Consider the following 58289-nt stretch of genomic DNA (forward strand, 5'->3'; position numbering starts at 1 on the left):
GGAGATGCTAAGGCTATCAAACAGATTTCATTGTGTATATGAGAAGAGACTGCAATTGGAAACAGCGTTGCAGTATGTTGGACAATGGTATTGCGGAGCCATGTTGTTCAAATTGGGCTTCACCCTGTCTTTTGGTCAAAAAGTCTGATTCCACTTTCAGACCTTGCACTGATTATAGAAAAGTGAACAATGTTACTAAGGCAGACCTTTACCCTCTTCCTAGGATGGAGTATTGTATTGATCAAGTTGGGTCAGTATGTTAGCAAATTTGATATTTTAAATGGATATTGGCAAGTACCCCAAAAGAGCTTGTGAGATTGCTGCCTTTATAACTCCATCTGGTTTGTTCTCTTATACAGTGCCTTTCGGCTTGCGGAATGCTCCAGCCACCTTCCAGAGGGTAATGAATCGGGTGTTCTCGGGTCTGGAAGGGTGTGCCGTGTATTTGGACAACATGGTCGTCTACTCAGACTCCTGGGAGGAGCATGTTTGGGGAGTGCAAGCCCTGTTCGAAAGACTGGTGTGGGCCAGGTTGACTATCAATTTCTCAAAATGTGAGTTTGCCAAAGCTACAGTCACATACCTAGGCAAGGTTGTTGGTCAGGGTTTTGTCTGTCCCGTGGAAGCGAAGGTCCAGGCTGTAAAGCAGTTCCCACAGCCCTCCACAAAGAACTGATGCGCTTCCTGGGAATGGCGGGGTACTACTGTGCATTCTGTAAACTTTTCGGTAGTAGTGTCCCCACTGACCAATCTGTTGAAGGCCAAGGCTGAATTTCTGGTCCACCCAGTGTCAAGAGGCATTTGATGCAGTTAAGGCACTTGTGTTTGGCACCTGTGTTGGCAGCTTTCAAATTGCAGGTAGAGGCTAGTCAAATCGGTGCTGGGGCTGTGCTTCTCCAGGAGAATGCTGAGTGTCCAGTCAGTTTCTTCTCCCAGAAATGTAATAAGTATCAGCAAAACTATTCTGTAATTGAAAAGGAGGCTTTAGGTCTCATTTGGGCTTTACAGCACTTCGAAGTCTATGTTGGTTCTGGTTTGACCCCTTTAACTGTGTTCACTGACCACAACCCAGTTATTTTTCTGAGGCCTCGGCAAAATCCCAACCAGCGCCTGATGCGTTGGGCTATGTTTTTGCAACCATTCAACCTTGATATTAGACACACTAGTGGTAAGGATAATATCATTGCTGATGCTCTGTCCCGTGCATCTTTAACCTAGTTTATAATATAATAATAATATAATAATATATGCCATTTAGCAGACGCTTTTATCCAAAGCGACTTAGTCATGTGTGCATACATTCTACGTATGGGTGGTCCCGGGGATCGAACCCACTACCCTGGCGTTACAAGCGCCATGCTCTACCAACTGAGCTACAGAAGGACCACTTCTTTATCTTTATCTTCTCTCTGCTGACCCCTACAGGCTGTCTGCTCCTCTTTCCTCTTAAATTGCTCCCCAGGTACCAGGGCTGCCGAGTTTGAGGGGCGGACAGTCAGCTGGGGGACACGGGGCTTGCTAGGAGCAGGGACTGTCTTTTTATTTTTGGGGAACTTTGGATTGTTTTCAATATGTTGGGCTGAAATTTGGGATGAGGATGGGACCCTCTTTAAACCTCTTAGTCCGCCCCATCCCGCATGCGGGATCGTGACTACAGCCTCAAGCTCATTACCATAACGCAACATTAGCGATTTCTAAAAATTGCAAATGAAATGAAATAAATATGCCTGCCCTCAAGCTTATCCTTTTCTTAACAATCCTGTCGTCTCAGATTTTCAAAATATGCTTTAGAACCAGAGAAAATCAATAATTTGTGTAAGAGTGGTGATAGCTAGCTTAGCATTTAGCGTTAGCATTTAGCACGCAACATATTCACAAAAACCAGCAAAGGGATCAAATAAAATCATTTACCTTTGAAGAACTTCAGATGTTTCAATGAGGAGACTCTCAGTTACATAGCAGATGTCCAGTTTTTCCTAAAAGATGCTTGTGTAGGACACAACGTTCCGTTTTGTCACTATGCATTTGGCTACCGAAACTAACCGAAAATTCAGTCACCTAAACGTCAAACTTTTTTCCGAATTAACTCCATAATATCGACTGAAACATGGAAAACGTTGTTTGAATCAATCCTCAAGGTGTTTTGTCATATATCTCTTCATTGAAATGCCGTCCCTGGAAGCGTGCATTCTTTTCTGATTCGGATGGAAAAATACTGGTAGCTGACTTTTGCGCACCAATTTCCACGCAGACACCGTGCGGGACACTTGGCAATTGTAGTCTCTTATGGTCAATCTTCCAATGATATGCCTACAAATACGTCACAATGCTGCAGACACCTGGGGGAAACGATAGGAAGTGTCCGTTCATTCCTGTCGCATTCACAGCCATATAAGGCGATCATGGAAAACGTGCCTTCAGAAATCCTGTTGATTTCCTGGTCGCTCAAACATCTTGGTTTTGCCTGTAGATTTTGTTCTATGGCACTCACAGTGAAAATCTTTGCAGTTCTGGAAACGTCAGTGTCTTCTTTCCAAAACTATCAATTCCAAGCATAGTCGAGCATCTTTTCGTGACAAAATATTGCGCTAAAAACGGGCAGGTCTTTTTATCCAAGAATGAAATACTGCCCCTATAGGACTAACAGGGAGGGGGTGTCACGGCCCCTCTGCATTGCAGGGGCGGTTCCTAATGCAGGCAGAGGGTCGTTAGTGATTGGAGCCACCTGGACTCAGGGTATTTAAACTGCTTCACTAACCACTCATGTCTCTCTCTGCTCCTCCAGGTATGATCCTGTTTTGTTTGTTCCTTTGTAGTTTTACGTAGTTTTCACTGTCATATTCACGCATCCCTGCACTTTACATGCACCCTACATTATGATACTTTAACAACTTCCTTTTTCTTTGTTTAAAGTTAATAGTTTTTGGTTTATAATAAAGAACCTTTTTGATTGGCCTGTACCTGTTCGTGTCCCCTCATTTTTGCCACAGACTATGAGCCGGACTGTGACGGCCTGCAAAAAGGGCCTTCTACGCCATCAGAAGGAACATAAAATTCGACATACCAATTAGGATCTGGCAAAAAATACTTATCAGTTATAGAACCCATTGCCCTTTATGGTTGTGAGGTCTGTGGTCCGCTCACCAACCAAGAATTCCAAATCAAATGTTATTTGTCACATACACATGGTTAGCAGATGTTAATGCGAGTGTAGCGAAATGCTTGTGCTTCTAGTTCCGACAATGCAGTAATAACCAAGTAATCTAGCTAACAATTCCAAAACTACTACCTTATAGACACAAGTGTAAGGGGATAAGAATATGTACATAAAGATATGAGTGAGTGATGGTACAGAGTGGCATAGGCAAGATACAGTAGATGGTATTGAGTGCAATATATACATATGAGATGAGTATGTAAACAAAGTGGCATAGTTAAAGTGGCTAGTGATACATGTATTACATAAAGATGCAGTAGATGATATAGAGTACAGTATATACATATGAGATGAATAATGTAGGGTATGTAAACATTATATTAGGTAGCATTGTTTAAAGTGGCTAGTGATATATTTTACATTTCCCATCAATTCTCATAATTAAAGTGGCTGGAGTTGAGTCAGTGTGTTGGCAGCAGCCACTCAATGTTAGTGGTGGCTGTTTAACAGTCTGATGGCCTTGAGATGGAAGCTAATTTTCAGTCTCCCAGCTTTGATGCACCTGTACTGACCTCGCCTTCTGGATGATAGCGGGGTGAACAGGCAGTGGCTCTGGTGGTTGTTGTCCTTGATGATCTTTATGGCCTTCCTGTGACATCGGGTGGTGTAGGTGTCCTGGAGGGCAGGTAGTTTGCCCCCAGTGATGCGTTGTGCAGACCTCGCTACCCTCTGGAGAGCCTTACGGTTGTGGGCGGAGCAGTTGCCGTACCAGGCGGTGATACATCCCGACTGGATGCTCTCGATTGTGCATCTGTAGAAGTTTGTGTGCTTTTGGTGACAAGCCGAATTTCTTCAGCCTCTTGAGGTTGAAGAGACGCTGCTGCGCTTTCTTCACGATGTCTGTGTGGGTGGACCAATTCAGTTTGTCTGTGATGTGTACGCCGAGGAACTTAACTTACTACCCTCTCCACTACTGTCCCATCAATGTGGATAGGGGGGGTGTTCCCTCTGCTGTTTCCTGAAGTCCACAATCATCTCCTTAGTTTTGTTGACATTGAGTGTGAGGTTATTTTCCCGACACCACACTCCGAGGGCCCTCACCTCCTCCCTGTAGGCCGTCTCGTCGTTTTTGGTAATCAAGCCTACCACTGTTGTGTCGTCCAAACTTGATGATTGAGTTGGAGGCGTGCATGGCCACAATCGTGGGTGAACAGGGAGTACAGGAGAGGGCTCAGAACGCACCCTTGTGGGGCCCCAGTGTTGAGGATCAGCGGGGTGGAAATGTTGTCTACCCTCACCACCTGGGGGCGGCCCGTCAGGAAGTCCAGTACCCAGTTGCACAGGGCGGGGTCGAGACCCAGGGTCTTGAGCTTGATGACGAGCTTGGAGGGCACTATGGTGTTAAATGCCGAGCTGTAGTCGATGAACAGCATTCTCACATAGGTATTCCTCTTGTCCAGATGGGATAGGGCAGTGTGGTTGAGATTGCATCGTCTGTGGACCTATTTGTGCGGTAAGCAAATTGGAGTGGGTCTAGGGTGTCAGGTAGGGTGGAGGTGATATGGTCCTTGACTAGTCTCTCAAAGCACTTCATGATGACGGAAGTGAGTGCTACGGGGCGGTAGTCGTTTAGCTCAGTTACCTTAGCTTTCTTGGGAACAGGAACAATGGTGGCCCTCTTGAAGCATGTGGGAACAGCAGACTGGTATAGGGATTGATTGAATATGTCCGTAAACACAGCGGCCAGCTGGTCTGCGCATGCTCTGAGGGCACGGCTGGGGATGCCGTCTGGGCCTGCAGCCTTGCGAGGGTTAACACGTTTAAATGTCTTACTCACCTCGGCTGCAGTGAAGGAGAGACCGCATGTTTTCGTTGCAGGCCGTGTCAGTGGCACTGTGTTGTCCTCAAAGCGGGCAAAAAAGTTATTTAGTCTGCCTGGGAGCAAGACATCCTGGTCCGTGACTGGGCTGGATTTCTTCTTGTAGTCCATGATTGACTGTAGACCCTGCCACATGCCTCTTGTGTCTGAGCCGTTGAATTGAGATTCTACTTTGTCTCTGTACTGACGCTTAGCTTGTTTGATAGCCTTGCGGAGGGAATAGCTGCACTGTTTGTATTCGGTCATGTTACCAGACACCTTGCCCTGATTAAAAGCAGTGGTTCGCACTTTCAGTTTCACGCGAATGTTGCCATCAATCCATGGTTTCTGGTTAGGGAATGTTTTAATCGTTGCTATGGGAATGACATCTTCAACGCACGTTCTAATGAACTTGCACACCGAATCAGCGTATTTGTCAATATTGTTATCTGACGCAATAAGAAACATATCCCAGTCCACGTAATGGAAGCAGTCTTGGAGTGTGGAGTCAGCTTGGTCGGACCAGCGTTGGACAGACCACAGCGTGGGAGCCTCTTGTTTTAGTTTCTGTCTGTAGGCAGGGATCAACAAAATGGAGTCGTGGTCAGCTTTTCCGAAAGGGGGGCGGGGCAGGGCCTTATATGCGTCGCGGAAGTTAGAGTAACAATGATCCAGGGTTTTTCCACACCTGGTTGCGCAATCGATATGCTGATAAAATTTAGGGAGTCTTGTTTTCAGATTAGCCTTGTTAAAATCCCCAGCTACAATGAATGCAGCCTCCGGATAAATGGTTTCCAGTTTGCAAAGAGTTAACCTCTTGCTCCTACCTGACACGTAGGCATCCCATCTAGACATCTGGAAATGCAAATGCGCTACGCTAAATGCTAATAGTACTAGTTAAAACTCAAACGTTCATTAAAATACACATGCAGGGTATTGAATTAAAGCTACACTCGTTGTGAATCCAGGCAACAAGTTAGATTTTCGGCGAAAGCATGAGAAGCTATTATCTGATAGCATGTAACACCCCAAAAGACCCGCAGGGGACGTAAACAAAATAATTAGCATAGTCGTCGCTAAACAAACCGCACAAATAAAATATAAAACATTCATTACCTTTGACCATCTTCTTTGTTGGCACTCCTAGATGTCCCATAATCACTATTGGGTATTTTTTTCCGATTAAATCGGTCCATATATAGCCTAGATATCGATCTATGAAGACTGTGTGATAAACGAAAAAAAATAGCGTCTTGTAACGTAATTTTTTTAAATTAAAAAAGTCGACGATAAACTTTCACAAAACACTTCGAAATACTTTTGTAATGCAACTTTAGGTATTACTACACGTTAATAAGCGACCAAATTGATCACGAGGCGATGTATATTCTTCAGCTGTCAGTCTGGAAATAATGTCCTGGTAAATCTCAACCAAAATATCCGGTCGAAGACCGGAAGAACTGCGCTGGCTTGCGTCTGTTTGACCAAGAAACAAATAGTAGGCAAATGACAAGACTCTAGACATCGTGTGGAAGCTGTAGGTATTGCAACCTCAGCCCCATTAAATGTGGTTCACCTTTATCAATGGGTTCAAGTCGCGCATGGATATATTTTTCAATTTTTAGTGATCAGATTTTCCTGCACTTTTCGATGAAACGCACATTCTGTTATAGTCACAGCCGTGATTTAACCAATTTTATAAACGTCTGCGTGTTTTCTATCCACACATACTAATCATATGCTTATACTATATTCCTGGCATGAGCAGCAGGGCGCTGAAATGTTGTGCGATTTTTAACAGAATGTTCGAAAATGTAGGGGGTAGGAGTAACAGGTTAAATAAAGTTTGTTCAGAGCCATCGATGTGTCTGCTTGGGGGGGATATATACGGCTGTGATTATAATCGAAGAGAATTCTCTTGGTAGATAATGCGGTCTACATTTGATTGTGAGGAATTCTAAATTGGGTGAACAGAAGGATTTGAGTTCCTGTATGTTTCTTTCATCACACCATGTCTCGTTAGCCATAAGGCATACGCCCCCGCCCCTCTTCTTACCAGAAAGATGTTTGTTTCTGTCGGCGCGATGCGTGGAGAAACCCGTTGGCTGCACTGCCTCGGATAGCGTCTCTCCAGTGAGCCATGTTTCCGTGAAGCAAAGAACATTAGTCTCTGATGTCCCTCTGGAATGCTACCCTTGCTCGGATTTCATCAAACTTGTTGTCAAGAGACTGGACATTGGCAAGAAGAATGCTAGGGAGTGGTGCACGGTGTGCCCGTCTCCGGAGTCTGACCAGAAAACCGCATCGTTTCCCTCTTTTTCGGATTCGGTTTTTTTGGGTCGCTGCATGGGATCCATTCCATTGTCCTGTTTGAAAGGCAGAACACAGGATCCGCGTCGCGAAAAACATATTCTTGGTCGTACTGATGGTGAGTTGACGCTGATCTTATATTCAGTAGTTCTTCTCGACTGTATGTAATGAAACCTAAGATGACCTGGGGTACTAATGTAAGAAATAACACTTAAAAAAACAAAACTGCATAGTTTCCTAGGAACGCGAAGCGAGGCGGCCATCTCTGTCGGCATTCTCTGGATTTATGGTGCTTTCAAGAGCACTAGGAACTCGAGAAAAAAAGAAGAAAGTTTAATCATGACATCAGTGATCTTCAGGTCGGAGCTCTAGAAAGAGGCCAGAGTTCCCGACTTGGAATTCTCAGTTGTCTTGAATACACTGAGGTCTAAGATTTCCCAGTTCCGAGTTTCAAGTTGTTTTGAATGGGGCAGAAGTCATGCTATATTGACAGCATGTTCATCCTTTTAAGCCTGGAAAAGAGACTCTTAAACCTATAATTGGAGCACAAACCCACTCCACTGAATAGCAGGCTAGTGATTGCTTTGCAATGCTTGCAGTTAGCTACTGATTCCTTCGAAACCACTCATTGTTGAATTTGCGATTTCTAACTTGTTGTGTAATGTTTATGTTCAATGGCCGATGAGCACCGATACGTTTTATCTATAATTTCTCCTCAATTGATCTTCATATGACATGGATTGAAAAGGATTAGCCAGTAGATTGTCGACTTGATTCATGATGATGACTGCTTGCTTGCTAGGATTTTTGAAAGTATGATGTTGACATGATCAGTCCAATCAAAGCTACGGTAGATATAACGTGATTTAATGTCATTTTATTTGTGGCCAATGACCTTGATCTTTCTTGGATGGGCACCTCTAATGTAACTATGGAAGTAGTGTCATGAATGACAGAACATTGCCTAGTGGTTAGAGTGCTGGACTAGTTACCCGAAGGTTGCAAGTTCAAATCCCCGAGCTGGCAAGGTACAAATCTGTCGTTATACCCCTGAACAGGCAGTTAAACCCACTGTTCCTAGGCTGTCATTGAAAATAAGAATTTGTTCTTAACTGACTTGCCTAGTTAAATAAAGTTAAAAAAAAGAAACATTATATTTAAAGTAATGTTAATGAATATGCACCTGCGGAACGGTCGTTAAGACGCTTACAGGCGGTAGGCAATTAAGGTCACAGTTATGAAAACTTAGGACACTAAAGAGGCCTTGCTACTGACTCTGAAAAACACCAAAAGAAAGATGACCATTGTCCCTGCTCATCTGTGTGAATGTGCATTAGGCAAGGAGGCATGAGGACTGCAGATGTGGCCAGGGCAATAAATTGCAATGTCTGTACTGTGAGATGCCTAAGACTGCGCTACAGGGAGACAAGATGGACAGCTGATTGTCCTCGCAGTGGCAGACCACGTGTAACAACACCTGCATCTGTACATCTGAATATCACACCAGCAGGACAGGTACAGGATGGCAACAACAACTGCCTGAGTTACATCAGGAATGCAAAATCGCTCCCTCCATGAGAGGCTGGACTGAGGGCTTGTAGGCCTGTTGTACGGCAGGTCCTCACCAGACATCACCGGCAACAACGTCACCTATGGGCACAATCCCACCGTTGCTGGACCAGACAGGACTGGCAAAAAGTGCTCTTCACTGACGAGTCGTGGTTTTGTCTCACCAGGGGTGATGGTCGGATTCATATTTATCATCAATGGAATGAGTGTTACACCGAGGCCTGTACCCTGGAGCGGGATCGATTTGGAGGTGAAGGGTCCGTCATGGTCTGGGGTGGTGTGTCACAGCATCATTGGACTGAGCTCGTTGTCATTGCAGGCAATCTCAATGCTGTGCGTTACAGGGAAGACATCCTCCTCCCTCATGTCCTACCCTTCCTGCAGGCTCATCCTGACATGACCCTCCAGCATGACAATGCCACCAGCCATACTGCACGTTCTGTGCATAATTTCCTGTAAGACAGGAATGTCAGTGCTCCGCCATGGCCAGCGACAAGCCTGGATCTCAATCCTATTGAGTACATCTGGGACCTGTTGGATCAGAGGATGAGGGCTAGGGCCATTCCCCCCAGAAATGTCCTGGAACTTGCAGGTGCCTTGGTGGAAGAGTGGGGTAAAATCTCACAGCAAAAACTGGCAAATCTGGTGAAGTCCATGAGGAGGAGACGCACTGCAGTACTTAATGCAGCTGGTGGCCACACCAGATATTGACTGTTACTTTTGAATTTGACCCCCCTTTGTTCAGGGACACATTATTCCATTTCTGTTAGTCACATGTCTGTGGAACTGGTTCAGTTTATGTCTGTTGTTGAATCTTGTTATGTTCATACAAATATTTACACATGTTAATTTTGCTGAAAATAAATGCAGTTGACAGTGAGAGGACGTTTCATTTTTAGCTGAGTTTGTGTACATGTTGGTAAAGTGACTATGCATAGATAATAAACAGAGAAGCAGCAGTGTAAAAATGGGGGGGTTCCTTGCGGTCGGAGGCCAAGCAGTTGCCATACCAGGCGGTGATGCAAACAATCGATCCCCCAACCATGCTCTCGATGGTGCAGCGGTAGACATTTATGAGGATCTGAGGACCCATGCCAAATCTTTTCAGTTTCTTGAGGGAGAATAGGCATTGTTGTGCCCTCTTCGCGACTGTCTTGGTGTGTTTGGACCATGACAGTTCGTTGGTGATGTGGACACCAAGGAATTTGAAGCTCTCAACCTCCTCCACTACAGCCCCTTTTCCTGTAGTCTACGATCATCTCCTTTGTCTTGATCACATTGAGGGAGAGGTTGTTATCCTGGCACCACACTGCCAGGACTCTGACCTCCTCCCTATAGCCTGTCTCAGCAAATGTAATGATGGTGTTGGAGTCGTGCTTGGCCATGCAGTCATGGGTGAACAGTAACTACAGGAGGGGACTGAGCACGCACCCCTGAGGGGCCCCCGTGTTGAGGATCAGTGTGGCAGATGTGTTCTTACCTACCTTTACCACCTGGAGGTGGCCCGTCAGGAAGTCCAGAATCCAGTTGCAGAGGGAGGTGTTTAGTCCCAGGGTCCTTAGCTTAGTGATGAGATTTTAGGGCACTATGGTGTTGAACGGTGAGCTGTAATCAATGAATAGCATTTTCACATACAGTGGAGCAAAAAAGTATTTAGTCAGCCACCAATTGTGCAAGTTCTCCCACTTAAAAAGATGAGGCCTGTAATTTTCATCATAGGTACACTTCAACTATGACAGACAAAATGAGGAAAAATTGTAGGATTTTTAATGAATTTATTTGCAAATTATGGTGGAAAATAAGTATTTGGTCACCTACAAACAAGCAAGATTTCTGGCTCTCACAGACCTGTAACTTCTTCATTAAGAGGCTCCTCTGTCCTCCACTCGTTACCTGTATTAATGGCACCTGTTTGAACTTATTATTATCAGTATAAAAGACACCTGTCCACAACCTCAAACAGTCACACTCCAAACTCCACTATGGCCAAGACCGAAGAGCTTTTTTGCCCCACTATATATAGGATGAGCCATGACTAGAATACAGTATATACATATGAAGTGGGTAAAAATGTAAACATTATTAAAAGTGACCAGTGTTCAATGACTATATAAATAGGGCAAAGCAGTCTAAGGAGCAGGGTTGAGTACCGGGAGGTAGCTGGCAAGTAACAGCGAATAAGGTTCCGGACAGTGTACTGTTTACATTGTCATATAAACGTACATAGGACACTGTATATAGCATTTTAACATTTAAAAAAAAGATTAGCTGCAAAGGCTGGACAAATATTAGCTTTGCATAATATACTGTGACCCTTATCAAAATGTATTTAAAGATTCCAAATAAAAACATAGCTAGGTTGTTATAACATTAACTTAAAGCATGTTTTAATTGTTTTTTTGCATTGCATGGATCATGGTGTGCTTGAATGCAGCACTGCTGTATGGTGAGCTCAACTTGTTGCAGTTGAGTAGTCAGCAGAGGCTCCTGCTCAAATGTTGCTGTAATAGGCCTACATGTTTCTCCTTCGCAATGGTGTTTTGTTGTAGGTTTGTTCTTTTGGTTGTTCATTGTCAAGCTTTAGAAACCTAGGACTGTGGCATGTCTGTGCACTTTCACTCCACGGCGAGTGAAAGCCACATTGAATTCAGGCTGAATTCAGGCTGTAATTACATAAAGTAGATGACAATTTACGACTCCTTAATACTCGCGTGTGCCCTAGTGTCATTTAGTAGTAATTTATGCTAGAGTGTGTCCTTTAGTAGTGATTTATACTAGTGTGTGTCCTTTAGTAGTAATTTATACTAGCGTGTGAATCCTTTATTCACACGGAAATTAAACTTAGCAATGACATTTAGCTGGTAGAAGATTCGGTCAGTCTCATTAGTAATGATATGAATGGCACACTGGCTGGCTCATGTGTGTGGGTCTGGGAGGAGGGGCATGTGTGGCAACGTGCTGCCATTTGGCACACAGACAGTTGGCAGTGCTTGCTGCCTGATAGAAATGTGTCCTTGTGTTTGACACATGTGACTTAACAACCTCAGAGCAGGCTCAACTTGCTCAGTTCACTTTCCCCAGACTGTCAGAGTTCCCAGTTGTCTTGACTCTTGAAGGCACTGAAGTCTGAGATTTCCCAGTTGTTTTAAAAGTGTAATGTGTCAAGAAACCTGCCCGTTTTCCTCAAAAGTACGCAATGTCACGATTACAAAGCTTTACCATATTTCAGAGAACAAGTGAATTATATCACAGCTCTGTATTTTTGTTGTAGTTCTTGTTGACGAAATTCATGCTAATGTCCCACAATCACCCAGAATGCACCACGCGGTCCATTGACGTTGCATGGACAACGTACACAATGAGCGTTAATTTGCGTTTCCCACACTGCGGTATAATTAATTAAGCAATAAGGCAGGAGGTGTTGTGATATACGACCAATAAGAACAGCTTATTCTTAATAATAATAAGAAGAAGATCTGTTCTTAAGCCGAACGCAATGCAGAGTGCCTGGATGCAGCCCTTAGCCGTGGTATATTGGCCATATACCACAAATCCCTAAGGTGCCTTGTTGCTATTATAAACTGGTTACCAACGTAATTAGAGCAGTAAAAATAAATGTTTGTCATACACATGATATAGTCTGATATACCATGGCGGTCAGCCAATCAGCATTCAACCCCTTGGGCCTTATTCCTTAATTATACAACCGACGGGTCATCTGATGCTTTATCACCTGAAAGGACTGGTAGAGGCTCGTACTGTTGCTGTAACAGTTTGCAAACATCGCGAGACTTCCGGGGAATGCTTGCGAAGCAGGCTGAGGTTTGAGAAGTCAATGCGAGACGTAACCAATTATTTTTTAGTTGGCACAACCTAGATTCGCGCCAATGTCTTAAGTAGTTGAACATGTTATTACGCCAACCTTGTGAAAGTGACAAACTGACAAGTTTTTATTTCATCAAAAACAAAGGAGTGTCTTTGTTTTGACGGGCTGCACATGTACAGTTCGGCTTCAGACGCCCGTTAGACCCGATGACGTTAATGCACATGTGCTTAGCTAGCCAACGTCACCTACAAGCGTGATCTGTGATTTTTTTTTGGAGAAGCAGTTTATGCCTATCTTTATACTGTACCGTTTTGCTAAAGCTTCAACATATTTCACATGACTACCAGCGGGGAGGGGCCATGCAATAAAGAGGTCAGTTCCAGTGTCAAATCTAGGGGATGGTTTTTGTAATGTATGCAATGTTGACATGCATTCAATACTTTAATCTTTAAACCCTATTATTTTCAACATTGGTTGCATACACACATAGGGTGAGACACATGGAAATGAGACTGAAAAAGATAATGGTACAAGAGGTTAAAAGTGTTATAAAATTGTATTATCTAATAACCTAATCAAGGTGAACAAAAAAAATGACATCCAAAGACTCAGAGTTATCAGTCAAATGTAAGAATCAACCAACCAAACTCTCCTTAAAACAATGCCGTTCTGATACAGGATATGAGATTTTTTAAACATAATATTTCACGTGAATAAATTGTATGAGAAAATGTCTTAAAAGGAGGGACACCAGAAAGAAACATATATAACATTGCAGTTTCCTCTTAAGACAAGAGGCCTGCCAAACTACTACACACAAAAAATGGACGTACAAAAAGCATCAGTCGCAGATGAAACCATCCCAGTTATAATATATATTATTTCAAAGATTGAATTCATTTTCCATAACCAGTAAGTCTTTGCTTTAGTGTTCGTAGGCGGGTGGCTAATATTCCTGTAACTTGATACTCTCTATATACAACAGTAAATTAAGAACACCAATAAGGACCCAAGGGCAAGCCCCTCAAACAGGATACAGTAGGATCATCAAAGAGAAAAACTAAAGGAGTGAGACGAAGACATTATGAAAAGAACAGAGCAGGTCTTGTAACCTGAAGCTCTGCACTTGAGGTCTCTGACGGAGTTCTTCCTTTACATTTGGTCTCGGAGTTTCGCAAGCCTTGAAGACAGCTCATCCTGAGAACAAAAGATAACAGGCAATGTTGCAGATCTCTAAAAACTTAACATTTTCATTCTTGTGTGAAAAGGGGCTAAGGACCATTTTTTTGCAAGCCTGAGACACAGCTGCTATAATCATATCAGCATTGTTATCATTGCTCTATTATCCCAATCATTTATTTGAAAGATCGTGTTAAGTAGACAATTGAAAGTGTGGTAGGGTTTATAATAGCTCTTGTTCGGGGCCTGTTCCTGTACCTGCTCTGCTGACGCTACACTGGTGCCCACTGATCCAGTCTGTCCCTGTGGGAGTTCCATGTTCAGGTCCAACCTACACACAAATTGATGTGCATTAATTTTCTCACTTGTAAAGACATTTTGTTTTTCAACAATAGAACCACAAAATAAGGAATTCTTACCCTGCTTCATCAGCCAATTCGTGCATCAGTGAATCCACTTGATTCTGAAACACACATCGCTGACTGTTAGTCTCCATTGATTGTGAACAGAGCAGAATAAACTAATCTCAATAAATGTATCTTGTCATGATCTGCACTTGTATGCATTTACTGTTAGACTTGAAGATCAAAGGCCACAGATCTGGTCAAAGACCAAAGGTCTGTCTAGCAGGAGCCCAGAAAATAATCATTACCTGTGGGGTGGTTAGTGTGGTTGTGCTACTCATGGTGTCCTCCATTTGAGCGGTCTGTACATCTAACGTCTCAAATTGATGCTCAAACTTGTCCATGAGCCCAGAGATCTAGAGAGATGAGACATTCATTAACAAATTTCCCTCTCAGATGGTGAAGAATATAACATGTATACCGTCATAAGTGTGACAACTATCAAATTTATGTATTTGACTAGGAGCAAGCTCACACACACACACACACACACACACACACACACACACACACACACACACACACACACACACACACACACACACACACACACACACACACACACACACACACACACACACACACACACTACCTTCTCCAGGTTCATACTCTTCAGTGTGGCATCCATGCCTTTCACCACTCCAGCCATAGATTTAGTAACCTGTAGAATGAACGAACATTACTAAAATAGAAAGGTACCTTGCTGTGTGGTTGGAATCAGCAATCGTTGCAGTAGTAACCTAGCACTCTTTTACAGATATTGCACCAAATTTTCCCTCCAAAGTAAAAGTGGGCCAATCTTAAGCAGAATCAATGTCTCAAACCAAGAATGTCGTTGTATGAAGTCTTGTAGGACGTAGGTATGTAAAACAACTGCACCTTGTTCATTGTGACTGCTGTTTGGACCCTGGCGGCCACTGCATCAATCCTAGCACTCATCCTTAGGAAGTTGACCGACTGGTTCTTCTGTCTGATGGCGTTTTCCGCATGGATCCGTGCCACTTCCACATTTCCTTTTTGGATAGCCTACGGTGAGGATAAAGGTTCAGTCACTACATTCTCAGTTGAGAATGTTCAGAGCTATGATGAGGTGATTGGAGGGTTGATAATGAGGTAAAAGGCCAACTTACTTTTTTGACTTTGGCCTTCTCTGCCTTTTCCTCTTTGTCACATTTCTTAGAGCTTCGTTGCAGTTCTTTGGCTGCAAACTTGAGATTAAAGAGATGCTCTGGGATGGGAAGTTAAAGGGCCAATCAGCAGTTAGAAAATAACAAAAGCCACTCCCGCCACCATTTTGGTAAAAAGCTGAGGGATGGTCTTGGAGAAATGTAACCACTAATATGTATAGACATAGCTATGGATGCTAGGACTGACCATCCATATCAAAATTATTGTTTTAACCATGTTTTGAGGCTTTACCGTGTTTGTTTACAAATATATTTTGTGTTATTATGGGGTAGGAAAGTTGAACTCAGCTTATGAGGCATTTATGTTATATTCTTCAATAATCAATGGGTACATATTTGTAAGTCCACAAATGTATGTAGCGACTGCTGATTGCGTATTTTAATAGTTTCAAAAATGCCATAGCTACATAACTGAAGCTTCCAGTATTTGTTCCCCTTATTGGCACTCTTTTACAAACCTTAATCGATGGTGTGCTCCCACCACAGAACTAAAATACCTGTGATGTAATCATGTGAATAAAATTGAAATGCCAGCCATGCTACCAGGCAATGGGTGTCTTCAGACGAAAGTAAACTTGTTTACTAAACGTGTTGTACTGACTGTTATGCCCATGGCAGATACACAATACCAATAACAGCAAACAAGCGTTTATCTTTGTCACCAAGCCATCCAAGTATAGACTATAAGCATAAATACGAATCGAAACCTGATATGGCTTTTGAAATTCATATTCAGACGAGTCACGGACTAAAACAACAGGCCTTTAACTTTGTCTAAATTTCCTGGTGGCAATTTAATGAATCTAGTAGCTAGCAAACATTTCCGAAAGGATACTCTCCATATTCGACATGCTGGTAGGCTCCTTGATGGTCCGAGAATGAATGTATTTTTATTGTTTTTCTTCTCGATTTAGACGTAATGCAAAAGCTTTTCTTCTTCAAATATTCCTCTCCTTGATACTTCCGGCTACACTACCCAAATATAAATACGTCACGGTCACATGTTCAAGAGTGCGTTCTATGCGTTCCAATTGACGTCACTAACAACCTTATTTTTGTCAGTGGATGACTGAATGGACGTGTAAAGTTCTGACATTGAATACTAAGATGGATTGTTACATTTTCTACAATATATTATGTGTACAGTTTATATAGGAATATCCCTCCCTCCATCCCTTATCTCTGGTGGTATGTCAGTGCAGAGACAATCCAATCAGGTTGGGGGCTGGGGGTTCTCGTCAGACAGGCGGTGGCGTAACTGAGGTGTGGGCGGTGAGTGAGCTTGATTGATGTTAAGGTTTGCGTCTCTGGATCACGGCAGTGAGCGAGAGGATGACTCACCCTCTGTCTGATATGATATTCACCCTCTTTGCAGCAGCTCAGCCAGTGCATACCTCCCAAGCTCCTCCTGCAGTGCTCTGTAAAGGTCTGCTCAATCACCCCTAAATGATACTTATGCTGCTTTCAAAACAACTGGGAACTCGGAAATCTCAGACTTCAGTGCGTTCAAGACAACTGGGAACTTGGGGAGAAAATGAGCTCTGACTGGGAAAAATAGTTTTGAATGGTCAACCAACTCAGAATTCCAAGTTGGGAACTCGGGCATCTTTCTAGCGTTCCGACTTTCCGACCTGAAGATCACAAAGGTCATGATTTGACCTAGAACGGGCACAAACCCTCTTATAACAATATCCTAGACTCCTACAATAATTTTCTAATTGTCATCTGAATGGAGTTGTAGCCTACTTGCACATCGTTTCAGCCCTTCACATTAGCCTTTAGAGCACATCTATTTACAAATGTTGAAAACATTGCAAACATAATTATTCTTTGTGGTGTGGATAGGGCTACCTACACAGTTTACATTTCTTTGAATCTGTCTAATATAAATGTCACACCAGTGCATCACTAATCACTTGACAGACAGACGAGATAGATAGATACACCAGATCACCAAAAGTATGTGGACACCTGCTCCTCGAACATCTCATTCCAAAATCATGAACATTAATATGGAATTAGTACCCTCTTTGCTGCTATAACAGCCTCTGCTCTTATGGGAAGTCTTTCCACTAGATGTTGAAACATTGCTGTGGGGACTTGCTTCCATTCAGCCACAAGAAAATTAGTGAGGTCAGGCACTGATGTTGGGCAATTAGGCGTGGTTTGCAGTCGGCGTTCCAATTCATCCCAAAGGTGTTCGATGGAGTTGAAGTCAGGGCTCTGTGCAGGCCAGTCAAGTTCTTCCACACCGATCTCAACAAACAATTTCGGTATGGACCCCGCTTTGTAAACGGGGGCATTGTCATGCTGAAACGGGAAAAGAACTTCCTCAAACTGTTGTTCTTGTCATTGTACGCTGTAGCGTTACAATTTCCCATCACTAGAACTAAGGGGCCTAGACTGAACCATGAAAAACAGCCCCAGACCATTATTCCTCCACCAAACTTTACAACTGGCACTATGCATTTGGGCAGGTAGCGCTTTCTCCTGGCTTCCACCAAACCCAGATTCGTCCGTCGGACTGTCAGATGGTGACCCGTGATTCATCACTCCAGAGAACGCATTTCCACTGCTCCAGAGTCCAGTAAGGACGAGCTTTACACCCCTCAAGCCGGGCGCTGTGTAACAGTATAACTTTAGACCGTCCCCTCGCACGAACCAGGGACCCTCTGCACACATCAACAACAGTCACCCACAAAGCATCGTTACCCATCGCTCCACAAAAGCTGCGGCCCTTGCGGAGCAAGGGGAACCACTACTTCAAGGTCTCAGAGCAAGTGAGGTCACCGATTGAAACGCTATTTATCGCGCACCACCGCTAACTAGCTAGCCGTTTCACATCCGTTACATGTGCAGCTGCTCAGCCATGGAAACCCATTTCATGAAACTCCCAATGAACAGTTATTGTGCTGACATTGCTTCCAGAGCCAGTTTGGAACTCAGTACTGAGTGTTGCATCCGATCATTTTTACACGCTACATGCTTCAGCACTGTTTGTTGCTCCTAGAAGCATCCACTTCACAATAACAGGCACAGAAGCAGGACAGAAATTTGACAAACTGACTTGTTGGAAAGGTGGCATTCTATGACGGTACCACATTGAAAGTCACTCACTGAGCTCTTCAGTAAGGCCATTCCACTGCCAATGTTTGTCTATGGAGATTGCATGGCGGTGTGCTCGATTTTACATACCTGTCAGCAAAGTGTGGCTGAAATAGCCAAATCCACTAATTTGAAGCGTGTCCGCATACTTTTGTATACATTGTGTAGATATCTGATAGATAGATAATCCCATAATGAACAAACAGAGCTTCGTGAGTTACCTTAAAGTCGTGACGCCAGATTGCCATGGAAACTAGACTACGCTCGCAGCTGAGAGAAAACAGTGCGCTGTAGAACTTCAGTTTGTTTCCTTAAGCGCCACTGTCGTGTTGGGTTGGACAGCGATCAAGAACGAACCTACCTACTACATGTTCTAAAGATAATAGCGCATTGTGCACGGTGTCTACGGGTGCGAGATCCCAATTTAACCTGTTGGATATCACTTATTGTTGTTTTGCTTACTATACTTTGGCTAAGTTCTACCCTTTCCTCAGCAGTCAGGTGAGTAGGCTAAAGTATATTATTTCATTGCATGATCAATGTCATGCTACATTTGATACAGGAATCATTTCGAAATGCATAAGGTTTGTGCTTTATTATTTCTTTATGTCAATATCAATCAAATGCACATTTGGTAGGCTAATGAAATGCATTGCTCACGGATTGATTAAACAATAGCAAACAGTGTTGGCCAGTGTGCAAATTATACCTTACAATATTGCATCAGATGAAGACGTGGAAGAATAGGTGTAGGCTAAACTCAACATGTTTTATTTGTTTATTTTAAATAGGCAATTTTATTAGTTTCTGTTCAATAAAATACGTGTTGTTAATAATTTTTATATAGCCTACGTGGTCTGTGAGTGTTTACTAGACTAAAAACGGGTTTGTAAATATTATTTTGGTAAATTGCATAGACTGTGCACATGCATTATCATTTCGATGAGTATAGGCAACAAATGACTGTAAAATAAGATCACTCAAAGAGAACTGATTGATAGGCTAGCCTACACCATTTTTTACTAGATCGAATCTGATTATCAAGAACAACACTCCCGGCTTTAGCCTTTATACAATATTTGTATAGCAAATGTCTCAAATATACAACAACGAGAAATTGTGAATATGTGAGAAGTGGCGATTGTTTTTTTTACACGCATGCAGAATGTCCAATAGAAGACGCAGCGAGAGGTGCTTTATTCAGTGACTGTATGACTCATACGGTCTTATCTAAAGAGTGGGAGCAGGCGGGCGGGCGAGATGGGGTTGCACATGAGACCAAAATTCTGCAGCATGCGACTATTATTCTAGTACATTATGGATTCCATAAGAACTGTCCGTGCAAACTTTTGGAACATGAGGGAAAGTAGACTATACATACCCCAAGTGTTGACCTCCCACCACTGTTTAAGTTACATCTGTAAAAGTAAGCTAACCTGATTTGTGGGATATCTTCTTAAAATGTTTACATAGCCTTATTGATTTGTTTATACACAAGAGTATTATTCAATGAGTTCATTTATCAATTACTAAGTTGACAATAAAACCATTATAACCTCAAACAAGGTCAAGGTATGCTCAGTCATTACTTATCCTCTAAGAGAAAGTTCCAAGCTGGTCACCTTCCTGTTGAATTTTTTATTTGACATCTTCCACCCCCCTGTGTGCATGTGTTGTGTGTATCGTTGTATGTGTACTGCTCTTATGCTTAGTAGTAACAACACATATTTTTTTGTTTTTAATTGTGCAATCTAATCTGCGCCTTTGGTGTCTCTTGTGTTTCAGACACCCCTGAACTCAATGTGAATGAATGATACTATGAATTACTTAGTAGTGTTTCTTCCCTTGTCATAAAACACAGAATGTTTCCCATTGAACACACATTTTGTTGCATGAAATTACCCAGCTGACTGTACGACTGAATTACCCAGCTTCTTACAAATACAATATTGTCTCCTTTTGCAGTTAAACCCAAGATAATTGATCTCCAAATGGATAGAAGATTCCACAACTTGACTCTGGAGCAAGTCCAGACTCTGGACCAGGTGTTGACAGAGGTGATCCCCATCCACGGCAGAGGGAACTTCCCCACCCTGGAGGTGAGACCCAAGGACATCATCCACGTAGTGAAGGACCGGCTGTTGGAGAGGGAGATCAGGGTCAGGGACATCCGCCTCAATGGCTCCACCGCCAGCCATGTGATGGTCAGGGACAATGGCACGGGCTACAGAGACCTGGACATCATCTTTGGAGTGGAGCTGCCCAGACAGGAGGACTTCCAGGTCATCAAGGAGGTGGTGCTGGGCAGCCTACGTGACCTCCTTCCCCGTGGGGTTAACAGACGCAAGATCACCTGCCTCACCATGAAGGAGGCCTATGTGCAGAAGATGGTTAAGGTCTTCAATGAGCACGACCGCTGGAGCCTTATCTCACTGTCCAATAACAGGGGTAAAACAGTGGGGCTCAGGTTTGTAAGTTCCCTGCGACGCCAGTTTGAGTTCAGTGTGGACTCCTTCCAGATTATATTGGACCGTATGCTGGAGTCATACTGGGAGACTGAGAGGAGGCAAGAAATTCAGTGTGAGGGATTGGAGTCACACAATGGCATTGTGTTACATCCAGATAGAGGGGCAGAGAAAGCCATAATGGTACCCCAGTATTCTTCCACCTCTGAGAATCTAAAAGAGGATAAAGACAAAGATCCAATGATGACTCGCTTCGCTGACAGTCTGTGCCACAGTGAACAGGTTGTTGTTCAAGAGGAAGAATCATTGCATCCAATGAATGTGCATGCAACTGGAAAACAAGAGCCACTGGAAGTGTTAGAGATAGAGAGAGCCGAGCTAGACCTGGGGACTCTGGAGAATGAGAAAGAGGTAGAAGAGGAGGGGGTGGTAAAGGTTGATACAGTACTTGAGATAAGAGTAGAGGAAAAAATGCCATTTGTTCAGAATACAGATTATCCCTCACTTATATCCTCCTCCAAAATATTGACAGAACCTCTGGTGTCAAATATATCTGTAAACCCTCAAAGTAACATAGAGGAGTCACCGATCTCTGAGTCAAAAGACATCAAGCCATCCCCAGTGTTGCTCACAGAGAACTCAGTGCAAGAGCAACTTCAAGTGATGCCTCAATCCACATCCCAAGCCTGCACTGCTGTCACACAAAACGTACATCTTGAACATTTATTCCCTCCGCCAGCCAAGAAAACCTGTAACACATCCCAGGGAATTGTCCCTGACTATTGCCCCTCACCTAAACCACCAAGGAAGATGTCACGGAAGATGAGCAGCATCTCATCACTCCCTGAAAAATGGTCTTTGTTAAAAGATTTGTCAGATCTGACAACACAGCTGTTTGAGCCTATAGAAATACTTCCAACACCTCAACCAAATCACTCTTTATTAGACACTGATCAAGGCCATTATTCATCCTCCTCAGGGTCCAGACAGAGGAACTCAGAGGGCACTAAAACATTCACAGACCACCTTACTCCAGCCATTTCATCCCAGGATAAAAACATCTCACCCCGTACCGTAGAACAAATAGTCAGGGTGAAATATTCAAAAAAGCCTCCAGACTTAGAAGCTTCTGAGGAATCATTGTCCCTTCAAACAACAGGGAACCAAGTCCCAGAGACTGAACCTGCTGCTACTCAGGAACTAGCGCCACCAGAGACAACCACGGTCTGTCCACGGGCAGGTTCGGCCCCAAGGGACAAGGCCAGCATCACTGTGGTAGCAGAGTGCATGTACGGGGACTTTGAGCAAGCCATGGATCATCTGCGTTTCCGACTGATTGCCACCCATAACCCAGAGGAGATCAGAGGAGGTGGGCTTCTGAAGTATAGTGACCTGCTGGTGAGGAACTTCAGGCCAGCCAGCGAGACAGAGATCAAGTCCCTAGAGCGCTACATGTGCTCCCGCTTCTTTATTGACTTTCCTGACGTTAGCGAGCAGCAGCGCAAGATCGAGGCCTACCTGCGCTGCCACTTTGTTGGCGACGAGGAGACTAGCAAGTATGACTATCTGATGACCTTGCGTCGGGTGATAGATGAGAGTACAGTGTGTCTGATGGGACATGAGAGGAGACAGACACTCAATATGATCACTGTCCTGGCCCTGAGGGTACTGGGGGAACAGAACGCCATCCCCAACACTGCCAACGTCACCTGCTTCTACCAGCCTGCGCCATACATGGCTGACCCCATATTCAGCAGCTACTACATTCCCCAGGCAGCACAGCCACCTCTGCTTTACCACCCCTACCCTTTACATGTCCACATGCAGACCGGCCTGGTGTAGCCCCAGCATGTGAGTGGGGGAGAGCATGCGGGCTGCATTCTATATGGTTCTACTCTGTAACCAGAGGCACAAAATTGATTTTAAAAAGAAGAGGCATGAGCGCAATTTGTTCAATGTTTTGAAAAGACGCTGCCTATGACGTGAGACAGCGGACACAAAATGGGGAGAGTTGGAGCTTTATCTTTGGATAAAGGCCACCACGTCACTCTTTTCAAATGAAAAATGTTTTGATTGGGAGAGAGAATAGCTGATTACTCACTGAGAGCAAGCTGCAAGGGAAAATGTCACAGAGGGAAATTACAGTTTACGTGGCTGTTTCAGCTGCAGCAGCAGGCTAGGCTTTGTCTTTGTTACCTTCCTGTGACGCGGGGATCCTGTACTGTCAATTAATGACAAAGTTGTTCAAACATGACAGAAATACTGTATGAACAGTTGACTGAACGTTTCTTATCATATACTATAGTGAGGTAGAGGATGGGCAAGTATGCTGCAGTGGATGAAGGTATAAACACTTCAAAATAATTAGACATACTTTAGTTGATTTAGACAAAAATCACAAGACATTATGTTGAAATTAGACAGTATCTGATCAAGCCAAAAAACTGCGCTGTGTTTTCGAGAACCTGATGAGTTGTTCTTCACGAATGTAAGTGAATGAGCTTTCTTGAAGTGATCACACTTGTGTTTAAAGGTAGACTCAGCAAAATGACGTTGCCACGAGCAACACCAGAGGGACAGCAGGTAGCCTAGTGGTTAGAGCGATGGGCCAGTAACTGAAAGGTTGCTGGATCGATTCCCTGAGTTGACAAGGTAGAAGAAGTCTGTCGTTCTGCCCCTGAATAAGGCAGTTAACCCAACTGACTTGCCTATTTAAATAAAGGTTCAATTTAAAACATTGTCCCCCAAAAATATTGAGATGCAAGACCAGTCACACACAGTATCTGCACAGGTTCGCTTTAAGCTGTACACAGCATTGTAGCCAGGGCACTGAAAAACCAGAGAAGTTGAGCCTCGCGCTTTTACGCTCTTAGTTCTTGCGGGAAATTGACCAACTATGCTGTCATATCGCTGAATCTACCTTTAATATTGTATTGTAACGTCACAAATCTTGATATGACATCATCAGCTGTGCTTAGGTCTTGGGAAAATGTGGCGTAGAGTACATATTGATTTGTTTTCTGGGTGTTAATGTCTGACTGCATCCTTGGTAAATGTTAGAGTGTCTAATGAGTGACTACATGAATTTATCAGGGCGAAATCAGGGTTGTTAAGATAAGACACATTCCAAAGTGTTTTAAACTATCACCCCTCAGTTTCGTTATGTGGTAGTATTTAGGAAGTAAGATTTAGAGATCTAAGTTGTAACTGTGAGACAGAATGACACTCACACCAAACATAGATTCACTGTTACTTATTTCTGTGTGCCATTTCATTGTAAAAGACACCCAAGAGGTCATATGTAAAAAAAAAAATACAAAAAAATACAAAATGTATTTTCAGCACAGGCGTGGCAGTAGGTGAGTTACCCTAACAGGCAATTGAATCTGAAGCACAATGTAAACGTACGCAACCTTGTTGTTAATTAGTGAACTATAGATGTATCGGATGTATGTGTGATTCACCAATTCAATATAGATGAAAGTCTAATGTAAATGTAACTGTGCAGTAATCTGGTACTTCTCATAAACCATAGCATTGATTGTAAATTGTAATACAGTAATCTATGTTGGGATTCTTTAGGTATAATCATTTTGTCTCATTATCAGAACTTTATCTGGAGCTACTGTCATGTATCGGTAGAGAAACATCATGCATTTTCATGATCTCTGTATCCCCATTCATATTCAAATATTTGCTTAATTTGTATGGTCATTTTGATAATAAACCTCATACATTTAAACATCCTCAGATTACTTGCATACAGCCTCTAGACAGTGATGCTGATTGCACTGGAGTGAAAAGTATCTGGTTGATGCTGAATGGAATTATCATGGCTTTCTGACAGGAGGTGACTTCAGCATTCCAAAGGAAGTAACACACTTATAAAACTGTAAAAAATAAAAAAAAATTTAAACAGCCCAAATTGATACATTTGCCTGTTTCCATCCAGAGACCCTCAACATCACTGCAGTCTTTCTGGGCGTGCTGAAGCGCCATGCGTCAGAGGAGTGTTAAGTATTGTTGCTAGCTGAGTGTCTGACTCATCTCTCCAGTCTTCAGTGCATTATCTAGTGGAGGTACCTCCATCACAAGCCTAACTGGCTGAAAACCAACCAACCATACCACCAGACTTGTCCACTCTCCTCCTAGCTTCCATACCCTATCCAACACATAGGCTGCTACTCCTCCTCCTCACTCTCTCTGAGATAGAGCAGGTAACTGTGGGACAGTGGTGTGGGGTAGTCAGGGGCAGAGGCGGGGTGGGACTGACATCACTGCAGAGATATGGCCCATGGTGCATCTTTATGACTCATCATCATGGCTCTTTGAGGGGGCAGCCAGAGATGACTCACCAAGCCAGGGATGGGTTTTAAACAGCCAGACAAGAGTGGCTATTGTGGAATACACAGGGCCTGGTGAAGAGTGGCAGCTCAGCTTGTGCCAAGTGTGTTGACTGGCAGGATGTGAAAATCCTGCCGTGATGACTCAAACAATACCACGTCAACAGCATGGGGTCTGGGAAAACAAATGAGGAACAGGAGAAAATGGCTGGAACACAGAGGAAGTGTGAATTCACAGTACCATTTTGCCATGAGTAGTGACATAACATTATATACAGTGGGGAGAACAAGTATTTGATACACTGCAGGTTTTCCTACTTACAAAGCATGTAGAGGTCTGTCATTTTTTATCATAGGTACACTTCAACTGTGAGAGACGGAATCTAAAACAAAAAAAATCTGTCTGATTTGTAAGTAATTCATTTGCATTTTATTGCACAACATAAGTATTTGATCACCTACCAACCAGTAAGAATTCCGTCTCTCACAGACCTGTTAGTTTTTCTTTAAGAAGTCCTCCTGTTCTCCACTCATTACCTGTATTAACTGCACCTGTTTGAACTCATTACCTGTATAAAAGACACCTGTCCACACATTCAATCAAACAGACTCCAACTTCTCCACAATGGCCAAGACCAGAGAGCTGTGTAAGGACATCAGGGAAAGAAATTGTAGACTTGTACAAGGCTGGGTTGTGCTACAGGTCAATAGGCAAGCAGCTTGGTGAGAAGGCAACAACTGTTGGCGCAATTATTAGAAAAAGTCTAAGATGACGGTCAAATCACCCTCGGTCTGGGGCTCCATGCAAAATCTCACCTTGTGGGGCATCAATGATCATGAGGAAGGTGAGGGATCAGCCCAGAACTACATGGCAGGACCTGGTCAATGACCTGAAGAGAGCTGGGACCACAGTCTCAAAGAAAACCATTAGTAACACACTACGCCATCATGGATTCAAATCCTTCAGCGCACGCAAGGTCCCCCTGCTCAAGCCAGCGCATGTCCAGGCCCGTCTGAAGTTTGCCAATGACCACCTGGATGATCCAGAGGAGGAATGGGAGAAGGTCATGTGGTCTGATGAGACAAAAATATAGCTTTTTGGTCTAAACTCCACTCGCCGTGTTTGGAGGAAGAGGGATGAGTACAACCCCAAGAACACCATCCCAAACATGAAGCATGGAAGTGGAAACATCATTCTTTGGTGATGCTTTTCTGCAAAGGGAACAGGACGACTGCACCGTATTGAGGGCAGGATGGATGGGGCTATGTATCGCGGGATCTTGGCCAACAACCTCCTTCCCTCAGTAAGAGCATTGAAGATGGGTCGTGGCTGGGTCTTCCAGCACGACAAAGACCCAAAACAGGGCAACTAAGGAGTGGCCCCGTAAGAAGCATCTCAAGGTCCTCAAGTGGCCTCGCCAGTCTCCAGACCTGAACCCAATAGAACATCTTTGGAGGGAGCTGAAAGTCCGTATTGCCCAGCGACAGCACCGAAACCTGAAGGATCTGGAGAAGGTCTATATGCTTTTCTGATGTATCAAATACTTATGTCATGCAATAAAATCCAAATCAATTACTTAAAAATCATACAATGTGATTTTCTGGATTTTTGTTTTAGATTCCGTCTCTCACAGTTGAAGTGTACCTATGATAAAAAATTAGACCTCTACATGCTTTGCAAGTAGGAACACCTGCAGTGTATCAAATACTTGTTCTCCCTACCGTATCATGTTTTTCTATGGTGATTAAAGTGGGCATGTTTGTATTGTGTTTAGAGAATGTGACAGAATGAGCCAAATACCAAGGGCACCAAGTTGGGAGAAAATCTGTCGCTCCTTTATTTAAAAAACAAAACACACAATCAAAAATATTGTGTAGAAAAAAAGTCACGTTTATTATTACACCTAGAATGTCATCATTGCTGGATTCAGAAACTACTAATCTGCTGCTTAAAGGCAAGTCCATTTGCCATCTATTATATTAAGAGAACATGTTCACAAATTATTGAGTAGGGATTTATCCATTGGCCCAAGTGATGTGTTTTCAAACTATACCCACTGTAGGCAGACGACAGTTACTGCTGTCTCGCGATTAACTAACGAAAACCTTGATTGATTTTGCAGTCCCATCTCTTTCCCTAGTGTGGCAACATGACTAGCAGTAGCATGGCCCATCAGATGACACCTAAGGGGTATTTCAGAGACCCTAAACCAGAGTGTAGTAGGCTGATTCATGGGGTAGTGGAGCTGGGTGGATCCTGGGGGCATGGGGAGCACAGGAGGGCTGAGTCGTGGAACACTTAGCGTATGACACACACAGAGCACCTTATGTTAGGAAGTCGAAGGAGAGAAGAGAACCTCGCTGTCTGTAGCCTTGGTTTCTGTTTCTTAGGCAACGTTGCCAAGTGGCTCAGCTGTGTCGGACCCTCCGACCTTTGACCAAGCAAACACAACCCTCTGGTTCAATAATGCTCACAACAAAACAATATCACAAAACAGCCCAGAAAAGGTGTATTTGTATGCAAATGTGTTGAATATTATTGGCACAATTTATCTGAGCTTCGTACACACAAATAAAAAGTCCTTTGTTGTTTAGAACTGCATGGAGCGAAATCTGTTTGCTCTTTGTGGCTTGTCTGGTCATCCAATATTGTGATTAGGTGTAAAATCAGAGGGCAGGATAGCATACTCAGCCCAACAAAAGCAATCTCAAATTCAGCTGCCACATACAATAGATACATGTGCAAACATTTCACCATCATTAATATTAGCTAAGGAATAATTGCAAAGTGTATAATACAGTGAAAAAATATAAATATTTCTGTAGTAAAAAAAAAATATTTTCAGTATGAGGTGGAAGTGAGTGGTGGCTATGGGCGAGCCTCTCCCCAAAGTACCATGATGCACTTTGGTTTGTGTTTGAACCCATGACTGGTTTGAACATGCTGGGTTGAAGGACAGTGCCCTGGAAGTTATAAATTAATGTGTGCATTTGATTTAGATCAATGAAAGTATGTTCCAACCAACAGAAATAGAACTCAATGGTAGACCCTTATACAATCGCTTTGCATTTCTCCTTTCCAATTACCCACACTCTTTCACTACACTAGCTACCACACTAGACATCACTCAACCATAACAGCCACACGCTACAGGAAGAGAATACGGCAAAGCCTCTATTAACCTATTGTATGTGCAAATATACAAACTCTACAGAATTGATAAGGATTACGGGGATATAGCATTGAAAAGATTCAGTGGCCCAGGAGTTAACTAAGGAGGTCTGCCTCTGATTCAATGGCAGAACATTGTACTGTAGGCATGCAGCATTTTATTAGTAGACATAATTAATGATGAAAGAAGTCACCACCTCAACTAATTAGAATCAATACGTTCCCACGCAAAGATAGTCTGAGAACTAAAACCCACAGACACAGCAGTCCTCTAAGACCTAGCCTGGATGCCTAAAAATAGATTAATGCGGTGAATGAGCACACCAGAGTTGACCTCCCAAAGTGAAGGATGGGGGTTGGGGAGGATGAAGCATAGTGGGAGGGTTAGCGTCAATCAGACAACCCAACACAGAGGGGGTCATGTGGAAGAGGGTAATTTAGGGAGAGATGTACTGTACTGTTCAGACAGAACACAAACAGAGAGAAGGAAAGGGAGCATCAGTCTGTCTGTCATCCAGATGTAGAGGACAGCAGAGCTTAGTCTCCTTGAGCTATAACATATGAGCACCAGTTTTTGGCATCTCTTGAACCTTTGTTGTTGTATGATCAGGAAGATCGGAGGTGAGAAGGAGGGTAAGAGAAAGATGGGGGAGGAAAACTGAGGATGAGAAGGAGAAGAGTTATGAGTTGATAGAAGAAGAGGAGTAAGGGGAGTCTTTAAGGCCCAGGAGAGCAGTAAGTAAGGCGGAGGTGAGTGAGTTGACTTGTGGGTCCAAGTTGATGAGTAGCTTTGAAGACCAGGGTGGGAGATTCCTTGGCAAGATAAGGAGCACCACTGCCAGTAGAGTCGTAAACAGTCTCGTACACAAAGCAAAATGATACAAAAATCAATAAAAAAAAATAAAGCAAAATCCCTGAAGTATTAATTTAGTCAATTGTACAGTCTCCAGTCTCACGCCTGGTGGGTAAGGTAGATAGGTGGTTGGTAGAAGGCCCAGTTTAAGGTGGTTTGAGGGGGTTGTGTGAGTCAGTGGTTCCAGCCCATAAGGTGGCTGACCCGGGCCTTTTCGGTCATGCGGCGTAGCCGTCCTGAGCGGGACATGCCTAGGTTGAGTGGGTCCTCTGTGGTCCCTGACTCGTCATCTGACTCGTCGTTGTACAACACTGTCCTGCGGCCCTGGTTCCGAGTGTTCACCTGACCAGACTTACTGCGGCTGCTGCTTTTCTGACCGCCCTCTGCCCCACCCTCACCCTGCTCTGATTCCTCCTCCTCTTCTGATTCCTCCATTTCCTCAGGCTCCTCTTCGTCCTCAGGCTCCTCCTCTTCGTCCTCAGTCTCCCCCCCTTCCTCTTGCTGCGGTGGCTGTGGCTGCTCCCCCTCTTCCTCCTCCTCATCTTCGCCTTGTTCGTCTTCATCCTCCTCTTCCTGCTCCTCTGCCTGGACTCGTGCTCTCTTGGCTCTTTCTGGAGCCTCCTCTTCTTCCAGCATCCTCTTCCCAGAGACGGCCATCTTGCCCTTGACTTTGTGGACCGTTTTTAAGCGGGGAGCTTTGCTGTAGTCGTGATCTCCCCCGTCCACAAACTTTCCAACCTCCGACTCACTGTCCGACTCACTGTCTGATGAGGAGGAGGATGATGAGGAAGACGAGGAAGACGATGACGAAGATGAGCTATTGGATCCTCCAGATCCCTCTCCCTCTTCCTCCTGCAGCACTCGTCTCCTGTGGCCCTGTCTGGTGCCGTTAGTGAGAGGTCTGTTACCCTCTGGGGGGGGGAGAGAGAGAGAGGGGCACACAACGCCTCCCTGTTAAACATAGCACGGCAACACCTACTAAAGTAGCCTCCAGTAACTGCTGCCAAGTAGACTTACATGATAACCCTTTCTAATTGTGCGATTTTGGCAGCAGTGAAAACATAGTAATGATGTCATCAACTGCAGCGATTTAACCAGGCTGACTCCAAACATTCAAGCAGTTGGCAAAATCATACATTTGTCTAGATAGCGTGGTGAAACAGCTCTATGAAGGACTATTTATCCACTGCCTGCTGGAGTTGGTTACCCTGTGTAGTAATACCTGAGTTCTTGACAGGAGTGGTTTGGCTGCGGGTGACACGGTCGGCCCCTGGACCCCCACTATGGCTTCCTGTCCCGGAGTTAGACGATGATGAGGGTTGGCTGTCCTCATCCACCATCACACTGCTCGTCTCTGACATTGCAACAACAGCAGCACTTCACGTAACCACCCAACCCACAGTTCACACTTCTCTAAAACACATACCGCCACACAGCGACACAAACATACACTCACGACAAGAGTGTTACCTTGAGATGGCCTGCGAGGCCGCTTCTTGGATGAGGTCTGTAATTCTTTTGGTGTTGGTTTCTTCCTTGACGTGTGCTTCCCTTTAGGACTACAGTTAAAGAGACACCAAGACATAAGTGTTTTAGGTGGAATCTGAATAGATCCTACAAAGAGTGGTACATAATAGTTGGGGTTATTACAGTGGATTTAAGAGTTGTAGAGAGGGGTTCCAGCCAGGCCAGTACCTGGAGGGTCGGCTGGTGGGTGGGGAGCTGCCCCCGCTGTGCAGTCTCTTCCTGTAGCTGACACTCTGGCGACTCTTCCTCCGCTGGTTCTGGACCGCAGACTTGTAATCCGAGATGATGGAGATGATTTGTCTTTCAAAGAAGGCTGACAGGCTCAGGGTCATGGTGTAGATCTGGAGATGAAACAATGGAGATCAAAAATACCATTCTCACAAAACACAGTGTTCCTTCAGAAAGTATTAATTATTCCACATTTTGTTGTTACAGCCTGAATTCAAAATTCTATACACAATACCCCATGATTACAAAGCAAATACACGTTTTGAGAATAAAAAAAAAAATTACCCCCGTTTTCTCCCTAATTTCGTGGCATCCAATTGGTAGTTACAGTCTCGTCTCTGCAACTCCCGTACGGACTCGGACTTGGGAGAGGTGAAGGGCAAGAGCCGTGTGTCCTCCAAAACACAACCCAACCAAGCCGCACTGCTTCTTGACACATTGCCCACGTAACCTGGAAGCCAGCTGCACCAATGTGTCAGAGAAAACACAGCGCACCTGGTGACCGTGTCAGCGTGCACTGCTCCCAGGCCCGCCACTGGAGTCGCAGTGCGCGATGGAACAAGGATGTCCCTGCCGGCCAACCCCTCCCCTAACCTGGAAGATGCTGGACCAATTGTTTGCGCCCCATGGGTCTCCCGGTCGCTGCCGGCTGCAACAGAGCCTGGACTCTAATCCAGAATCTCTAGTGGCACAGCTAGCACTGCGATGCAAAAGTGTTGAATGCTTATTGACTCAAGACATTTCATCTTTTCATTTTGAATTAGTTTGTAAAAACGTATAAAAACCGAATTCTATTTTGACATTATGGGGTATTGTGTGTAGGCCAGTGACATCTCAATTGTATCATTTTAAATTCAGGCTGTAACAAGAAAATGCAGAAAAAGTTAAGGGGTGTGAATACTTTCTGAAGGCACTGTGTAAGGGTCAGGGTTATAAATTGTTGAGATATAGTTGACCCACCGCATTTTGAATCTTGTAAAGAACTCAAGGGCACTCATCCAGTCAACGTTAGTTGAGGTGCAACCCAAAAAATGTATCCTCATTGAAAATCTTGTCAGAATCAGTACACTAACCTGTGACTTCTTGTTGGGCGTGTAGGCCTTGGAGTTGCTGAAAATTAGGCGGACATCTTTGGCAAACTCCATGGGGTTCTCGTAGTTCCCGATGATCAGAGTCTCTGTTACAGTCCCCAGGTCCATGGGAGTGTCTATGATGTCTCGATAGTCCTTGGAGAGGAGGGAGAAAGTGCAGTGTTTAGGACATCTGAAACCACAAAGTAACTGTCCAGTGTTTCCAGATTTCTATGAAATATGACCTATAAGCAATGTTCACCCAAGTTATTATTTTTCGGCTAGCTGTTCTATCATTCAGCCTACAGTAGCATCCAATGTCTGGTGTTCAATGTAGGCCTACATTCCATGAGATTTTAGGGAAAAAAATATGCAAGGCTTGACGTTAACCTGTTAATCCACTTGTCCTTCAGACAAGGTGACTGAAAACATTGTGTTGTTTGATGTAAGAAACCACTTTACAAAATAAAATGCATTATTATTCCCATACCATTATTACAGACAACACTGCCCCTTTAAGACGAAAAAAAGCTCTTTACCTGACTCACTTTTCAAAGATCTAGAAATGTACACATTTTGTACTCTTGTAGGAAGCAATCACTCCCCCATTGCTGACTACAAATGATATAGAACTGGGGTAATAACTCACTAACTAGCAAAGGATATGAACAAATGTGCACAACGATCTCGAAACAAGCGCATCTACTCAATACCTCTCATGCTGTAAACACAGTCCAGTTCAAAGTGAATGGCACAGATCTATATATGGCAATGGTATATTTGCATATAGCTAAAGGAGTCCTGATATCTCCAGGAGTGATAAGTATAATTGTTCTCCAGGCAATCAGCAATTAGTACAGGGAGGTGAGCTCTCCACCTCTACTAGGCAATTAGCGTTTGTTCTTCAGTCTCCGCTGGTTCTCAGTGGCAGCTGTGGCAGTTTTGTTGCAAAACTAAGACCGTCGCTGAAACAAAGAAGGTGCTGTAGAGTTGTTCTGCTGAGTTATTTGAGGAAGGAAAGAGAGGAAGGCTCCACACCACTCTCTTACTTGAGTATCTGAACGAGTTATTTACAGATTCTCATTTTGCTCTTTTGTAGCTTTGTCAAGTATGTGTGTGTTTTCTATACCTGTTCGAACCTCTCCCTGTAGGCTTTACAGACAGACGCTCATCACCCCTTGGCTGCAACCCTTCTAATTTAATGTACCCTGTGCGCACAACCCATGTGGAATTCCAGGTCAGTTGGAACTGCGGTCAAGATTGTAGAGTTCATCTCAGCCTATGCTGCCCTTCAGTCCCTTTACTTTTTGGCCGCGATGGGCGCCATGGATCACCCCAGAGAACACTGCTACTCCAGCAGCTCTCATCATCTGACTATTTTCTCTCATAGTCCAAGAGCATCTGGTCGTTGCGGTGGTGGCACAGGTCTACTCATTTATCTTAAGTGGAGATTCTCTTCTCTCCCTCTCACCTGTCCAGCTCCTCATTTGAATTGCATGCAGTCACTGGACGATGGCTCACCACTCTTTGTACATGGCGACTTCAACCCCCTGACGTCTGCCTTTAATTTCTTTCCAACTCTCATTCACCTCCTTGCCTCTTGACCTCACCCTTCCCCAATCAACTCCAACTCACAAGGCAGGTAATATACTCGACCTCACCTTTACTAGAGGCTGTTTGCCTACTAATCTCACTGCAACCCCCCTCCAGGTCTCTGATCACTACTGTTTCCTTTTTCTGTCTCCCTCTTCTCCAACTCTACCCACTTAGCCCCTAACCAGAGGGTCATGCGCCGTCTCAATCTTCGCTCTCTCCCATCATATCTCCCTTCTGATTCTGCCTCTTCGACTCTACTCTCCTTCCTCCCTTTCCGCATCATATGACTCGCACTGTCCCCTTTCTTCCAAGACAGCTCTCCCCTCCTGCTCTGTGGCTGAGTGACTCATTGCGAGCGTACAGAACAGAGCTACGGGCAGCTGAGCAAAAACTATCATCCTTTCACTCCTTCCCTCTGTATCTGCTGCTAAAGTCACTTTCTACCACAAAATTCCAAGCTTCTGACTAAACCTAGGAAACTCTTTTCCACCCTCTCTGCGGATGACTTTGTCAACCACTTTGAAAAAAGGTTGACGACATTCTCTACTCATTCACTCAGCCTATTGAGTCCACCGGTCTCACTCACACAGAACTACCCCTACGCCTTGACCACTTCTCCCCGCTCTCTCCAGGTGACATTCTGCGACATCTCTTGAACTTCTCACTTCCTTCATCAACTCACCCCTGACCACTGGGTGCACCCCCTCGACTTTAAATTGTCCAGAGTTGCTCCCCTCCTCAAGAAACCAACACTCGACTCATCTGACGTGAAAAACTATAGACCTGTATCTCTTAGGATTGCATCCTACGTGGCAGGCCGCTCCAACCAGGTGACGCGGAGAGCATCAGTCTGCACTGGTGTAGCACCACGTACTCTCCTGACATTGCTATGCGGATGACACCCATTTACCCCCCCGACACCCAGGTGGCAACACGCAACTTTGCGTGCCTGGCAGATATCTCAACTTGGATGTCGGCCCACCACCTCAAGCTCAACAAGATGGAACTGCTCTTGCTCCTCGGGAAGGCCTGCATGCTCAAAGACATCTCCATCAAGGTTGACAACTCCTGTGTTGCCCTCCCAGAGTACAAAGGACCTTGGCGTGACCCTGGACAACACCCTGTCGTTCTCTGTAAACATCAAAGCAGTCAAGCGCTCCTGCTCTACAACATCCATAGATTACAACCCCACCTCACACAGGAAGCAGCGCAGTTCCCAATCCAGGCACTTGTCCTCTCCCGTCTGGACGACTGCAACTCGCTGTTGGCTCGGCTCCTCGCTTGTGCCATCAAAGCCCTAAAACTTATCCAGAACGCTGCAGCCCGTCTGGTTCTCTCCTCACTCCTCCGCACACTCCACTGGCTTCTAGTCAAAGCTCGCATCCACTACAAGACCACGGTGCTTACCTACGGAACAGCAAGAGGAATTGCCCCTCCCTACCTTCAGGCAATGCTCAAACCCTACACCCCAACTCGAACCCTCTGTTCTGCCACCTCAAGTCTCTTGGCCCTCCCACCCCTACGGGAGGGCAGCTCCCGCTCAGCCCAGTTCAAGCACTTCTCTGTTCTGGCACCCCAATGGTGGAACCAGCTTCCCCCTAAAGCTAGGACAGCAGAGTCCCTGCCAATCCTCCAAAAACCCTACCTTTTCAAACAGTATCTTCAATAATCCTCCTCCTCACCCCGACATACACACACCCCAAAATATGCACTTGCATAGCTCTGACTCTATTTATAAATACATTGAGGAAAAATAGTATCTCTGGATAAGAGTGTGGTAAATGTAAAAATAGGCCTACTTGAGCTCTGAGTGGTTATGGCGCACTGGCCTGTGTAGAGTATGGGTTGAGTCATGAGTGTCAATGCAATAGAATCCTACTCCGATGCGTTCTGCCCACAACAAAATAGCTTACACAGTTTTGCATATTAAGTCTTGCAGCGTTCGTTTTGTTTCAGTATGTTGCATTGAACGTGGATTATTGCACTGATTCAATCACAATTCCTACAGTAAAGGGAAACATTGATAGTGTTAACTAAGGGGAAAAGACTCTACAAAGTTGAGTGAAGTTCAATCTCGTGCTTCTCTGCGAGGGCTGATATTTGCCTAGAATTAATTACAATATGAGTGAAAGTCTTCCTTCCAAAAATGGTGATTAAGGATGTTCATAAAAAAATATGATTTTCTGTGTTGGAATGATGTGGGCACAGTCCAACAACATAATGATGTGGGCATCTACTGGTCATAAAAAATATTAATGCAAGTAGACCACTGATTGGCCAGTTCAGCCAACATGACATCATGTTCTATGAGGAAACAACAAGCATTTTTGCAACTGTTTGAGATACATTTTACATTTAAGTCATTTAGCAGACGCTCTTATCCAGAGCGACTTACAAATTGGTGCATTCACCTTATGACATCCAGTGGAACAGCCACTTTACAATAGTGCATCTAAATCTTTTAAGGGGGGTGAGAAGGATTACTTTATCCTATCCTAGGTATTCCTTAAAGAGGTGGGGTTTCAGGTGTCTCCGGAAGGTGGTGATTGACTCCGCTGTCCTGGCGTCGTGAGGGAGTGTGTTCCACCATTGGGGAGCCAAAGATACAAGTTGTTGTAGGTGGGGTTTGGCCACAAATACGAGTCAACAACATTATTTGGGTATCAGTTAGCAGGATATTAACTTTTAAAAGTGACATTTTCACTGGACAGTTACTAACTCAGAATTGAGGACAGGTAGTTTGTAATACTTCTGAACCACTACAGTCAGACTGATGAGACCTTCGGTTTCTCTGATGGAAATTAAACATTATGGACTGGTTTCCCAGACACAGATTGAGCCCAATCCTGGAGTAAAAAGTATCTTCAGAGGAGAAGCACCGTTGCCTTTTAGTCCAGGAGCTGGTTTTATTTAGTTTTTGTGCAAGGAGGGGCACTGCCAGAGCCCCGCAAAATGACCTCCAGCAGGCCACAAATGTGCATGTGTCTGCTCAAACGGTCAGAAACAGACTCCATGACGGTGGTTTGAGGGCCCGATGTCCACAGGTGGGGGCTGTACTTACAGCCCAACACTGTGCAGGACGTTTGGCATTTGCCAGAGAACACCAAGATTGGCAAATTCGCCACTGGCGCCCTGTGCTCTTCACAGATGAAAGCAAGTTCACACTGAGCATGTGACAGACGTGACAGAGTCTGGAGACACCGTGGAGAACGTTCTGCTGCCTGCAACATCCTTCAGCATGACCGGTTATGCGGTGGGTCAGTTATGGTGTGGGGTGGCATTTCTTTGGGGGGGCCGAACCTCCATGTGCTCGCCAGAAGTAGCCTGACTGCCATTAGGTACCGAGATGAGATCCTCAGACCCCTTGTGAGACCATATGCTGGTGCGGTTGGCCCTGGGTTCCTCCTAATGCAAGATAATGCTAGACCTAATGTGGCTGGAGTGTGTCAGCAGTTCCTGCAAGAGGAAGGCATTGATGCTATGGACTGACCCGCCCATTCCCCAGACCTGAATCCAATTGAGCACATCTGGGACATCATGTCTCGCTCCATCCACCATCTGGTTGCACCAGACTGTCCAGGAGTTGGCGGATACTTTCGTCCAGGTCTGGGAGGAGATCCCTCAGGAGACCATCCGCCACATCATCAGGAGCATGCCCAGGCATTGTAGGGAGGTCATACACGCACGTGGAGGACACATACACTACTGAGCCTCATTTTGACATGTTTTAAGGACATTACATCAAAGTTGGATCAGCCTGTAGTGTGGTTTTCCACTTTAAGTGTGACTCCAAATCCAGACCTCCATGGGTTAATAAATTTGATTTCCATTGATAATTTTTGTGTGATTTTGTTGTCAGCACATTCAACTATGTAAAGAAAAAAGTATTTAATAAGAATATTTCATTCATTCAGATCTAGGATATGTTAATTTTAGTGTTCCCTTTATTTTTTTGAGCAGTGTATATATAAAACGCGATCGCTGACATGCAAAACACTTTGGGACTATACCAAAAGATCGTTTTTGGGTGGAATTTTCCTTTAAAAACTTCGCCCCCAGCCCATTTCTCATTGTTTATGAAATGGTAGAGCCTCCAGCACCTTGCAAAAAAATGTAATACATACTCTACTGTTCTATTGCACGTACAATGATGTGCAATGATTTCCAAGGGGGAAAAAACATTGTTTAAAGTAATACCTTTGTTGTTGTAATATGACAAACATGTCAGTTACACCATTACTGACTCCAGCTTTAACATGTCACTGTGGGGGAACATGTCAGATTGTTAAGCGCTCAGATCCTAAGGCACTAATCCTGTAGCAGGCTGTTATCCTTTCTGTGTGTGAGGGGTTATATAATTGGTAAGGATTATGATAACAAGGAGAGGAGGAGGAGCCTTACTTGGTAGGTGAAGAGGTCCACAGGCTGTCTGAAGGGCTCAGAGTCAGGGCCGTCCATCATACGCCGCAGCAGTTCCCGACACTGGCCCCGCCAAGCACGCACATCTAACACCACCCCACGCTTCTTAGGACTGGGATTGGCCCGCTGATAGTGGGAGCGTGAAGGTGTCCAGTTAGGTTGATACAGAAAAACATTGGAAAAGTGAGATAATGGGGAACAGGAATCCCAGTCATTGCAACAGCAACGGATATTCCATGTTTGAGAAGAATCCTTCCCTTACCTGTTGTCCTGTGGAGGTCCCTGGAGTGTCAGAGTCCATGTCCACCTCAGCAGTCTGCACACCAACACACAGACACATGTACTCTTAGTACTGCGTAATACACCACCAAGACAATTCAAATATCACTATGAACTCGAGGTGTATACACACACATCTTCATGTTTCACCTCATCCTCTCCACTGCTCAGCTCCGTCTTCACCTTGTGGTACAGATCTAAGATGTCTGTGCAGCTCTGGTCCCTGACAAAAACACACAACAAAACAGCTGGTCTTATTTACAGTCAAAACTAGGTTCTTAATGAGTCACCATTTCACAAAGGGGAAATCTACACCATTCATACCCGATGTAGCGGAGGAGCACATCAGTCACCACCTTGGCTGCTGTCACGATGGGGCTCTGGGGCTCGTTGAAAGTGCGGGCGTTGTGCTCGATGTAGCGCACCTCCCACATCAGAGCAGAGATCCTCCTAGGAGAGATGAACATCCCGAGGGAATAAGCTGAGTGAGAGTCACTGATTTCCTCAAACTGGAACATACCAAATCCAAATTACAGCTGAGATACAATGGGGCTGACTGGAGGATTAGCAACAACTACAATTGGCTTGAAGGATTATTCCAGTGTGAGTGGTTGGTCTGAGTATGTTCTGAAGTACTGCAGTGTGTCAGGGTGCAGGCTGAAAGGCCAGTGCTGACCTGTAGAAGCGGTTCTCCAGCCGTCTGCGGATGGTGCTGAGGTCAGTGGGGTAGGCCACCACAGTGCAGTAGAGAGGGTAGTCCCGCAGGTCCACTGGTGACGCAAATGCCTTGGCCAGGTCTACCCAAACACAACACACCCATTAATCAATACCACGCCATATCCAAGACCACTTCCGAATACAATCGAACGAGACTTAAAAATCAGGGTCACCCTTGGCTCAATTCATCCAATATGACAAGCAGGACTTCCTGTGTGGTACCGTTGACATACCCAGTGTGAGCAGCTCGTCGATGCCAAAGATGACCCTCTGGCAGTCCTCGTCCCGTGTTTGAGCCCCCCACTCCCCCTCCTGGGGGCTGTAGAGGCGAGCCTTCACCTCCTCCTCCGTCACCACCACCCCATCACCAACATCCTCTGGCAACTCCGCTGGGGGAGGAACACAACATGTCAGTCAGAGAGACCATATTGCGTCATTGGCTGGCTGCTCAGTCTCACTATCAATAACCTGATCTTAATTATCATAACATATGCAGTCTCTGTATTTAGTATGTTAAGTGATTGAGTGTGCTAGCTGGAGAGGTATTTGAATGTGTAAAATTCTGTTTGCAAACTCAAACTGCATTATCAAGTAGATGATCTGAGATGGTTGAGGAGCCACTGATAGAAGCAGTGATACTGACCTTCATCAGGAATGGGCTCCATGTCCCAAGGGCTCATCTTCTCCCTCTCGCTATTATCCCACCTTGTCAAGAGAAATCGCAACTTAACATTCAGTATCATAAGATATTCATATTTTCCTCCTATTGGGTGTAAGCTACAGTATGAGCTATTGAGGCAAACACTGACATACCCCTCCAGACTGTATAAGCGGAGGTCTACAGTATCATCTCTATCTATTTAACCCAGGTGATATGCAGGGTACACATTGACTCACTTGACAGTGTAGCACTGAAACAGGCTGTCTGGGTACTCTGGCTGGAGTGGCTGTTGGTCTTCCACTGAGCCAAACCACCAGGCGTCATCGATGATGCTCCGGAAGCGCATACCTAGCAAGGACAAATCATGCTCGTTTCAGTACATGCTGGTCCGTGAATCACCACAAGGATGTATAGGACCATGAACTGAAACGATACATCTCACAGAACACAAACATGTGGAAGACTGCACCACATTTCTTACATGGCACACAAACAAAGAGTGTTGGAGATAAACAGGTAGGGGAGTGAACTGGGTACATCCTCTGACAGGCTTGTGTTCTGCATGCTGGAGAGAGGCTGGCAGAGGGAAGCAACACTAACCTGTCTGCCAGTTGTGCTCTTTAGCTTCGTCATAGAACTGCTGAAGCACCAGGAAATCGATGACATCCGGCATGTCATGGTACCTGAGAGAACAAGGACATGTCATTCATTGCCATATTCTTTTCACACAAAATAATAAGATGGATGACTTACTTTAGGGAGAACGACTCATTGGTCATTTTGCCTGAGATGGGGTGCAGGAAGGCCAGTTTTAGACAACAGAGGGTGGGGGGCCCCACTTCATACTTGATACCAACTACCTTCACAGACTCCTGGTCCTGAACGACGAGAAAACAGACAAAGAGAGAGGGGGTGATAAGAGGAATAAAACACTAGGCCACATTAAAGATATGGAATCCATGAAGGACACACAAAATACATAAAATAACATATAGTAGACAAAGGAAGCAGTGTGAGTAAGTGTTGAGGGTTGGTCTCACCCTGAGGTTGAGCTTGTTCCAGGACTGTTTCTGAGGGTTGATGCTGTAGGCCTTGGCCCTGCGCACCGCCCTGACATAGGCCTGGTGGCCCTGCCTGAAGTACATCAGCTGGTGAGCAATAGGAAGAGAAGGGTCATCATACAGGCCACAATGTCTATCAACTAGGACACAAACCTTGCACTATCGTATAAAATGCAGTAGAGATTAAGCGCAAATGTCAAAATGTGAAGATATTTTGTGGGGTACACGGCTGAACCTCATATGGTCCTTACCTCATCACCCATCTGTGGCACAAAAGGCGAGCGTCGGGGGATGGTCTCCATGATCCAGGACGGGGGAAGCCATTCCTCCGCGTCACAGCCAGCCAGAGACAGAGACGAACTGGGTTTCTGAGCACAAAGAGACTGGGTTAAACAGTCCGCAATATCACACATGCTAAGGTAATGAAACTTTCCCTCTCATTAGGCCTCATCACATAAACTAGCTACAAGCACTATAGTCTGTATAGCCAGTAACTGAGATACACGATTTTCAAGCAGCCCGTTGGCTGCACCATTCCATACCCAATGCCCATGTCTCTACTGTACATTCTGTGAGCTCACCTTCTGTTTGGTCTGCTTGGGCTTCTTCTTCTCCTCCGCCTGCTTCGTCCTGGCCTCCTCTCCCTGGCCCTCCGCCTCCTCCGAGCTGCTGGAGCCACCGGGCGGCCGCACCTGCCTTCTGCTGGTACGCTTGGGGGGCTGGAGGTTGATCCCCGCATCAGCTGTCCAATCAGAGTAGTCACTGGAGGAGACACTGAGGGGAGAAGAGGAGATAAATCTAAAATTTAGAAATTGTTCAAATTTGACCCTAATTAAAGATGTTTCAATTTAAAACCCATTCCATTTGGTTGTAGGTATAACATATTTTGATTAGAGGGGAAGAAAACACAAAATAAACTGAGACAATAACATCTCAGCCAGGTCGGATATTAAAGTTCACGTAAAAAAAAAATCATACAGCTATCAGATCTAGCCTACTTCTAATACATGTTCAACATGAACTAGTCACAAGCTGCTGCTGTACTAGAATTGGGATCATTTGCTTTAATCTTTTGACCTAAGAACTATAACAAAAACAGTAGCTAATTGGAATTACTTAAATTGTGTTGAATCTAGAGTAGAGGCATTCAGCCATGGAATTCTACACATTCTCATTTGGTTAAATAGCTAGCTAACGGTAGCATAAATGGCTAGTATTTGCTGTTATCTAAAGAAACACCTGGGAAAGTGTTTATGGTTAAACTTTGAGTGTTTAGGAGATGATAGACATTTACCTGGAACTGCTGTCACTCTGCCACTGTGCTTCCCCATCAGAGGAAGCATCGCTGGCCTCTACCTGCTCCTCTGCCTGTAGACACATGGAAACATGATTAGACCTCCTCTAACATGACAAGACCAAGGCCTCTGCTACTTCCAAGAACAACAGACTACAACCCACCTCTCCATCGCTGTCTGAGTCCATCTGGCTGTCAGAGTTCCTCCGCCTATCCACAGGGCGGCGATCTCGTGCTGAGCGGGTCTGGTACGCTGGTGCAGGTCTGGTCTGCTTCTTCTTCTTCCTCTGGGTTCGCCGCAGGGAGCGCTTGCATGGAGGCTGCTCCTCAGTCTACAGGGTGGGATGGGGTGAGAAGTTGTTAAATGATAGAACATAAAGCTATTGGTATAAACCAGTGGTTCACAAACTTTTTATAGTCCCGTACCCCTTCAAACATTCAATCTCCAGCTGCTTACCCCCTCTAGCACCAGGGTCAGCACACTCAAAATGTTGTTTTTTGCCATCATTGTAAGCCTGCCACACACAGTATACAATATATATCACTGACCATCTCGAATCCCACCGTACCTTCTCCGCTATGCAATCTGGTTTCCGAGCCGGTCACGGGTGCACCTCAGCCACACTCAAGGTACTAAACGACATCATAACCGCCATCGATAAAAGACAGTACTGTGCAGCCGTCTTCATCGACCTTGCCAAGGCTTTCGACTCTGTCAATCACCATATTCTTATCGGCAGACTCAGTAGCCTCGGTTTTTCGGATGATTGCCTTGCCTGGTTCACCAATTACTTTGCAGACAGAGTTCGGTGTGTCAAATCGGAGGGCATGCTGTCCGGTCCTCTGGCAGTCTCTATGGGGGTGCCACAGGGTTCAATTCTCGGGCCGACTCTTTTCTCTGTATATATAACAATGATGTTGCTCTTGCTGCGGGCGATTCCCTGATCCACCTCTACGCAGACGACACCATTCTATATACTTTCGGCCCGTCATTGGACACTGTGCTATCTAACCTCCAAACGAGCTTCAATGCTACAACACTCCTTCCGTGGCCTCCAACTGCTCTTAAACACTAGTAAAACCAAATGCATGCTTTTCAACCGATCGCTGCCTGCACCCGCATGCCCGACTAGCATCACCACACTGGATGGTTCCGACCTTGAATATGTGGACACCTATAAGTACCTAGGTGTCTGGCTAGACTGCAAACTCTCCTTCCAGACCCATATCAAACATCTCCAATCGAAAATCAAATCAAGAGTCGGCTTTCTATTCCGCAACAAAGCCTCCTTCACTCACGCTGCCAAGCTTACCCTAGTAAAACTGACTATCCTACCGATCCTAGACTTCGGCGATGTCATCTACAAAATTGCTTCCAACACTCTACTCACCAAACTGGATGCGGTTTATCACAGTGCCATCCGTTTTGTCACTAAAGCACCTTATACTACCCACCACTGCGACCTGTATGCTCTAGTCGGCTGGCCCTCGCTACATATTCGTCGCCAGACCCACTGGCTCCAGGTCATCTACAAGGCCATGCTAGGTAAAGCTCCGCCTTATCTCAGTTCACTGGTCATGATGGGAACACCCATCCGTAGCACGCGCTCCAGCAGGTGTATCTCACTGATCATCCCTAAAGCCAACACCTCATTCGGCCGCCTTTCGTTCCAGTACTCTGCTGCCTGTGACTGGAACGAATTGCAAAAATCGCTGAAGTTGGAGACTTTTATCTCCCTCACCAACTTCAAACATCAGCTATCTGAGCAGCTAACCGATCGCTGCAGCTGTACATAGTCTATTGGTAAATAGCCCACCCATTTTCACCTACCTCACCCCCACAGTTTTTATTTATTTACTTTTCTGCTCTTTTGCACACCAATATCTCTACCTGTACATGATCATCTGATCATTTATCACTCCAGTGTTAATCTGCAATATTGTAATTATTTGCCTACCTCCTCATGCCTTTTGCACACATTGTATATAGACTCCCCTCTTTTTTCTACTGTGTTATTGACTTGTTAATTGTTTACTCCATGTGTAACTCTTTGTTGTCTGTTCACACTGCTATGCTTTATCTTGGCCAGGTCGCAGTTGCAAATGAGAACTTGTTCTCAACTAGCCTACCTGGTTAAATAAAGGTGAAATAAAAATTTTTAAAAACTTTTTTTTTTAATAAACATAAGAATGAGTGTGAGTTTTTGTCACAACCCGGCTCGTGGGAAGTGACAAAGAGCTCTTATAGGACCAGGGCACAAATAATAATAATAAATTATTTTGCTCTTTATTTATACATCTTACATATAAAACTTTATTTGTTCATTGAAATTGTGAAGAACTCAGTTTAATGAAAAGGGTGTGCTTGAAAGGATGCACATAACTCTGCAATGTTGGGTTGTATTAGAGAGAGTCTCAGTCTTAAATCATTTTCCACACACAGTCTGTGGCTGTATGTAGTTTTCATGCTAGTGGGGGCTGAGAATCCACTCTCACATAGGTACGTGCTTGCAAAGGGCATCAGTGTTAACAGCGCGATTTGCCAAGGCAGGATACTCTGAGCGCAGCCCAATCCAGAAATCCGGCAGTGGCTTCTGATAACATTTTCACAGAACCGCTTGTTGCAATATCGATGAGGCTCTCTTGTTCAGATATCGGTAAGTGGACTGGAGGCAGGGCATGAAAGGGATAACTAATCCAGTTGTTTGTGTTAAGTCCAATAGTATGGGGCTTGCCTGTCCTAGCCACTTGGTAGCTCATCATATAAGACGTTTCTAGCCCCTTCTTATTAAATGGTGTCTGTTGCTTTTATACATATATTACTACTCGAAAGTTGTCTCGCTCAATTCTCGCTCAAAAAACTTCTGTGGCTTATTTTTCAAATTGGCATGTTGTTTCTAAATGTCTGCGCAAGAGTGAAGGTTTCATCGAGTTGTGAGATAGTACTTTTGCACATATAACACACTGTGGCTGAGAAAAGGCACTACTCCCAATATAAGTGAACCCCAAATCAATAGTAGTAGTAGTTCAAATCATATTTGCGCCTCTTCGATAGTCCAACGTCCCCATCTGTTGTTCGTTGCTTTCCCAGATAAGGGGTCAGTAGCTATTCGGCAGCATCAGATTCACAAATGTCCGTGTCCATGCTTGCTGGGCTAACAACAAATGTGGAATTACTGATGCTAGCATTGGATGTGCTCGTGGCAGCAGAACAACTTGTGTCGTCAACAGGTGCAGTACTGCAGAATGAGCAGCAGCTACGTTTGGCTACATATGGACCGTTCGTGGAATTCCCTAGAGAGAGGAACGGTTAATGTGATTGGATGTTAATTATTTGACTAGGCTACCTGTATTTGACAATGTGTTGTTATTTCGCTGAACACTAGATGGTTTAATTTTATTTTTGACATTGAAACTCACCTAAATGTATAGCCCCTTTGGACTGATTGAGAATGTGGAGACATTTAATATTATTTTATATTATTATAAAAAAATATGTGAATGACATTTTTATTTGGCGTACCCATTTGGGAATAACTGGTATAAATCAACAAAGGGAAGGGGGGAATTTGTTCTGAAGGAGATAGAGAGCTGTGGGACAGTAGTGTAGAGACTCACCTTAGGAGCACCGAGTACAGGTTTCCTCCTCCTCTCTGTGTTGTAGAGGGAACACTCCACCTCACCTTTGGCCCGCCTGGTCTCCTCCATCACCCTAAACAACACAAACACACAGCTTCAGTCAGCCACTGGGGGATATCTACCTAGGAAATCTTACAAACAGTCCTAGGCACAAATTTAAGAGGATGGACAGGAATGGTTAGAAAAGAAGGTTCAAGGCCATCTCAGGTAGGCCCTCTGGTTAGTTAGCCAGTCTCACCGGAGGACCCCTTGCTGGACTTCGTTGACAACCACCCTCCTGCTCCAGGCCAGCAGGTCCCTCTCCGTGGCCATCTGACTGCGAGGGGCGTTGTGGTGCATTTGACGCACCCCCTCCACCTGACCACTCCTCCTCAGGCCCACGTTAGGGGGCGATCCCACTACATCTGCTCCCTCAACAGCTGCAAATGAGGGAAAACATTCAACTTGAATTCATGACTACAACATCTGAAATCCAATATGCAGATTCAATCCAATAAGAAGATTCAAGGGGCATCCCCATATGTACATTGAACAAAAATACAAAATGCAACAATTTCAAAGCTTTTACTGAGTTTCAGTTCATATAAGGAAATAAATCAATTGACTATCCTGCAGTTAAAGAAGCAGGATGTGGAGGTCCTGGCTTGGCGTGGGTACACGTGGTCTGCATTTGTGAGGCCAGTTGAACGTACTGCCAAATTCTCTAAAATAACGTTGGAGGCGGCTTATGGTAGGCTAATGAACATTCAATTTTCTGACAACAGCAATCCTGGAAACAGCAGTCCTGCAGTCAGCATGGCAATTGCATGCTCCCTCAAAACTTGAGACATCTGTGGCATTGTGTAGTGTGACAAAACTGCACATTTTGGAGTGGTGTTTTATTGTCCCCAGCACAAACAGGGAGGTAAACAAATTTGTGGCCAAAATTTGAGAGAAATAAGCTTTTTGTGCATATTTTATTTCAGCTCATGAAACATGGGACCAACACTTTACGTTTCCATTTTTGTTCAGTATAAATAGTACATGAGACCGACACGTACCACCCTCTCCTTCAGGCACTCCATCTTGGTCCCGACTCTCATCTGGTTGGTTCTGCAACTCTCTGATCAGGACATCCAAAGGGCTTTCTCCGTGACCATCCTCTGCTGTTTGCTGGCCGATCACCTGCTCAACCACCTCACCATCACCTAAGCAACAGAGAAGTAGGTTAGAAATCCCAATGTTACTCAAATTTTGATTCCAGAGCCTAGTAAAGAATTATTGTTGAAACCACTAAGAAGCATTGGTAAGGAGGTTTACCATTCGCCATGTAGCCAAGCTGGGGCACCAGATGCTCATCCTTGCAGCTCTCCCTGCCGGGCACCAGGCGCTGGTAGTGGGTGGGGTGGGGGTTACCGTCCACATCCACAAGGAAGGGAGGGGGCATAAGGTGGGGCGCCTGCTGGGTCTGCTCGTCCAGGACAAAGTTATTGGCGTCTCGGATTAGCGGCCTGAAGTCAGTGTGGAAGAACATTTGGTCAGGAATCTAGAGGAAGGATATGGAGGAAGAGGAGATTTGTTATTAACATTTTCTCTTTACAAGCGATATGATAACATGTAACTTACACATCTTTCTCCAAATGAGCCACATGGAGTGGCCAGGGACTCACCTTCTCATAGGGTCTGCTGCAGCCAAAGCCAAAGATGAGCAGGTGGCCATGGGAGTCAGTGCAGGCAAAATGTTGTCCATCAGCTGAGAACTTACAGTCAAATACAGCTCCGTGACCTTGGCCCTCAATCTGAGACAGAGAGAGAAAGGCTTGTATGAATGTCTGCCAGGGTAAAACACAGCCACCAACACAGTCACCATGTAATCAATCTCCACCATGTTGAAGAAGTTGCGGATCTTGGATCCCTTGGACAGGTCCCACATGTAGATGTTGCCGTCGTGGCCAGCAGAGAGCATGATGCGGTGGTCAAAGGGGTGGGCCTCCAGGACAAACACCTCATCATCATGACCCTGGAGGAGGAACAGCACATTCAGTCGTAACAGGTCTCACTCACTGAAGAGACCAGAAACATACAGGTAACTGCCAAAACAAAATAAATACTTGAGTAAATGAGGGATACAAAGTATATTGAAAGCAGGTGCTTCCAAACAGGTGTGGTTCCTAAATGAATTAAGCTATGAACATCCCATCATGCTTATGGTCATGTGATAAAATTCCCAGTTGCCCATTATTTTGGCTACCATGGCTAGAAGAGATCTCAGTGACTTTGAAAGAGATTCTCGAGTGGCGCCTGAGACAACGTTTTCCACCACCACTAACAAAACACTAAATTCTGGAATTTCTTGTGGAAGAAGAGTGTAGTATTCTTTTTAATAGAGTTCCAGACACTTGTAGAATCTATGCCAAGGCTCAGTGAAGGTGTTCTGGCAGCTCATGGTGGCCCAATGCCCTATTAAGATACTTTGTTAGTGTTTCCTTTATTTTGGCAGTTACCTGTATCTAGTATATACAGTACCAGTCAAAAGTTTTTACACACCTACTCATGCAAACTATTTTCTACATTGTAGAATAATACCGAAGACATTAAAACTATGAAATAACACATATATAGTAACCAAAAAGTGTTAAACAAATCAAAATGTATTTTGTATGTAGCAAAAAATGTAGCAATCCTGTGCATAGTGACATCAGAAACTATGCCTGACTTCACTGCTCTAGTCAATGTCCAGAGACTTCACTCCTCATACTGATTGAGCAGTTTAAATGTAATGTTGAGCTCTCGTTCTTGTGTTTTTGTGCATATCCGTTAACAAGAGTTCCGTATAAATCAGGCCTTCATGGTCGAATTGCTGCAAACCACTACTAAAGGACACCAATAATAAGAAGAGCCTTGCTTGGGCCAAGAAACACCAGCAATGGACATTAGACCAGTGGAAATCTGGAGTCCAAATTGGAGATGTTTGGTTCCAACCGCTGTGTCTTTGTGAGATTCGATGTGTGTGAACGGATGATCTCCGCATGTGTATTTCCCACCATAAAGCATGGAGGAGGAGGTGTTATGGTGTGGGGGTGCTTTGCTGATGACACCATCTGTGATTTACTTAGAATTCAAGGCACACTTAACCAGCATGGCTACCACAGCATTCTGCAGCAATATGCCATCCTAGCTGGTTAGGGCTTAGTGGGACTATCAGTTGTTTTCAACAAGACAATGACCCAACACACCTCCAGGCTGTGTAAGGGCTCTTTTACCGAGATGGAGAGTGATCTGCATCAGATGACCTGGCCTCCACAATCCCCCAACCTCAACCAAATTGAGATTTTTGGGATGAGTCGGACCACAGAGTGAAGGAAAAGCGGCCAACAATTGCTCAGCATATGTGGGAACTCTGTTGGAAAAGCATTCCAGGTGAAGCTGGTTGAGAGAATGCCAAGAGTGTGCAAAGCTGTCATCAAGGCAAAGTGTGGCTACTTTGAAAAATCTAAAATATGTTTTGATTTGTTTAACACTTTTTGGTTTGGGATGAGTTGGACCGCAGAGGGAAGTAAAAGCAGCCAACAAGTGCTCAGCATATGTGGGAACTCCTTTAAGACTTTTGGAAAAGCATTCCTTGTGAAGCTGGTTGAGAAAATGCCAAGAGTGTGCAAAGCTGTCATCAAGGCAAAGGGTGGCTGTTTTGAAGAATCTGTTGAACACTTTTTTACTTACTACATGATTCTGTGTTATTTCATAGTTTTGATGTCTTCACTATTATTCTACAATGTAGGAAATAGTAAAAACAGGAGATCGACATCTACTCACAGATAGCACATGCAGAAGCTGGCCCGTGGTGGAGCTCCACACTTTGAGCAGGTAGTTAGAGACCGCTGTGACAACCGTGCGGTCACCACGGTCCCAGGCCACCATTGTCGGCACCAGCTTGGTCTTGTCCTCGCCATTCACAACAGCAGTCCTGTGACAATCGCATACGTTAAATACATGCTAACCACTTACTAATGAGACAAACACATAAACCCATTTGCTGCTGCACAGAATTAAATGCTGCTGCACAGATGTCAATTCTGGACACTATTGCAGCTGGACAGCATTGTCTTACCCTGGCAGTCTAGTGGCTATGTCCAGAGTAATGCTCTTCCATTCCTGCTGCTGGTAATGCCATATCCTGACTGTGCCGTCACGACTACCACTCACAAACCTCAGGCTGGGACCAGACACAGCAGTTAGAAGCCACACAGCAACAAATCAAAATAGTTTTTATCTAAGTAAAGAGACAATTGCACACACTAACCTGTAACTGTTGTTACAAAACTGGACCACCACAACTTTGTCCTGGAGGAAGAGGTAGGAGTTAACAAAAGGAGTAGGGAGAAACAAACTATGAACAGTGCAAGTGCTCTGTGATCTAGCTCCATTGATCCTCTCTCGCTCTTATGTCTGTCACTCTCCATCTCTGTTCTTCTCTGCTCTGTGTCTTACCATGTGAGAGTCCAACTCAGAGAGCTTCATGGGTGTTTCAGAGCCAAGGTAATACACCCTGATTACATGATCCGTGCTGCCTGTGGCCAGGAACATCCCACCTGATTCAAAGAGCAAGGGAACAACATGTAAGTACATTAAACTAACAAACAGAACTAGTTCTGTGGCTTTGTGAAAACTTGCCTTGATCAAATAGTCATTTGAATTCAGTAATTAACTCCATAATTCAGTGAAAAGGTGAAGTGGAATAAATGTAATGCAAAGCATGTTGTTTATTAGTGGCCACCTACCACAGCTGAAGGAGGAGGTGGAGATCTGGACCCCAGGCCTTGACCGCTCAATGAACTTGACTGGCCGGTCACTGAGGATGAATCAGAACGCAATACAGGTTAGGTTCACCTAAACCACAATACAACTGATCGTTGAAAATTTTAAAAAACATTGCATTCTCATCCCATTTTTTTGCCTCAGACAAACTCTGCTGACCAACACTTACACAAACTTCATGCTGAGCGAGTGCCATTGCCAGAAACACACCATGCCGTCTGCTCCGGTGGAGGCCAGGTACCGCATTGGTCCTTTAACCGCCGGACAAAACTGAGGAAGACAAGGGATGTCACATACATTTCTCAAGCAGAAAGGGTCACAAAATGACATTGTCAAAAACCAACAGGTTTCATGCAAGATATTTTACTTGGCAGAAGGTAAATTCCTGAATATTGAAGGGAGTAACTAGGTTCTTATTGCTTAGTCCTGAGGGCTGTCCTGACCTGTATGGAGGTGATGGAGGCTGCATGGCCCTGCAGCACAGTGATGGGGGCGCAGGTGCGCAGGCACCACACTCTGATGACCTTGTCACAGCTGGCTGAGGCGATTAGCGTGTTGTCGTAGTTCACCGCCATGTCGGAGATCTCGGCCGCATGGCCACGCAGGGTGGACAGCAGCCGGCCATCATCTGTGGACCATATCTTTACCAGACAGTCATCAGAACCCTGGAAGGAGAGGGGTCACGATGAGACACCGGCAACATAGAGAACATGACACACTTCAGAGGGAACTGACAACAACTGTCTTTGGTATTCCTTCTCTCCTCTTTTGTCAGACTCTTACTGTAAATATCCGTCTGCCACTGCGGTCGAAAGCCACACAGTATACAGAGGACAGGTGGCCCAGGATGCGCCTGTGCATCTTCACATGCTGATAGGTGTAGGATGGCAGAGCATGGCCGAAGCGGGCAGTGCCAGTAGCCTGGCGAGCACCCATGATGGACACTAGACGGCGAGAGAGTAGAGGTCAGTTGAGCGGAGGTAAAATGATTTACAAACACTTAAGTATGTATTGTTCTGTAGTGTTACCAATAGTTTACTTGTTTCAGGGATATATGTTTATTAATGGGATACTGTGAGATTCAATTAATCTACTTACTCAGAGTCAGATGAACTCATGGACACTAATTTTGTCTTGGTGTGAAGTATGAAGGAAGTTAGAGGGTACCTTTGCTGGCGTACCTGTAGACTTCTAGTCATTGTGCTAACGCTAGTTAGCATTGGCTCGAGAAACTACCTCCAACTTCCTTCATACTGCACGCAGAGCCATAAAAATGGTGTCTACGAGTTCATCTGATTCAGGCTTAATTGCCAGAATTTCGCAATTTTCCTTTTGAAAGCACAGCTCACCGATGCTGGGGGGCTTCCCAAAGCTGACTGGGGGTTCTGGGGGTCGACCCCGGTGGAGTGCAGCAACAGCAGTTCCACTCCATTCTGTGTGGCTACAACCTAACAGACAAAAAAGAAGGCATGATTCTAAAGCATTACAGACTGTATGACCTGGAACATTTATTCTGCATCTGTGTAACCAAATACCTATGTAGGGATTATGACATTAGTTAGTCTTTGATGATGAGAGAGAGAGAGAAACAGTGAAGAGACGGGGGCTCACTTTTAGCTGTGCGAAGCAAAGACTGCCTTCCCAAACCCAGGAGGGTTTGGACCCCAGGGACACTAGGTGGGGCCTCCTTGTCTATGAGAGGACCTATCTGCTGGCATACTCTCAGCAGGTAGTCTGCAGGGATGTGCTGGTTCAAGATCACCTGTGGACACATGAGGGAAAACAGTCATCAGATAGACCTGTGTGAGTGGAATCAGTAGTGAAATGTCATCAAAGCAATATCAATATACCGGAATGGGACCATATCCCTAGGCACTTAGATATCTTACATTTACAACCTATACAGTGAAGACTCATCATCATAAGTTACATGTTATGTTCTGTCAGTAAAACATTCACACGGTAGGTCAGAAAGTGCAGTGGGAGCACAAAATATGCAACTCCAAATTAAGGCCTCCTTACACAGTGGCTGGGGTCAATTCGAATGGAAAGCAGTCAATTTTAAGGAAGTAAACTTAAATAATTCAAAATGCGAAAAAGCACCATCTATTTTAAATTACTTCAATAAATGGAGGAGTAAAAGCCATTTATGGAATGGACCCCAGTCCTGCTTTACACTTCACAACTTTGATGACACATACTAGTTCCAGGAAAGTTACTTTCGTAGTGTAAAGAGACAGAGTTAAATTCAAATCTCGAGAGACGTCTCCCATACTACCTCCAGGCATCTACACCATATATCCACCCCATGAGTTGTATAGTGTAAAGACAATGGCTCTCCCTCACCATGTCCCTGCAAGAATTAACTTTATAGTTTGAATTTCTATCCTTATTTTGTTTGTCTATATACTGTGGTATTTACGGTACACTAATAGGTGCACACACAACATGTAAAGTGTTGGTCCCATGTTTCATGATCTGAAATAAAAGATCCCAGAAATGTTTCATACCACAAAAAGCTTATTTCTCTAAAATGTTGTGCACAAATTTGTTTACATCCCTGTTAGTGAGCATTTCTCATTTTCCAAGATAATCCATCCACCTGACAGGTGTGGCATATCAAGAAGCTGATTAAACAGCATGATCATTACACAAGTGCACCTTGTGCTGGGGACATTAAAAGGCCACTATAAATGTGCTGGTTTGCCACAACACCACAGATGTGCAATTGGCATGCTGACTGAACAGATGTCCACCAGAGGTGTTGACAGATAGTTTCTCTACCATAAGCCACCTCCAACATTGTTTTAGAGAATTTGGCAGTACGTCCAACTCGCCTCAGAACCACATGTAACCACGCCAGCCCAGGACCTCCACATCCGGCTTCTTCACCTGCAGGATCGTCTGAGACCAGCCACCCGGACAGTTGATGAAACTGAGGAGTATTTGTGTCTGTAATAATAATCCCTAGTGAGTGGGCCTATACTCTTCCAGGCCCACCCATCGCAAAACTCGTGCAACCATAATTGCACCACTCAACTGGTCGTTCAGTACCGTTTCCGTTGAATTAAACACTCAACCCCATTTTGTGGTATTGAATGCACCCCAGGAATGTGGCTTTGGTCACACCACATCAAAGGCGAACTTAGCTAACGTAACGATAGTGTAAACAGAAAAGTTGAACATCTGATGTTGAGAGATCAATCTGCTGAACAATTCATCAAATGGCCACCTGGACTGTTTACATTGACAACCCCCCCTTGGTTTTTACACTGCTGCTACTCACTGTGAATTATCTATGCATAGTCACTTTACCCTTACCTACATGTACACATTACCTTGCCTAACCTGTACCCCCACACATTGACTCATTACTGGTACCCCCTGTATATAGCCTCTGTTATTGTATCATGTTATTTAAAAAATATATATAGTTTTTTACTTTAGTTTATTTAGTAAATGTTTTCTTAACTCAATTCCTTAACTGCATTGTTGGTTAAGGGCTTGTAGTAAGCATTTCAGTGTAAGGTCTACTACACCGGTTGTATTCGGTGCATGTGACAAATACAATTTGATTTGATCTCGACTTCAAAAGTGCAGTTGTTTTCACATTTTAGATTCAGGGTTCACCCCAAAGAATGCGAAAAAATCCTGGGGTGAAACATGACATTAATATGCCCTCTATAACAAGTCATACAGTTGTAAACAGGTAGTTGTTGCCTGTATGAATTTAGTTAGTACACACAGTCAGACAAAGTGAGCGATCTCGACAGCCAAGGCCAATCAGAATCACCCTCCTTCTCTTCTCCCCGGCTGGCTCAAATAGTAACTGCGATTTCATTGGCTGTATGCGAAGATTGACGTTCTCCACGCCTTTGTACAGCCTCGTTCTGTTTGCCCTCGTTTAACCCCTCCTCTTTGCACACACAAACCGGCAATAAAATTGATATATTTGGTCAGAAATTAAGTAATCAAATGCCGGCTAATACTACAATGCACAGTTGGTGTGAAAATAACACACTATCATCCATCAATTAAATCCAAAGATTTAAAAGCCGGGAAATATTGATATAAAAACGTACCTATATTATTGAAAACGGTTACTGGACTGATTAGATTAAGAACTTATTATAATAACACTCACCCAGTCTTGGAAGTTTCGTTTGTATTGTTTGCCGTCCCAACTCCATCGTTTCGGGATCAACTAGAAGGGAGACACGCGGTTAAATAATTGCATCAAACCACAAATACAATAATGTATTTGATATACTGTTAATGCCTCTATCAATAAAAGTATACCATGCCAATAAAAATAGAAAGCAGTCAATATCGCGGAAACGAGACGTGAGAACAAGCTAATACAGACGAGAGCGGCGCAGCTTACCTCATACTCTTCTAGTTCCTCAACCAGTATCTATGGAGAGACAGTTGCTAGTATTTATCACACATTCAGTCCTATTTAGCTAGTTAGCAATTGTAGCTTTCAAAGTTATTGATATAACTTGTCATTCGTACCTGTGCCGATTTTTTACACGGTCCCGACTGGAGAAATCTAGCAATGAGGTAATACAATTCTGAAAATGCAGAGGCGCATTAATTAGCCATTCAATAGCTACGCTATCCAGGTAGCTAACTAGCCAGCTAACATTAGCTAACTAGTTAGCTAGGCTAACTAATATAAGCCCTAAACAGTGTTTGCGTTCATATTTTAATAGAGAAATAAACACTCAGCACCCACCAGCTTCTATTTCTGAACACTGTTCTTCTGCCATCACTTGATAAGAACACCGACATTTGATTCATTAATGTGTATTTGTAGAATAGCCACAATAATTATTTCCACAGCAGGCAGCGTTCGGCCTTTTCCTTTCTCAAGCTAGCTAGCTAGCTGTATCTCACCGCCTTGTGCTTTGTTAGCGCCCTCCCGCGACCAATGAGAGCAAATCTGCAATTCCAGCACGAGCCACTTGGTGTCCATACCACCTGGTTTTGGAGGGCAGGTCATACAGTACTGAGCCCTTGATCATGATTACTCTCAGTTCCATTACATGACATATAAGATTAAAAGTCATTGGATGAAGGCCTCTTCTGTATGGGGGAGTTTCGTTAAGAGCCCCGCCGCTCATTCTGAACATTAACACGCATTGCTTGTGGTAAGCAGAAATGTCTAAGATTTTACTGAGTTACATCAAATCAAATCAAATTTTATTTGTCACATACACATGGTTAGCAGATGTTAATGCGAGTGTAGCGAAATGCTTGTGCTTCTAGTTCCGACAATGCAGTGATAACCAACAAGTAATCTAACTAACAATTCCAAAACTACTGTCTTATACACAGTGTAAGGGGATAAAGAATATGTACATAAGGATATATGAATGAGTGATGGTACAGAGCAGCATACAGTAGATGGTATCGAGTACAGTATATACATATGAGATGAGTATGTAGACAAAGTAAAAAAAGTGGCATAGTTAAAGTGGCTAGTGATACATGTATTACATAAGGATGCAGTCGATGATGTAGAGTACAGTATATACGTATGCATATGAGATGAATAATGTAGGGTAAGTAACATTATATAAGGTAGCATTGTTTAAAGTGGCTAGTGATATATTTGCATCATTTCCCATCAATTCCCATTATTAAAGTGGCTGGAGTTGGGTCAGTGTCAATGACAGTGTGTTGGCAGCAGCCACTCAATGTTCGTGGTGGCTGTTTAACAGTCTGATGGCCTTGAGATAGAAGCTGTTTTTCAGTCTCTCGGTCCCAGCTTTGATGCACCTGTACTGACCTCGCCTTCTGGATGATAGCGGGGTGAACAGGCAGTGGTTCGGGTGGTTGATGTCCTTGATGATCTTTATGGCCTTCCTGTAACATCGGGTGGTGTAGGTGTCCTGCAGGGCAGGTAGTTTGCCCCCGGTGATGCGTTGTGCAGACCTCACTACCCTCTGGAGAGCCTTACGGTTGAGGGCGGAGCAGTTGCCGTACCAGGCGGTGATACAGCCCGCCAGGATGCTCTCGATTGTGCATCTGTAGAAGTTTGTGAGTGCTTTTGGTGACAAGCCGAATTTCTTCAGCCTCCTGAGGTTGAAGAGGCGCTGCTGCGCCTTCTTCACGACGCCGACAGAGTTCATTTAAGGAAATCAGTCAATTGAAACAAATTAATTAGGCCCTAATCTATGTATTCCACATGACTGGGAATACAGATATATATCTGTTGGTCACAGATACCTTAAAAAACAACTAGTAAGGCGTGGATTAGAAAACCAGTCAGTACCTGGTGTGACCACCATCTGCCTCATGCAGGGTGACACATCTCCTTCGCATAGAGTTGATCAGGCTGTTGATTGTGGCCTGTTGAATGTTGTCCCACTCTTCAATGGCAGTGCGAAGTTGCTGGACATATAGTTGGTACTGGAACACTCTGTCTTACACGTCGATCCAGAGCATCCCAAACATGCTCAATGGGTGACATGTCATGGTGAGTATTCAGGCCATGAAAGAACTGGGACATTTTCAGCTTCCAGGAATTGTGTACAGATCCTTGTGACATGGGTCTGTGCATTATCATGCTGAAACATGAGGTGATGGTGGTGGATGAATGGGGCGACAATGAGCCTCAGGATCCCGTCACGGTACGTCTGTGCATTCAAATTGCCATTGATAAAATGCAATTGTGTTCGTTGTCCGTAGCTTATCCCTGCCCATACCATAACCCCACCGTCACCGTGGGGAAGCACACAGCTAATCGTCTCTGAGACGGTTACCCACAGTTTCATCAGCTGTCCGGGTGGGTGGTCTCAGATGATCCTGCAGATGAAGAAGCCGGATGTGGAATTGCTGGACTGGAGTTGTTACATGTGGTCTGTGGTTGTGAGGCCGGTTGGACATACTGCCAAATTCTCTAAAACGACGTTGGAGGGACTTATGGTAGAGACATGAACATTCAATTATCTGGCAACAGCTCTGGTGGACATTCCTGCAATCAGTATGCCAATTGTGCGCTCCCTCACCTTGAATCATCTGTGGCATTGTGTTGTGAAAAATTGCACATTTTAATGGCCTTTTATTGTCCCCAGCACAAGGTGCACCTGTGTAATGAACATGCTGTTTAATCGGCCTCTTGATATGCCACACTTGTCAGGTGGATGGATTGTCTTGGCAAAGGAGAAATGCTCACTAACAGTGATATAAACAAATTTGTGCACATCATTTGAGAGAAATACGCTTTTTGTGCATATGGAACTGGGATCTTTTACTTCAGCTCATGAAATCAACACTTTACATGTTGCGTTTATACAGTGCATTCGGAAAGTATTCAGACCCGTTGACTTTTTCCACCTTTTGTTATTAAGTTATAGCCTTATTCTAAAATTGATTACATTGTTTTTTTCCCCCTCAATCTACACACAATACCCCATAATGAAAAGCAAAAACAGGGTCTTGGAAATGTTTGCAAATGTATTAAAAATAAAGAACTGAAATAAATGTACCTAAGTATTCAGACCCTTTACTCGGTACTATGTTGAAGCACCTTTGGCAGCCATTACAGCCTCAAGTCTTCTTGGGTATG

General features: G+C 44.4%; 3 protein-coding genes across 4 annotated transcripts; 1 reads left to right on the forward strand and 2 right to left on the reverse strand.

Annotated features, from left to right (window-relative positions):
• Nucleotides 1-13257: 13257 nt before the first annotated feature.
• On the reverse strand, nucleotides 13258-16488 carry chmp1b (charged multivesicular body protein 1B). Its single transcript, XM_035780605.2, has 8 exons — nucleotides 16326-16488; nucleotides 15434-15531; nucleotides 15183-15329; nucleotides 14896-14964; nucleotides 14552-14659; nucleotides 14319-14362; nucleotides 14158-14230; nucleotides 13258-13917 (listed from the first exon to the last, which is right to left on the reverse strand). The coding sequence occupies exons 1-8, from the start codon at nucleotides 16339-16341 to the stop codon at nucleotides 13873-13875; spliced, it is 600 nt and encodes a 199-aa protein (XP_035636498.1). The 5' UTR covers nucleotides 16342-16488; the 3' UTR covers nucleotides 13258-13872.
• Nucleotides 16489-18820: 2332 nt separating this feature from the next.
• LOC118390245 (uncharacterized) lies at nucleotides 18821-23030 on the forward strand. The gene is made up of 2 exons (XM_035780606.2): nucleotides 18821-19096; nucleotides 20561-23030. Exon 2 carries the CDS (start codon nucleotides 20587-20589, stop codon nucleotides 22900-22902), a length of 2316 nt encoding a protein of 771 aa, XP_035636499.1. The 5' UTR covers nucleotides 18821-19096; nucleotides 20561-20586; the 3' UTR covers nucleotides 22903-23030.
• Nucleotides 23031-27212: 4182 nt separating this feature from the next.
• LOC118390246 (bromodomain and WD repeat-containing protein 3-like) lies at nucleotides 27213-55624 on the reverse strand. 2 transcript variants are annotated; one of them, XM_035780608.2, is made up of 40 exons: nucleotides 55452-55624; nucleotides 55229-55287; nucleotides 55098-55127; nucleotides 54858-54917; nucleotides 52325-52475; nucleotides 52063-52161; nucleotides 51497-51657; nucleotides 51157-51378; nucleotides 50883-50983; nucleotides 50677-50747; nucleotides 50387-50487; nucleotides 50199-50239; nucleotides 50007-50111; nucleotides 49712-49862; nucleotides 47784-47918; nucleotides 47569-47697; nucleotides 47219-47444; nucleotides 46960-47106; nucleotides 46158-46338; nucleotides 45899-45992; nucleotides 42445-42612; nucleotides 42281-42354; nucleotides 41568-41760; nucleotides 41238-41354; nucleotides 40966-41073; nucleotides 40679-40803; nucleotides 40526-40608; nucleotides 40162-40273; nucleotides 39908-39969; nucleotides 39498-39653; nucleotides 39224-39344; nucleotides 38872-38997; nucleotides 38698-38770; nucleotides 38531-38584; nucleotides 38251-38394; nucleotides 32257-32409; nucleotides 31124-31296; nucleotides 30899-30987; nucleotides 30651-30782; nucleotides 27213-30339 (listed from the first exon to the last, which is right to left on the reverse strand). In XM_035780608.2, exons 1-40 carry the CDS (start codon nucleotides 55483-55485, stop codon nucleotides 29603-29605), a joined length of 5298 nt encoding a protein of 1765 aa, XP_035636501.1. In that variant the 5' UTR covers nucleotides 55486-55624; the 3' UTR covers nucleotides 27213-29602. The 2 variants fall into 2 exon arrangements, with proteins under 2 accessions (XP_035636501.1, XP_035636500.1); XM_035780607.2 differs by having other exon boundaries at nucleotides 38683-38770.
• Nucleotides 55625-58289: the final 2665 nt, after the last annotated feature.

The sequence above is a fragment of the Oncorhynchus keta genome, chromosome 11 (genome assembly GCF_023373465.1).
Source record: "Oncorhynchus keta strain PuntledgeMale-10-30-2019 chromosome 11, Oket_V2, whole genome shotgun sequence".
Lineage (NCBI taxonomy): Eukaryota > Metazoa > Chordata > Actinopteri > Salmoniformes > Salmonidae > Oncorhynchus > Oncorhynchus keta.

Excerpts from the sequence above, each read along its gene's own strand:
- chmp1b (XM_035780605.2), bottom strand. Across the intron at positions 14,660-14,895 it reads AGAGTATGAACCTGGAGAAG|ATCTCTGGGCTCATGGACAA; the intron begins GTAGTGTGTGTG and ends TCATCTCTCTAG. Across the intron at positions 13,918-14,157 it reads GTGTAGCGTCAGCAGAGCAG|GATGAGCTGTCTTCAAGGCT; the intron begins GTACAGGAACAG and ends TTTTGTTCTCAG.
- LOC118390245 (XM_035780606.2), top strand. The coding sequence starts at position 20,587 with ATGGATAGAAGATTCCACAACTTGACTCTGGAGCAAGTCCAGACTCTG.
- LOC118390246 (XM_035780607.2), bottom strand. The coding sequence starts at position 55,485 with ATGGCAGAAGAACAGTGTTCAGAAATAGAAGCTG. Across the intron at positions 50,488-50,676 it reads CACCTCCTCCTTCAGCTGTG|GTGGGATGTTCCTGGCCACA; the intron begins GTAGGTGGCCAC and ends TCTTTGAATCAG. Across the intron at positions 45,993-46,157 it reads GTCCAGCAAGGGGTCCTCCG|GGTGATGGAGGAGACCAGGC; the intron begins GTGAGACTGGCT and ends TGTGTTGTTTAG.